General features: G+C 42.5%; 2 protein-coding genes across 2 annotated transcripts; one reads left to right on the forward strand and one right to left on the reverse strand.

Annotated features, from left to right (window-relative positions):
• Positions 1-17,204: 17,204 nt before the first annotated feature.
• setd3 (SET domain containing 3, actin histidine methyltransferase) lies at positions 17,205-56,084 on the reverse strand. Its single transcript, XM_076749072.1, has 13 exons — positions 56,025-56,084; positions 51,947-52,070; positions 47,166-47,258; positions 46,829-46,977; positions 46,505-46,577; positions 43,594-43,850; positions 28,711-28,769; positions 28,025-28,139; positions 27,443-27,517; positions 26,515-26,681; positions 24,312-24,397; positions 22,084-22,244; positions 17,205-21,700 (listed from the first exon to the last, which is right to left on the reverse strand). Exons 2-13 carry the CDS (start codon positions 52,047-52,049, stop codon positions 21,209-21,211), a joined length of 1,830 nt encoding a protein of 609 aa, XP_076605187.1. The 5' UTR covers positions 52,050-52,070; positions 56,025-56,084; the 3' UTR covers positions 17,205-21,208.
• Positions 56,085-63,411: 7,327 nt separating this feature from the next.
• On the forward strand, positions 63,412-70,922 carry LOC143332180 (cyclin-K-like). Its single transcript, XM_076749476.1, has 10 exons — positions 63,412-64,017; positions 64,814-64,895; positions 65,009-65,140; positions 66,372-66,477; positions 66,654-66,711; positions 66,781-66,950; positions 68,000-68,163; positions 68,251-68,281; positions 68,386-68,454; positions 69,832-70,922. The coding sequence occupies exons 2-10, from the start codon at positions 64,863-64,865 to the stop codon at positions 70,275-70,277; spliced, it is 1,209 nt and encodes a 402-aa protein (XP_076605591.1). The 5' UTR covers positions 63,412-64,017; positions 64,814-64,862; the 3' UTR covers positions 70,278-70,922.
• Positions 70,923-72,089: the final 1,167 nt, after the last annotated feature.

The raw sequence follows: 72,089 nt of genomic DNA on the forward strand, positions 1-72,089 counted from the left end.
CAAAGCAGGAATGCCAAAAAATCATCTTCCAACAAAAAGAGGCTCAATTGTTCTTGTTCAGAGTAAACCTAAGAGACCGAGTTAAACACATTTTATGTGCTGATATACTGATTATACAGTAGCTTTGAAAGGAAGCTGCTTTACCTGCTTGGCTGTCCCTGCCTTTACCAAAATGTTGTGGGTTACTATATCAGTTCTCACCACTTCATTGCCAGGTTGACGGTGAAAAATTAAATAAATTCAGCATTAACAGCAGAAATCTGAACTTTGAATCACAAGCTACATCAGACACATGGAAGTCCACCCCTTCAAAACACACACAGCTCAAACAGTGAGGAGCCCTGTCATGGGCAGCGCTGTGTCGCCTGCAGGCTAAATGAGATCTAAAGCAGTTTGCCCGCCCGGACCAGTCACCCCTGAGCACAGAGGCGGCCGGCCACCGGCCACTAGGCCAAACACAATTGTTTTGCTGAAGAGAAATGGCAGCCGACTGAGTGTGACTAAATCAGGTTTGCTTGGCAGCGGGACGGCAGGCCTACTTCCACCTGAATCCCTGGAGGAATGGAGAGAGTGAGCAAACAAACGAGTGAGGGAATGAACGGCCCAGAACACACACACACACACACACACACACACACACATGCAAACGCTGGCATCTGATAGAGGATCCTGGCACTGCCAAGCTCTGTATTCACCACAATGAGCTCCGTCCTCAGACGCTCATCCTAAACCCAGCAGTGAGCCAAGTCTGCGCTTTTGTTTTTAAAGAAGCTCTCATGTCCTTTTATTTTCCAGTGCTGACATGGCTTTAGGCTGTCTCACCCCACACTTTGTCCTTTTGTGGACAAAAAACAACAATGCACAGAATGTCTAGAGCCAGGTCACACAAACAAGTCGACTCCCATTTTCTGTTAGAGAGGAGGCTTAATGAGGTTGACTAATGACAGAAGATGATAGCAGACTATGATTTGGCTGTCAGGGTGTTATTCCATGCTATGAGCAGGCCCATACTGAATATGGAAACGCACAGAGGCTTGTTCTTTTGAGCGAGTAGATCACGGTGGAACAACAAAAGATGCAGACCGGTGTGACAGATTTTCAGGAGTAAATTGAAATGAAATACATGCAGATTCCATTTAGGAAACAGTTTAAACCCTTGTGTCTGCACGGCAGGATTTTGGGGTTCAGTTTAGGAAAACATAAAATAACATAATGACATAATTTTGTCAGTTATGTGAGTGAAGCAGGCAGATAAACAATCAACGGTGAGATGAAGTCAAGGTGAGACACACGGGGCTGCCATGGAGAAAAGCTCAAATGATCAATGCTGAAAAAAGTAGTAGTGCCTCACACACACACGCATGCACGCATGCACGCACACACACACACACACACACACACACACACACAGAGACATGCAGCCAGCGCTCACCGGTGTTCAGCTCTTATCAGGCTGAACCGCAGCTGACTCCTGTGTCGGGGCGGCGAGAGACCGAGCCCAGCCTATCCATCACTGTGACGTATGAGGGAGAGAGATGGAGGGGGGGAGAGAGACACACAGACAGAGGGAGGGAGAGGGAGATATACAGACAGACAGGCAGACAGACAGATTTCACATACTGTATAAAATCACATGATAAATTGGCATGCAGTACAAGCATGTGGTTTTTGGACATGGTGAAATATCGTAGTATATTATATGATTTTATTGCAGGTATTATGATAATATTACATAATAATGCAGACTTGGAGTGTCATATATTATTATTAGAAGATTATTAACATGTTTCAGTAGAATCAGCTCAGGGTAAGGTCCTCCCATACTCAACCATGGTGTGGCTGTGGTCACTTTCACATTGTATTTGTCCAAAAAGTACATGATATTACAGGTGGGCAGTAATAAATGGACAATATCCCAGTAATGTTTTGATCCCACCTTGTGGCATGAGGATACAGTCTTGAATGATAACAAAATCATGCTGTTGGAAACCAAACTTTGTTCAAACTTACAGAATTTTTCATCAAATTCTTGTGGAGAGCTACAAATTTCTAAAGATTTCAAATCTAAAAGGTTGAATGAAGGGAAATTGTGCTAAAAAGGGGTCCATCCATTCCATCTTAGTCAGGGAGGGAGGAAGTGATGAAAGTTTTGACGAGCCGCTCAAAGCATGTTCAGGCAGAGGGTTTTGGAGTTTTTGGGGACAGGGACAAAGGCCGACTGAAACATGCAGGGACTACAGACAATAAGAGGTTGAAAATGTCTTTGAAGACTTTCCCCAGTTGATCTGCTCACACCTTGAGAGCTCAGTCATCAGGTGTGGGTGCCTTGTGTGGATTAATCCTTCTGTAGGATGCGCACACATCAGTCCTGGATATCAGGGGTCATGGGCATTTGGTAACTCCTCAGCTGGGCAGCTGTTCCCAAAGCTTGAATAGATGGTGTTCAGTTCATTTGGGAGAAATGTGGACGTTATGTGAGCACTGCTGGGTTTCCTGTTGTAGTCTGTAATAGTTCTTAGTTTCTCTCTCTCTCTCTCTCTCAGTCTTGGTTAATTAAGCGTCTCTTCTTTGTTAACTGTCCTCCGCTGCCCCCTTCTGGTCACTCTGCTATCATATTGGACATGAACAGCCTGCAGACTTTTCTGCTGCTGTAGTTCCGAACATCTAAACTATTTCCAATTCACAATTTCACAACAGTTACATAACTGCATTTAAAAACGCTGTTTCTGCTTCACTGTTTATTAACTACTAGCTGTGATAAAGCAACCACTTAAAAGTCTGGATTTGAGGGACCAGTCAGTTTACACTGAAATCATTTTTGTTGCCATTTGATTGTTTAATATTTAATGGCACTTTGAGTTTATGGTTTAACTTTATGTCCCTTCTGTTCTTAATGTGTCTTGATAAATGGCGTCACTTTGTGATGGTTAGTAATACCTACAGTGTTTCTTTTATGTTGCACACCATTAATGCAACTGTGGTGTTGATGTGACGGGTCATTGCTGATTTGTGAATAGTATATTTTGCAATATTACTTACTTGTTCCATGCAATATTGGTAGAATAACATCATTCTGGGCTGCAGCAGGCAAATGTTTTCTGAGAAAAAGCTGTAAAAACCTACTGTAAACTACCTGTTCAACAGTAGCAACACACAGAGACTAACTGGTGAACACATTTTAACGTTTTAACAGCTGGACTCAAGATGTCTCCTACTCAGCTCAAGTCTCAGCCTCCATCATTCTGCACAGTCAAGATCAAGCATCACAGAGACGATCAAGAAGAAAAACACAGCTTTGAGTGGAGTGGACTTTAAGGATCATATGGACTGGAGTCTATCCCAGAATGTATTGGGTGACGTGATCCATCCAGGACAGGCCACCTCTCTATCACAGGCCTCAAACAGCTCACATGAACGTGAATGAGGTCTTTATAAAAGTGATGAAATGAGATGGCGATGGCCTGTTCAACACATCAGGTCTCAAGATCAGGTAATAAAGCAAGATCCACCTGATGGCCCTTATCTTACCAGCTGGTATTGTGCTTTAGCAGAACATAGTCTGTCTGGAATATTCTCAGATCCAGGATCTGATGTCAAGCTGCACCTGAACTGTGTAGAGAGGGCAATTTATTTAAAAGATAAAGGAGGAAATGAATGATGAATGACATTAAGATCTGCCAACTGGAGCTGAAGGACTTTGAATATGTTCTGGTGGTTATGAGACAACTTGTTTAACAGCGTCTATGGGACATCATTGTCTTGACGGAAAAGAACGAAGGAAAAAAAAACCTGGAGGTTCCTCTGATTGTGGATCTAAGAAGGTAAAATATGGAGAGAAGGAACACAGCAGCCTCTGTGGCTTAATAGTGAACTCATTATTTTTCATCTCTCGTTCCTTCCTCCTCCATCCTTCCATTCTTCTCCTCTCTTCAGATATTTGGCCTGACAGTCAGGCTACTGGGCAGGAGAGCCCACAATGCCAAAAGCCATCATGTCACACACACACTCCGACCACCTGCGCAGCCAGGGCCACAACCGCTGGATGTGGTCAGAGGAAGCACATACGCACACACACCCACGCACACTGTTGGCTTCTGTCACTTTTGGGGTCATTGCATAGACTTACATTCATTTCCCATAGACTTACCCTAACCCTACCCATTACCTGCCTAACACTAACACTTACCCTTACCTGAACCACTGACCAAAAATCAGCTGTTTTTCTAATTAGGGACATGGCTTTCATCCTCAATGGGGCAAGTCGTCCACAGTTAATTGGTCTTTAGTCTGAAATTTGTCCCCGAAAGTAGCCTATGTCAGAAACAAACACACACACAGGAAGCCGGGGTGGCAGGTCTGGAAGATTCTGGGTCAGGGCTGGGAGGTCTGATGAAGATGAGGTGGGACACCGACACTGGGCCCCTTCACCGCTCACTGGTCAGCACACCGCTGTGCCTGTGTGTGTGTGCGTGTGTGTGTGTGTGTGTGTGTGAGGGGATCAGGTCTGATCTGAGCTGATTTTGTCGTCTCTTGGCCCTCTCAGCGGCATCTCCTGACAGGCCATCACACCATAACCAGAAGAAAGACCAGAGAGACGGTGGTGGTGGGGGGTGGGGGGTGTGGGTTAGCAGGTTGAAAGAAGGGGGAGTCACTCTGTGCATTTTTATGGCCTGCTAATAAAGTCTGTGAAGGGTGATCAGAATTTGGGGGGGATTTTGAGATTCACCATGTTGAAAGTCAGTTGCAATGAGCATAAAATTTCCCAGCTTTAAAACATAAAAATCTCACTTTGTCTGCAAGTTGCAACTTTGTTCCACGTCTGTTTTCAGTAGCATGCTCTGCTCCAGGTAATAAATGTATGTTTTTGTCTCTTAAACAGGGCCACTTGAAAATGATTCAACATTTGATGTTGCATAAGAGATGCATTCATTTATTCATTCATTTTTCGTGGTGAAACAAGACCAAACCAAACACAATGGATGATTTGACACACATACAAAGACTACTGCGTATAAAGGTGGACATGTGTAGGTTGAAACAAATGTGACAAAGCTAGAGTTCTTGTATTGATATGGGATGTGTGTGTTAGAGAGGGAGGAGGGCAGTGCATTGTGTGTATTCATGTGGAGAATGTAGACATGTCAGCAAAGAGATTTTACAAAAAAAAAAGAAGAAAATAGTGGAAGAGGAGGAAGAAAATAAAGTGAAAATGAGAAAAGTGATGGGACTTTCTGTCAGATGCTTGTCTTTGCTAGTAGTTCATGCGAGCTTTATGAGGGATACTGTTTCCTGATTTCCTTTTGTAGGCAGGTTCTAGGTTGACCTGGAGAGCGGTGATGCAGTGGTTAGCACTGCTGCCTCACAACAACAGGACACGGGTTGGAGTCCAGAAGCAGGGCTTTTTGTGTGGAGACAAAACACATTTATTAAAATTCTTAAGGTGTCAGACAAGACAGCTCATTCTGGAACAGTCACTAATCTTTGAGACTAATGTCACTAACTGTGTAGGAGTCAAGGGTCAACACCAAGAATGTGAGTTGTTAAAGAAGCATCACAACCAGTTTATACTATATAGGACTATTTACTACAGCAGCAGTGACCTTTGTACAGCCTCCGTCCCCACTTCAGAGCAGCTCAGCGAGGTGCCCCTTTTTGTTTGTCACCCAGCACTCTGAAAGTCATTCATGCCCAACACTGAAATGAGAAGCCCTTCTACAGAAGCTCCTGAAGGCTCCACACTTTTCTACACGTTCCAGTAAGGACCTTGAGGATGTTTTAAAATTGTTGTTGTAATCCTACACACCGTTCACTTATAGCCCCATTGCTGTCTTCCCACATACAGTGTACACATGTTCCAGGACTACCTCAGATCAGCTGGGTGTCAGGAGCCGTTCTAGGTCCCTGATTAAGAGCATTCATAGCCTAAAAGCCCTGTTTTACCCTGGCCATCTCTTAGCTGAACATTCATGCTAGTGCAAATGGATTATCTGTGTTGTTGCGTGATAATTATTCTGTCTGCCTGTGCCTGCTTGGTGATTTCGTGGTAGGGAGAAACTTGCTAACACCTACACTCAGATGAAGACATGTTTTGCACAGTGCAATTTTGGTGTCCATTTTGGCACCGAAGTGCTGCTGCACCTTCACCCACTTGGAGCCTTTCTTAGCACATCACAGTGTGCTCTAGTCTATGCCTACTCTGCTATTTTTCTGACAGCAGGCAGGGCAGGGCAGGAAGGGCGCTCGCAGACGTCTACCCAAATGTGGTTCTGTGGATGTTAGCTGACACGTTTCACTTTACGTCAGAATCTATGTAGCTTAAAGGAAAAGGTCGACATGTTGTGAAATGCGCCTATTTGTTTTCTTTCTAAGAGTGAAATGAGAAGATGATAGCAGTCTCATGTCTGCATGCAGATTCAGGATGTGGCTAGCTCAGCTTAGCATAACCATTGGACACAAGAGGAAAGAACCAGCTTGGCTCTGACCAAAAAAAAAAAAAAAAAAAAAAAAAAAAAAACATACATCTGCTCGCACATAACTCTCTTTGAAATGAGAAATTGTTTGTTTTGTATTTCTGTTTGTGGATTGCTTAAACGAGTGAGGGAGCTGTAGAAGTGTCGAGCATATTTCTGCACTTTGAACAAAGCCAAGCTGTTTCTTCCTGCCAGTCTTCAACTAAGATGAGACTGACGTGAAATTTGCTTTCTTTTCAAGGATTTATCTTGGAAAGAAAGCAAACAAATGTATTTCCAAAACTGTTGACCTTTTCCTTTAATTAGAAATTAGCCTATTAAATGATCTTAGACTACTGTTGATCTTGATGACTTTAATGATCTATTGCACACAAACACAGACACATTACAAGACTCCTGCAAATAAACTACGTAACTGGAATAATTCAACATTGAAACAGGAAAAAAAATCACTACCACCACATCATATGTATGTTAAAGGATGATTACAACAAAAACATGCACTTGCTGGAGCTTGCACTGGACATTTGCACCTATATTCACAAAAAGATAATAAATCTCTGAGTGAAGGTTACCGACATGAACCAAACTGTGTATGTACAGTCTGTCTTAAATCAGTCATACTACCTCCTGAGCCAAACAGATCAACACATTGATTTGTCTACTACACTACATGCACACACACACACACACACACACACACACACACACTGGCTTCCATCACCAGCAGCACAGCAGATCCATCAAGCAGACAGTCAGCGTCTGCCACATGCAAAACAAGGACATCACCTTTGTATGTTTGTGTGTGTGTGTGTGTGTGTGTGTGTGTGTGTGTGTGTGTGTACGCATGTACATGTGCATCTGTATGTGTGGCTGTGTGTCAGTGACTCAGATGTCCTCCAGTGCAGGCGCAACTTGTTAAGGATGGGTCTATTAGAATCAAGTAAATGATTGATCTACATGTCAGGTGACTAAGTGGTGCTTGTGTCCACAGCTCAGGTCAATTAAGAAATGTATGCATGCGTAAGAGTGAGAGTAAGAGAGGGAAGGAGAGAAGTGAAGAAGGTGATGGGAGAAGAAAGAATGAGGAAGTCAGCCATGAATGTGCACAGGAACTGAGGGACACTAGCACAGGTCTGAGTTGAGTTTCGCTCATATCTCTCCTAAAGCCTAAAGTCTCGGAAATCATCTCAACACTGGATTTCAGTTTGGAGGACTTCTGGGTAATGTGGCATTGTGTGGAAACCTCGGGGAAAATGTTATCTCTTTTGCTAATGCTGTCTTAGCTGCATGTGAAGCTCATAGCTGGATGGAAGCAGTTAACAGGCTTTAGGCACATTTTAATCCAATCACAATGTCCAACCCATGAACAGTCTTTACAAAAAGAGGAGAGAGACAAATGATGGACTCTCCATCTCTCCCCTGAAGAGACAAAACATGGCAAAACTTGGATGATTCAAATCACAGATGCTGACCATTACTTCCAGGTAATAAAGTTCTACATTGTCTGCCAGCATTATCCACTATTGATATTACTGTGAAAACGTGATATTAATGTATATTATTTCCAGACATGTTTTAGGACATAAAAAAACACAAATAAATTTGTGTCTGATAAGTTTTCTGTTGATGTCACTGAATCCTGTGACAGCTGGACATACCTGTGATGTACCTGTGAATGGTGAACTGAGATTGAAGATGAGCTCAGAGAAACGTTCCTCCTTCAGCAGATGAAACAAACTGTGCACATCCATCATTCTGCACAGCGAGGACTGTGAAGAGAAACACGTTTTTGGGTGGAGGGGACTTGAAGGTTTTAAATTTCGATTTCAAGATGGAACCCAGGTGATAGCCTGTGGCCCTTGTCTAGAGGCTGGTGAAAGGAATTCTGGGAAGTGTAGGAAAGCAGTGACTTCAATAAAGATCATCTGCAGATTTTTTCTGGAATAAACACAAAAGATACCTTTTATAACTTGCCGATCTGAATATACTGCTGAAGAGAGCTGTGTTATACTAAGATGGCAGAAACAGTGAGGGCGAGAGGAGCGACTTTGACTCGTCACACTGAATTGTGCACAAGGATGTTGGTCAACACAGTGATGTGATGATGCTAGCCGGGCTGCAGCGTATTCCCCAGGGCAGTGTGCTGTCTGGAAGCCTCCATCAGCTCTAACAAATGAGCCTCTCTGTTGGGCAGGTGGCTGCATCTCCTCCACCTCCCTCGTCTCCTTGGTGAGAAATGATCCTGGAAAGGGTTAACCCCCCACCCCCCCAACCCCCCACCCCTGCCCCATTCTCACTCCCCTCCTCCTCCGCCCTCCACTTCTCTCCTCTTCCACTTTGGCTGCCCCTGACTTCGTTCGCCTCCATCCAGCACCCCCACCCCCATCCTCCATCTCCCCACATCCATTTGCAAATGATCTGGTTTGTCTGCATATTGTCAGTTGCAGCCGGCCTGGCCATTCATCACCTGTCGGCGACTCCCAGCGCGTTCCACACTTAATTGTTCCCTCTCTGACCTGGAGAATAGAGAATGATGTTCCCTCTCCCTGAAAAGAAAGAAAGAAAGAAAGAAAGAAAGAAAGAAAGAAGTGGCTGTTAGATTTAAATCAGATGGAGATGGGGAAACAATGCTCACTCTTCTTTTTTTTTTCCTATCCATCTTTTCTGTGTTTCTAGGTCAGAATTCAAGAGGAGAGAAGAAGGAAGGAAAGGACGAGGAAAGGAGAGCAGGAGAGGAGAGGACGAAAGATGTGAAATCTAGGTTCATAGACATCAGTCCATTATAGTTTGTTTAATATAAAGGCCACAGTAGGCCAGGCCTACAGAGAAATGAGCACTGTTTTTGCAATTATCAGCTTTTTTGTTTATTTTATCTCAGGGTTAGGGTTTTATTGTGATTTGTTATGATCATTATTGTTATTGGATATATATGTGCTTCATCCACATTCTTCTTTCTTCTTGCAACATTAGTGTTTGGAATATCATGTTTTTATTGTGTCTATTTCTGATCATGTTCTAAGAACACCTTCTGCTGCTGAGCCATTAGACTGGTTTGGAGTTGTGTGTAATAACATGAGTGACATCAACCTCTCAAGAGTTCTGTGGGGGTGCCATCACCAGCTTCCTCAGAATCTGGTGGCAGTTGTGAAGCTTTTAGCAGCCTTTCTTCCAACTCTCATCTTGGAGAATTGAGCAGCATAATTCCAGCTGATGGTGAGGTGGATAAACTAAAACAGGTGCACCTGGAGAGTCCTCCAGTTCAGCTCCTCTCAGGGAAGAAACACACTTTTGCTCCATGGTACCACAGCAGAGCCTGGCTTGTGTACTCTGTGGAAGGTGATGCGGTGTCCTGTTTCCTTTGTAGACAGTTTAGTCATATCATCTTTGTCTAAGTTGTTTTTCTATATTGTCTTCCATCTTCTAGGTGGTTAAAAATATTGGGTATTTTTCAGTGTATGTTTGCCACTATCCTGTAACAGATTCTTGAGAGTAGAACACAACTGTCCAATGTTCCTGTTATAGTGGCTTTAGTTTGCTCTCACTGACTTAGACCTTGAACTTGAAAATGAATGAAAATGAAACTGAATATTCTGGAGGCCATATTTTGTTGTGTTATTATTTGAGGTAAACCAACAGGGCAGGTAGGCCGCAGGCCTCTGCCTCTGGGAGTGAGAAGGCGCTGTCTCCTGAAGTGATGTCAAATGATTTGTAATTGATATATTGTTAACTTCATTTTTATATGGGTAATATTCATGCCTACTGGATTAAATAAACAATTTGAACCTACTTCCCATTTACTGAGCAAGAGCTTGTTCAAAAGTAATTAAAGGCAAGTTCCTTGTATGTCAGAAATAGGCTGGCTGTATTCAGCGATTAAAGTAAGTTAAATTCAGGGCTATTAATTGAAGTTTTACAGTATTTACTGCATGATGCAGTCTGTGACCAGCCAGAAGGACCAACTGTGCCATTGAAAACTGACATATGGTTGTCTTTCATATTCACAATGCCTAATGTGAATGTGAGAGAGCAGTGAGAATGCTTTTCATCCTCTCTATTTTGGCACATATTTCAGCACCATGAACAGAGAGTGGAGGTCTAATTACCATTAGGCATTTATTGAACCTTCACAGAAACTAAGGACATGCACTGAATAACAAAAAAAAAAAGTGTAAAATGCTTCCATAACACCCCCTCAAAAATGATCACTGACACTCATTCACTGATTAGGTTATTGTGTGTTTGCATAATAGCATTAGCATCATTGACCTGTCATAGGTTCATTTTCTTCTCATGGACAAATAGGCCTGAGTAGGCGCAGTAAAAGGGACTCTGCTTTTAAATGTTTTAGGTAAGTTTATTTTATTATTATTTTTCAAATCCCATCATCACTGACTCTTTCTGTGACGTCAAATCAGTCTGTAGGTTTGTTTCTGGTGATAGACTGCGATACTCACCTCTGTATCCTCTGTGATGAGGACGGTTGGTCTTCCCCACTGACAGACACAATGAGCATCGGTGTCTGTATATTTATTTAAAGCTCTGGTCAGAAAATTACCATCATACATTACATGTGCGTACCTTGGTCCGTTTTTAATTGACTGACTGGTCCTCCAGGAACCTCATGCCAGGACTGAGTTTGGATGGACTACTTTTAGTATTGCAGCAGACTTGAATCTCTTGTAAAGTGACCTAAAACTGACTACCCTTACACCTCTCGGACACTTCAGAAATGAACTAAATAACTGTCAATGCCGATAACAGTTTTCTCATGTTGCTTTTTGTGTTTGTAGTGCAGTGCTATCTGTTATACGTGTGTTACTGCTGTGTGTAAATTTACTTGGAAGACAAGCCCTAAAGGTTATGATATATAAAAGAAGTGGTCAAACTGCAGGGATGAATTTGCCATGCAATGTTGTGTAACTTTGATTAGCACCCTGCCGCTAGCTTTCTGAAACCACACAAATACGGTTACAGAGTTGTGACATCAGTGACGTGCTGGGCAGTGAGACCGAGGCTGAAATGGATCAGAATCCTGCTCAGACATGTAGTGGTGAAGATTTTATTTGAAGCTAACTGGACTTGCTCAGTCCTGTGTGAACTGACTAACCGGTGCAGACTGGGCTTTTTTTTTTGGGGGGGGGGGGGGGGGGGGGGGTCTCACGGAGTACTAAAGCTAAAACAGCATTCCAGACAGACAGAATGGTGGTACTGCAGCAATGGACAGTATGAGAAAAATAACGTGCTTTTTGAACATTAAATCATGTAAACCTATTCTAGTATTCTATCCTGCAATATGGTCTGTAAGTTTTCAGGAAATTGACATTCTTTTCAGAATCTGTTTCCCAAATATCCAGCACAGAGATCAAGATGAACAGTCACAATGAACAAAAAATATGTGAATAAGATACAGGTTGACAAACATCCTTTAAGGGAATGAAATGAATGAAGGCAATGGAAGTTGCTCACAAACATGGTCACACAAGCATGTCTGTGTCTGTACTGACATGGTTCACAGCAGGAACTGACAACTACAGAGCTTGTTCTCACTCTTGGAGCAGCCATTGTGAACTATCTGGCCTCACTGCATCTCATCATGTGATAATGAGTTAATAGAGTTAATCAATTATCTCTTTGTCATTTCTCCAGTTACCTCACTCTCACCTTCCTCTGCTGTTGTACGTACGTATCATTTCTCCTGTTTAAATGTTAAAGAGCAACCCGTGCAAGCTGCTCACTTCATAACCGTCACATCCACTTTGAGGAGTTTGTACAAGGAGAAGGGGGAAGCTGTGCTCCTTCTTCTCCTCCACTCCTCCATCTTTATTCACTCTGTCTTCTCTGCTATTCATCTTCTGTCCCTTCATCCTCATTTCCTCCGTGATGAAGACCTCTCACGCCAGGCCACAGACTCCCCCATCCCTCTCCCATCCTCTTCAATAATAGATGGATGCTTCCATTATGTGCAGCTGAGAGCATTGAATCATAGTCAGTCATGCTCTGAGGAGGGGGGAGGCTAAGGGGTGGTACCGGGACATCTCTGCTTGTTTAAACGGTTATTTTAAGAAAGTTAGCTTGTACGTTGTCGAGTCAGTCTAGCACTACTTGCATGAATACACGTGTATCGGATTTTTGCACAATTCAGATACCCGTGAGAACATTAGTTAGGAGGTCTAAGCCAGGCAGCTGTTAAGTGACAGACTAAATATGACCAGAACAGTAACACAAACTGTAGCAGTTGTGTTTTCGACATGGACAGATGTTAAAATACATATACAAGTGCTATATGCAGCTGTAGTGTCTCCTCGGTGTAAGTACTGTTCTTTAACAGAGCTGGCCATCAGATGAGGTTTTAACCACATAGGCCATTGTGTAGCAAGTATGTATCTTTGTCTGTTAACCTGTGCGCTGGGCCTGTCATGCAAATGCTAAGTGCTAAACCACAGTCATTTGAAAACATGAAACGTGCTTTGTACAGTTCAGTAGGTGTGGTTACAGTTAGGAGTGTGCTTGCTGCAGGTGTCTTCTCAGGAGGACAGCTGGGTGTGAGCCAGCTCGAGTGTATCTGTGAATGGATACGTTGGATTCACCTGTGGCCATAACGGCCTCGCCGAGAGGTTTTGTGTTGTTCACATTTAAAGAGACTCTCAGGGTGTGGTGAGATAATCCAAAAAAAGTACGTCCCTCAGCACTTTTGCTTGACCTCGAAGGAAAAGGTCATGAAGATGTGAAGGAGAATTCATAAGGACAAACACTAGACTTACACTAGACTGCATAATTACGCAACAGCATGTCATTGCCATGGGTCTGCCATCATGGAACTACAATATTCTGAAGATGGACAACTAAAATTGCATCTTAGGTGCTTCACCCCGTGCATTCTACTGCTTTGTTTCATACAAGCTAAATTAAATGTGGACAACCAGTGTGAAAAATATAAGGCCTACTTCATGACCGAGGTTGAAACTGAAATAAAAAGCATGCAGTGAGTAGAAGTAAATAAGTATTGATGCGGGCAGTAGAGGTGCTGAGGGGGCTGCAGCACCCCCCAAAACCAGGTGTTATAAAAACCTTCAATTGATAAAAAAAAAAAAAAAAAAAAGTGTGATACAGCAGAGTGAGAGAGACAGAGAGTATGGACAGAAGTGTTGATGTGATAAAAAGATGTCCTTTGATCATGAAGCCTGATGTTCCTCTACAGTTCTGTGGTTTATCAGTGAAGTGTGTGAGCTCCGCTGCAGACTGGAGCCTCTGCTAACAGTGACAAACAGATGGGTCCACATTATATACACGTGTTTCCTCTATGAAACGTCTGTGTCCTCACTGTGCTGCATTATTAGAAACTATGATGAGCTGGTTGTGGGGCACAGCTCTAGCCCACGTTCAGGTACTGTCTCTCCTTCATCTCCTCGCATTTCTCATGCATTAGTTCCATGTTGTTGACTCCACATAAGTGAGGCTGCTTTGGTGTTCGGGTTTTCTCTCGGTTGTCAGGTAAAACGGTCTTTAATGTGTATGACCGTATGGAAATAATTGTGAAAGATAGACATGATATGTTCGGCCTATTAATTGACCACTGCTCATCATCTCATATCACGTTTTGTTCAAAGACAGACTTCTGTGTTATGACTTGTTATTATAAGCTTATTCTTATGATCGTAAGAACCATCACACAGCTCACTCTGAAATGTTCACTTGATTGTGCATTTGAAATTGTTGCAGCTAATAAAGGCTGCGGATGTGTACAGTGATATCACTTGTTTTTGTGAACTTTGAGATGGATTTGCTCACTGGATGTAATGTATTTAGTCTTGAAATGCTTTACAGGGTTTAAACAATATACTGACTAATCAGCCAACTGATCTTCGTCTTGTTTCCTGTAGTGAAGCCACCATTGCCACAGTGGCACAATTGCCCTGAACACACATTGACTGGAGGTCAGCAGTCACCCACCAAACCTTTTTGATGTGGCTGACTGTTGTGTATGTGGACGTGAATATGATTCAGTCAAAAAACCATCTGCATTTAGTTATGATGATGGCTTTGAGAGAAAAATTAACATTAACACACCACTGACCTCCGCAGCCTGGAGGCACATAGCGGCGCTGTGTGAAGAGGCAGACCGAGCCAAGATTAGTTTTAAATGTTGCCAGTTTATGATTTTATAACAAACTTTTTTTCATAATGAGCTTAATGTCACATCACATCACTTCCTTCTCAACTTCATTCTCAAGATATTGACTTTTTTTCTAAAAATACATTTTCTTGTACTATAAGATATATTTACTTTATTCTATAAATATTACTACTTTTGTCACAGTTTGGTACACAATTGTCATACATTCACTTGAGAAAGTGTTTTTCCCTGTTTTTCTGAATTAACAAGATAAATATCTCAGAATTCTGGCAAAAGTTTCCCTTGAAACAAAAAAACACTTTTTTCTGAGTTATTAAAAGTGAATTTGCTCTTGAGTCGTTGGAAACGTTCAGGTAGTTTGAGTCAAGCTTTGAGGCTGGATCACGTGCAGCTCTGGTTGTGTCTCTAGGTTTTTATTGTGGCTGCTTTGTAAAACAGTCTGCTGACTCCCAGCCTGCCTGTTCTGTCGGCCCAGAGATGGCCCAGCGGTGGAGAGCAGCTCCAGAGGATTAGTGACCTGAGGGCAGCAGCAGGCTGGGCAGGAGGGGCTGCACATCTGTTTACTTCCTGTCAACTCTCCAGAAACATTACCTTCACCTCCAACCTGAGTGATCACAGTGCTTCATCATCCTTAACTGAGTTACTTTACTTTTCACAGTTGCACATGTTGTTAATAGTATTTGCTGTTTGATTTTGGAAAGAGTTTAGATTTTTGATCGTTTTGATCATCACCTCAGAGTCTTTAAGTAGCGAGGTTAGCCAGTCAGCTAGCCTAGCTGGCTTCTAAAGTGAAGAAAAGCACTGTTAAGTTCACATGGAGGGCGATCAGAGTTTTGCTCAGTCCTTCTTTGCTCTTCATCGGCGAAGTTCTCCCACACCAGCTTTTACTTTTTTTCCATCTGATGCTGAACGTAGTACAAAGTGGGAAACCAACATCATGAAACTGAAGATAATATCCTGACACATACAATTTAAGCCCCTTATCCAGGAGTGAGGTCGGAGCTTGACTGCTCACCTTTGCATGATGGTGTACGTTACTCACTTTCATTTTTGGCAGCTCCTCCAAGCACAGAGTGGGAAAAAAGAGTCATAGTGATCTAACGTTAGCTAATCTATGAAAATCAGTTGGTGTTCAAGTTTCACAGGTTACCAGTCTGGGTGATGGAGGTGGTCATATGTTGATGTGTTGCTATTTATTTATTTAGATTTGGATGTTAATTCAATTGTTTATTTGTATGCAAGTTACATCGTGATGTGATCAAGGTTAGTAACAGAGCGATCTTAAGTGAGCTAAACTGTAATTTTAATTAAGTCTGAGTCTGTTAGCATTTAATGTTGTATAACATAATTAGTTTTTGATATGGTGACCAGGCCTTTCGTAGATTAGCCATGAATGGGATTACAGGCCAGGTGTTGGTTTGAGCAGAGAGAATCCAGCTTCTCTGCTCGACTCAGACTAACCTCAGGCCTTCAGAATTAATGTTTCCCGTGACTCAACACTCTGATTCTGAAACAATAATCTCGTTGATTCAGGAAAACAATAGCAGAATTTTTTCTCAGATTTCAGAGATAATGATCTTGTTAATTTAGACTACAACATGCCTGTTGTAGTGAGGCTATACCCTTTTCTTAAAATACAATATCATGGCTTCCAATTTAAATTGTAATATGACTTTCCTTGGAAAAAGTATTTTTTTCCTCAACACTGGTCTTATCACTCATTCGTACTAAGTTACTTCCTGTATTTCTAATAACAGTTTTTGACAAAAGTGTTACAAAAGCAACTCAAAGAGTACCTGCCTTCTTTGCTAGAGTTTCTACAATTCAGTGCTTGATTGAAAGCTGGTACGTGTATGATTACATACATGCAAACTCCTGAAATAAATAACTAAACAATCCAGAGATAATACTGTAAGTCGAGGTCACTTCAGAGGAAATAAGCCTCAGTTGGAATGCAGTGAAATAAGCAGATGGCAAAAAGTGTGATAACAATGCACATCTGTCCATCAGTCACTCTGCTAAAATGCTAATGGATGACTTGAACTTGAACCCCACCCCCCCACACCCAACCAACCCTCAGCCTATCTCCGGGCATTACAAGTGTGACATCAGTAAACACTTGCATGACAATGGTGGCCTGGCCGGGGCTGCTGCCATTCTACATTAATATGGATGGCAGTTTATAATTCATGGAGCAGGATTACTTGGGAGTGCTGGTCCCAGGCCTGCTCCCAGCACTGACACAGCAAGTACTAACAATACTGGACAAGCCTCGCTCTCCGCTGCCCACCCCAATGCCCATTATAATAATATATTCAAGGATTAAAGGGGTTTTATCTTAGACACCCATGAATTATGAATGGGGCATTTCAAAATTTAATTGCCCCGAATTAAATGATTCAAGATAATGTTTCTTTTATCAATTGGTAATAGGGCCAGGGGGCAAAGGAGGGGAAAAGACATTAAATAAACCTTTTCCCCCCCAACAAAAGGAGAAGAGAGAGGAATAATAGATGGCGGTGACCTCGTGTCTCTGGAGGAAGAGATGGCTTGATCCAAAGACAGAAGGTTGAAAAAACAACACGATGCATAAGAGGTGAGAAATGAGATGAAGTTTAATCTCTGACAGCTTCAGGACACGTTTCCTTATCAGCTCAACACTCTGGGTCTTTTTACAGTGACAGGAACCCAGAACTACTGCAGAAATGGTGAAGAGTCTGGATGAGCTGGATAACAATGTGCCTGCCCAGGACTTGTTGAGTCTATGGTCAAAGCTAGGAGCTTGCACACACACAGGCGTACGTACGTACATACGTATGTACGTATACATACATACACACACACACACACACACACACACACACACACACACACAAAATGGTACAGAGGTTTGTAGAAAAGCAGCAAACAGACTGAATCTTACCAATAAGGTTGGTAAAAGTACACGATTGCATAAAAAATACAGATTTGTGATGGAAAAGTGCTCAAGCCACAGAAAGACAAGTGACACATCGAACGTGGTACAAAACAGGAGCATTGTGTGGTACGAAGTGGTTGGTCATACACCCTGACCTCAGAACAGAACCTAGTTTTGGTCAGTGCAGTGCATACCACCTGGAGAGGGAGCATAGACTACGCTCACATGCACACGGATTTTCCAATATTACTCAGAATGTGAAAATATTCCGAATTTGACAGGGGCCATGTAAACAGTAATATTCCATTTGGAAAAAAAAGCCCACATTTCTTATTGTTCTAGAGTATGAAAGACTTGGACATCACACATTTTTGGTTATGTGCAAATATCGTAACGCCAACCTTTTCAAGGATGTCGCTACGTTAGCCGGAGCGTGCACAGCATGGAAACAGGACCAGCAGAGATCAGAATAAGGGCAAAAACTGAAATGTCTTGTGCATGTAAACGTGGTCACTGCGGCTGTGACAATTCACTGCTTTCCCTTCACACCACACTCAAGCCTCTGCTTGCTGATAACGTGGAAATGTCTGCTAAATTTTCCTAACTACACTGGTTAACTCAGAGGGAGCCCAACTCACATTTTACTTCAATTCTAAAGCACAAGCCAAAGCCAAGATTCACTGACAGTCACATTTATGTGTGGAAAAGGAGCTAAAGGACATTAGCTCAGAGGAAACATCAAAAAATCTGTGCAAAGCTGTGGTGCTGAGCCAGCACTCATTTCTGAGAACAAACATGGAGTTGGGGGGACCAGGGCAGTTCTTAGGCTTCAATTTGTTGATGGTTCAAAAGACATTTTTAGGAGGACTGCCAATGGATCATGCTACAACTTTAACATTTGGTAAATACGCTTTTACCTTGTTGTTTACTTTGTTATTGACAATTTGATGAGAAGATTGGTGCCACGGTCATGTCTGTGCATTAAGTACAGATTAGGAAATGGGAGGTGATTAGTCTGGCTTGGTTAGTTTCAGCTCATAACTCCCTGCAAACCAAAATTCTCATCCACCTCCGCTTTCCCCTTGTTTCTTTCTTTATGCTCAAATAAACTAAATTCCTGCTGATTCCGGCTCTGTCCTTAATGCACAGAAATGAGATTACTATCAATCAATTCCTCTTCTATCTCCATGAAGCCGATCATTGTATTTTCCTCAAAATGTTGAAACTTTCCCTTCAGGTATGTCTATAACTGTAATATTGTATATACACATTTTAACTGGTCACAGAATGGAGTGCCATATTGTGTCAAAAGATGTATAATAGATAACATCTGATAAACAAACAAGGATTTAAAATTAAATTACTGTATCATTTTTGTTAAGTTCCATTAATAATTGTCAAAAAATGTTCGGCTAACATGACAACTCACAGCATTATACAGAGAATATTTCCACTTCCACAGATTTTTTTAAAAAGCTTTTAAGGTGATAAATTTGCTTCAATTCAAGATACATTTAAATGGAGCTTGTTAAATCTGTCTGGCTTATTCATTCCTACTCAGTCTATAAAGAACAAAAAATGACCACTTGAGCTGATAAAGGTAGCAAAGGTAGCCATTTCTGCAGCCGTATGCAGAGTCAGCGTCATCACAGCTTGTTTCTGATTGGAGGAATATAACTGTCCCTTTTCTCCCCCAATACATGAGTGTGGAATTTGGAGAGGCGGAACTTTTGAAATGACTGTCAGCAGCTCAAGGCTCAAACAAACAGGGTGGTCAGTGAAACACTGTCAGTTCAGTGTTTTCCGGTGATTCACCGACAGAAAGCTGAGAACGATACAGCACAGGTGAGGTCAAATTTAACGGGTGAGATAGTAGATTAGCTTTTAAGAAATGTCAAATCTGTGTTTATGGACAGCGTGGTCTACTCTGTTCAACCAATTCGAAACATACTGGACAACAGATTCTTCCATCTCAGCACCACCACATTATCAGCTTTAAATGGGTATTTGGGTGGAGATGGTAACCTCTGTCTCTGATCAAAGATGGTGAATGTCCTCTTTGATCTTTCTCTGGTGGTCCACTGATTTTGACCCTGGCTGGGGAGAGGACTGAGAAGGGGTCAAAGTCATGGAGTGAGTGGATGTGTAGAGAAAGACCAAGGACATCCAATGCCAACTGCGTTAAGACTTCTCCCCCATATGTGACTAGAACTGTACAAATCAGCTAAACATGTTCTGATGATCCATGAAATGTGGTTGAAAGCTCGGGGGTGGAGCAGTAGGTGGACCCTGACTTGAAATTATTTTGTCCAACTGTATCGATCATATATTGTTTATGGAAAAGTGAGGCACAGACAGTAGCACTACAAACAAAACTGTACTCCTGCTTTACTATAGAAGAGCTGACGCAAAGCCTCACCTCGTTATCTCACCCTTTACCGTGTAGAATGGTTGAGATAACGACGTGCAATAATGGGTTGGCCACATTTTCTACAATAAGGTAAAACGCTCTCATTGATAAGAATTATGGTCAAACTTGCACATTCTTCCCTCCACGCTGCATTGACCGTCAGGGATTCAGTCAGTATTGGCTCTTTGTATCAGTGCACAGAGTCAGAGTTATTCGGGCCACCCATACAGTCAATACAAACAGCTTCCATGTTTTTCATACAAAAAGTCACATTGAAATTGCCCCATTTTAAGGCAGTCGAACAAAAAGTTTCCACCAGAAGAACTCACATGAGCCGTCGTCGTCTTGTGTCTCACTAAGTCCTCAGTGTTGTGTATGGCTTTCTCAGGGGCGATAACAGTGATCACTGTGTCACTCATCACTCGCTTTTGGTGACATCAGCAGATAATCGCTGCAACGTAAACTGAGTACATTCATAAAGATACTTTTTAAAACAAAATTAAAACAAACTTCTTTGTGTCTTCATGAGGGCCGCAGCTGTGTGATGACGGAAATGTACAATTTGATGGTAAAATGAAAATGCTTCATCGAGAAAAGCGAAACAATGTCCCACTTTGGCTTGTCATACTGAACCACAGCGGTTACTATCAATTTAAAACAAGTGTTCTGATAGGCTGATGACAACATTGTCAACATTTCCTTCAGTTGCTTTGCTATGATTTTGGCCAGAGAAAAAGGGGAATTGAGGGCAGTGATGGTTGCAGCACACCACGAAATGCACTAGAGAATATGATTGTCAACTCAAAACATATTGGACATATATGGAGACAAACTGCAGTAATAAACCAACCAATTCACAAGATTAGAGAGATTTTGGCTTTGTGGATATAAACGTTCACCTAACTCCATTTTGTCTTTTGTATCTTCACCTAACAATCAGCTGGAACCAGCTCGAGGTGGCCCCTCTTGCTTCTTTCCTATGCTGTAGGCTGCGAAATCTTTCAAAATGTAAATCTATGTTTCAAACTTAAAAGAAAACCTAAATTTAGTCAAATCCTGCTCTGCACAGAAGGCTGAGGGATGCACTGGCAGCATTTTTAAACAAGTTAAGCAGCGGACAACTAAGTAAAGCCACAGTGGATGAATGTACAGTCAGAAAAGTTCTGCAACTTAGAATTCAAATTTTCAGCTTCTATATTTCTGAGTCATTTAAGAGACACAAAAATAAATAAATAGCATGATGAGCATGATCTGTGGCAGTAAGTGGATTATACTTATTCACTGTTCTCTTTGGGATTATCCTCAGTTCGACTGGAACTTAGATTTGCCATTTCCCTTTGGCCCTTCTGGGTTGAACTTCCTATTGAGTCCAAAGCTGAATTAACATCTTTCCTGACCTTCTCCTGAGTCTCCTCCTGCACTGACTGTCCATTAGCCTCCATCTCCATCCCATACACAGCCTTCTCCCCATTCAGGAGGTGACTGTGCTCCTCCACCTGGAGCTCCTGGCCTTCTTCCACCTCCTCGAGCTTGCGCAGGATAATAGGAAGCTTTGCATCTGCGTCCGTATTCTCCAGCAACGCAATATCGCTTTCCTCGTAGCGAGGCAATGGAGTCCCCTCCTCCAGTTTCTTCTGGAAGTGCAGACGTTTGGCCCGTCCACTGGCCGACGCTTTCTCCAGGATCTGCTTCTCAGCCAGGCGGAGCTGGATCACCACGCGAGAATGGAGAGATAAATCAGGTTTCTCCAGTAGGGAGCGGTCCTCCTACAAGACACCAGGCCAGGAGTTAAGAAAGAAAGAAAAGGGGGAAGAGGAGGGAAGGAAAGATAACAAAAGGTCATAAGAAGGTAGAAAATAACAAATTCGACTTACACATTCAATTCCTAAATGCTTGTCAGCTTGTGGAAATGTTTCTGCCTAGACCTTTCTGACTTTGGAATTGTGGGAGGTGATGCATCCGACAATTTTTGTAATTTTCCAGAACTGACAATCCAACAACAATGCCTTAAACTGTGGCCATTCAGCAAAGGTATAAACACCTTTGGAGAAACCTTTGTACGAACTAGTTCGTTTGAACCATAGTGAACCCTCAACACCCTGTGCAATCACACGCCAAAAATTACAGCTTTCAATTTCAGCCGACTGACCTCTGATGTGGTCTTGTAGGTCTTGAGCAGCAGAGCAGCTCGGGTCTCAAGGAAAGTCCACAGCTTGATCTCGTTCTCCCAGCTGACAGGGAACTCGCTGTTGCCCAGGGTGAAGATCTTATTGATGGCACGATCACCGAGCAGATAGTCCTTCAGCTCCTCTGAAATGCAATTAAATGTTAGCATGTCTTCAAAAGAAACCAAAGCCCAACTGCAAGAGGACCATTAGTGGAAAGTAGTGAATGGAAGTTGACTATGAAAGGTAATGGGTTCGTAAGACGTGAACCTACAGGAAGGCAGCTAATTTTGTCTTCCCATTCACAAAACAGACAACACATTGTTTTGTTGAGTAGAGGTCTTCATGGGTCCAAAGTTTTAGACCTGTTCCAAAATGCTGTCAACCCAAATAGATACAGAGATTCAGGAGACACTGGCAGCAACAATATTACTCGTGGATGATAGCTACAGTTGCAAAGACAAGCAAATCCTAGGAATCAATGACGCACCTGCTTCGTCTGACCTACATCCTCACATTTTTCTCCTGTGATAAAGATGACACACCAAGCAGTCAAAGCTGACATAAAGTTCGCTTGAATCCATCTGGGTATTGAACATGTTAGATCTGTGACCCACAGCAACAGAATTGGGATCCATGAACATGCCGCTCAACCAGAAACACCTCTGAATGAACAGGAGAGTGCAGTTTCTGGAGATTACTTTTCTAACATCTTAGTTCTGATAGTACATTACTTCAGATCGCCTTAATATCAATATAGGGAAAACCAATCGTTGATCATCGCTTCAATTGTTGATTTACCATTTGATTGTCAGTTGCCACAGAAATAAGCTTGACAACAGAGTTCTGAATGAAGACCTCCAGTAGGCTATCTAATCAAGTATCTTATCAAAAATAGGTTAACACACCAGTAATTTCAATGTGTCAGAAAGAGTTATTCAGTATTTCATTATGCTGTTATTGTAAATGTAGTTTTTATGGTTGGAAACCATAAAGAAGCAAAAGCATTAAAAGCAACTTACATAGATTTGTTAAGGGACTCAAAAGGACTTCACAAACCAGATTTGATATTAGATTTGGATGTGATAAATGCTATCAAGCTAACCAGCCTTCATTGTCTTAGCTTTGGACACAGAGATGAAAATAATAATCTTCTCATTGGACAATGAAGAAAACATAAAAAAGTGTGGGACTATTGCGCTTTTGTGTCAAAGCCGTTGCTAAACCAGAACATAATTTGGGTAAAGATCAACATTTAAATTTCTGTCATAATGTGTTAAAAAAATCATACACAGTCTTTCCTTCATCTTGCTGTCTTTGATCTGAGGACATTACCAAGGTTTGGTTACATGGGAAGAGGAAAAAGGCAGACTGCACTGGTTGTGTGCGCACACTATTCCATCATGTCACATCTGTTAAGAAATGTCAGCACACACACAGACACACACAGAGTTGTGTTTGTATCCCTTTTGGGGACATAACATAGACTTCCATTCATTTCCTGGAGACTTATCCTAACCATAATCACTACTTACTTAACCCTAACCCTAACCTTAACCCCAGTCTTCACCTTAAAAGTTAATGATTTACATTATGGGCACCTGCATTTTGTCCTCCTAAGGAAGATGAGTCCCCACAATGTGACTGTGTAAACAGATTTATATCCCCACAACGCGAGGCATACATGGCCACACAGGCGTGCAAAAGATGATACCCCCCCACACACACACACATCCAAAGGCTGTTTTAAAAATTAACATGCAGCAAAAATGTGAATAATATATCAAGCGGGTTCCTGAAGATGTGTCCTGTGACAGAGGAGGATGTGGCCTTGTGTGGTTGGGGATTTATGACACCGGTGCCATTCTGCATACATGCCGATGAATATTGCAAACCCCCTCGTGGATTGCTCCTTCCACACATCTGGTGGCCTGCCTTAATCAATTAACCAGCTCAGGAAAGGACAGACTTTGCTCTTCCCCTCTCTTACGCCTCTACCTCAACCCACTCCTCATCCCATTGCCCTCCACTGATGTGCGGAGGAAGCGGTTGCCTGACGTTGGTCTCTGAAACTGTGGCGTGTTTTGTTGTTGAGTTTGAGTTTGTTGAGTGTGCTACCATGTTTGTGGCTTTCAAGTTTCCACAGGGAATGTCCTAGAATTTCATATCGTGTGCGTGTGTGTATACGTTGGTGTATCAGTCAGTATCTTACCCTCCGTCATGCAGAAAACTCTGAGGAAGGCGAGGAGCTGGGCTGAAATTGGGGGTTCGTTACAGTGCAGAGCAAAGACACAGGACCTGAAAACACAACACACAGACCAACTTATTAGTAATTAGTGAATAAACACATGATAAAATACCTGAGCAGGTGAACAGTTTTCATCTAAAAAATGTCAAATAGTGTTATAAGAAACTACTCATACACACTTACAGTGTTACTGTTACTCACACATAAATAAGCTTGTTTAATAAACATTCTGAACTGATAGCACACATCTTCAGGTCAGGCACACAGATGACTAGCTAGCTAGCTTAGTTTGAAGACATGACACAGTGGCTCTGTCTAAATTTAAAAATGTGCCACATGCTGGGTGCAGCCCTCGACATCATTGGACAGCATCAGAGGTGCTGATAGGTGTACTTTTGTACTTTGAACAGAGCAGGCCAGCAGCCAAATTTTTTTGATGTACATATCACTAACACGAAGCAGAGATATTTATAGTTAAACTTTACATTTTATTGCTAATTTTAGCATTTGCAACAATAAATATAGCAAAGCATTTTGAATAGTAAGCTTCTTTGAAATTCAAATATAACAATTATAATAAGTGCATAAAAATGCAAAATTCTATCATATTTGACAAAGTCAAATATACACAGAAATGGCAGCAAAAACTGATAATACACTGATGATGACAAGTCAGCCTCTGCTAAATTATACACCGAACATTACAGATCATATAACCTACAATATACATTTTAAAGTCTATGTCTATTCAATGTGCATAAAGCTTCTTTTCTAATCATATACGATTATCTATTTCTTTTTGTTATTTGAGTGTAAACCTTTTTTTTTTTAATCTGTGCTCTTACTGTTTGTCTGTGAAGGATAATGTGAATTAAAGAGAGTATGTACGCACCTACAGAAAAGGTTAAACATAGATCAGGTTAGATTATATGGCCCTGGGCAGAGAAAGAAGAAACAGCATATAACAAATCTAAAACGCACGACTCAGGACACCAACTCTGCCTGCACGTCATCAGGTTCTAGCCCGTCTTTCCCGCACCTCTCTGAACATCACATACGATCTGGAGTATTTCTCAGGTCGGTGAAAGTCATCACTGTGACAGAAAATATATGAAACAAGTGTGATCCAGGACTCAGCAGAAACCATTCCGCATCATAACATTACACACCGAGGTAATTTGGGAGAGGGCAATATTTCCCCCCTATTTCAGCAAAGTGATCGATGTGGCGCTCTGTAGCACAGGGTCGACATTATTACAGCGCACAAACACATTACAGCCATCTCCCCACTCCTCCTATTAAATTATCCTTCTGTCCACTGCTCCAGCAACAGAGCATCCAGCTCAGGGAAGTTAACTCTTTGTAGAAAACCTCCAGTCTAATGCTCTGTGTTTAAAGCTTCTGGAGATGTAGGAAGACAAGCTAATTATAAACTTGTAAATGAATAGTCACTTAATTCCACTTATCAGACCACTAAAGGAATAAAATTGAAGCAAAAGGAGAGATTTCCACGTTGTAAAAGGGGCCTGGTGATAGCTGCCGCTCAACATCTCAGCACGGCCCGACACTGAATCTGATGCTGTTTCCTTTGAAAATGATCTACGAGCATATCTGTCAGTTTAATAGAGCACTGCGGCAACAACGGGGATTGTTTCATTTAATTTCCACTGTTGAGATTTAGACTCTCATCAATAAGAGATTAAAAGGCGTCTGATTAAAAATGCCGAGCAGAGAATGCTGCATAAAATTAAGGGGCTAATGATAAAATGATTAAGCTTCTTGGTGATGAAAGTGTTGGGGCGGATGGTAAATTGATACTTGGTGGGGTGGGAGACGAAAAAAAAGAAAAGAAACCTGCTGCAATATTTATATTATGTGTTTCAACTACGCCAAAGGGGGCCTAATTGGTTGAAATATCTACTGTGGGAAGACAAAAGTGCACCACGGCTATATGAAAGGTGCACGGAGTTAGTCGTGAGCCTGAAGCTCTCCTTGACCCATATTAAAAGCATCAGAGTGAAATGCAAAATGCTTCAAGCCAAGTTTGCGGATTCAGTTACTTGTGAGAGCAGACGCTGCGTCAAGAAGTAGAAAGGAGAGAGCGGAAATGTTTGTCCTTTGACTGGAAAATGAAAAGCGTCTGAACAGTGGGGAGAGTTGGACATACGCTGGGATGCCGGCTCGTGCCAGCACTTCGGCCTTCATGGCGTAGAGGCGTTCGCTCTTACTGATGCCCAGCTTGATCTTCACTCGGTCGTGGGCGTTGTCTTGGAAGAAGAAGCCGTTGTGGATAACAAACTCGGCGTTGGATCTTGTGCCATAGAAGATGTAGATCTGCAGGAGGAACAAATCATCGGCGTCAACACCGCTATCACTGTCTTGATGGCATGCATGAAGTTAGCAGCTTCTTTAGGGAACATCCAAATAATACACAGCATTTATCATGAGTGGCAACCTGTTGCAGCAGCCTTTGCTCGTCACTGACCTTCCTGTCCTAGTTTCTTTAACTTTGTGTGTTTTTTTTTATTTGTTTAGTATCTTAGACGTGCAATTACTTTTTACCTTGGGTGTGCACTATGGGTGTTTAACTTGTTGAACTTGCCTTGGTCTTTCTACTTGTCAACTAGATCCTGAGTGCAGTCCAGAGTCCATGTCGACACCAAAGATTAGCTGATAGCACTCTGTAACACAGTGGTACTTCTCAGGGAGAGACCCAACATACTGTACTACTCCTACTGTATTCCACTTGGATTCCCAAATTCATTGGCTAATGGCAATTAAGGCTGAATGATGAATGCGACTGAGTAAAGAGCCTCAAATGGTCAAGCAATTTTTATGGCAAACTGCAGACAAAATAAGACACAGGTTGTAAAACAAATGAAGAAATAATGAATCTCCCATTTCAAAGCCACACGAAGGCCCGTCCAACTGCAGGAGGAAAACTCCTCCAATGGCTCCACAATGAAAGCAAGACCACCTCAACAGGGAGGCACGTATTAAATGCTTCGCTCAAGCGCAAATTTTACTGAGCACCCGTTTGTCTGCAGAGAGAGGCAAGGCAGGCAAGTAGTGAGAGAGAGTCGATGTCTCCTCACCTGTTCGTTCTCCTTGTAGTCCTGCAGTGCCACACATTCACAGCGATCGTCCTCCAGGTTGTAGCCAGTCGTGATCTGCAGAAAAAGCAGCAGCTTTTACAAATTCAACCTTTACCAGCGATTTTTATGCTCATCAAAACAACTTGTTTTGGCATTCATTGCCATCCACAATGGTATGTGTATGCTTCTTATCTGTGAATTCAATGTCTTCACACATTTTTACTGTTTTGATTTGTAAGAGAATTGCAAAAAAACAAAACAAGACAAATGCTGGACACATCAGTCAAGGTGTAACATTATTATTTAAATGTGCTGTTCACATTATCTATGTCATTTTACTGTGTTCCATTGAATTTTAGGAGATGGTGATCAATGGTCAGGCATAACAAACTGAATAAAACAGCACATCACTTTCCCCTAATACTTTCATTCTGAAAATAACACAAAACATTACATTGGAACATGTAGCACCACCTTTACTACTGTAGCGCTTCCACTTATCAGAGAGATGAAGAGACAAATTCATCAGTTTACAATAATGTATAAAAGTGTGTGTGTGTGTGTGTGAAATGAAGACTTTACCAGTCCATTTGTGTGGTTACACATGTCCCAGAGGGGGATGAGGGCCAGAGTGACCCGGCTGCCGTCCTCAGTGGGGATCTGGTTCTGACGGGTCATCACTGAGGACACTGCCCACCTGTCACAAGCAATCAACCAATCACTGTTTGTTACAGTCAAGTTTGTCTCTTTTAGGCTCATTCAACCAGAACAACTCAAATCGTTTGTCCAGTAATGTTTCACACTGCAACATGAGTGAGTAGCTTAGCACACAGTTCCCTGGAATAAGAGCTGGATGACAGTGAGCCTCTTTCTGCCATTCCATTCTGAAATGAATTACAACAAACACACCCAGTCATTTCTACTGTTTGCCTTAGCTTTCTTTGTCATGAGTGGGCTGGAGGTTTGTTAACAACCTGTTTGGTAGTCTGACTGCTCATGTTGCCGTGTTTCCTGATCCCAGCAATTACTTTGATGAGTGCAGTGTTATTAATGCTGCTGTTGTTGTAGTTTTGTTACTATAAGCTTGAAGTTGTTAGAAACCAGAATTATCAGTTTGCATTTGTTCCACTTTATAGATACAACTTAAATAAAAATGAAGAGGATGATGTGAACAATCTAAAAAACAGGTGCAGTCTGCATGCACACACACACACACACACACACACACACACACACACACACACACACACACACACACACACACTGACCTGTAGTCATCAAATGTGAAGCTGTCCTTCAGGGGCAGTTTGCTGGCTGCGGGGTGAGTCTGGAGATGGAGGGAAGGATGTAGACGAGAGGAAAAAGGGGGAGAGAAGGAAAAAACACAAATCAGAATGAGGAATTTCATTATGCAGGTATGCTGGAGGGGGGTTGCCTGACAGGGACGCCTAACAAGAAGGACTGGGAGTAGGGGGCCACCGCTGGGGCGCGCCTGTATGTGTGTGAGTGTGTGTGGTCTGTTCATGCAGTGTGACACTCGCCCCCCCACATACATCACTGTCAACTTAATTTGTTGTGGCCAGCAGCCGTCATAAATCTGCCTCATCAATTTGGGCCTGAAATGGTGTGTGAGTCTGTGTGTGTTGGAGAGTGTGTGTGTGTTGATGCCACGATCTCCATTTAAAGCCACAGCCGCCACCGACCACAGCCATTTGCAAACAGTCCTGAGCTTAAACAGGAGAGAGGGAGAAGAGTTCAGTGGAATGCATAATGAAGAAAAGGAGGTGATGGGAAGAGTAAGAAAGGTAGCAAGGGAGACAGCACCACTGTTCAATAAGAGAAGAGTATGAGGAGGAGCACAACTCTGAGCCATCTACAAGAACATGAGAGAAACAGATATTATCATTTAGATATACCGAAAATGTGCAACTGTTCACAACAAGTTGACTATATCAACTTTATAAAGGTGATCATATGTCAGTATTGTGTGAACACTTTGTTCCACTGCCACCAACTGGCCAAAACATGACACAATAATGCAGCTTTCAGTCGTGAGCAAGGACCACTGAAGTGTTGAATGTTTGAAACATTCTAAAGCAAGAAACGATGAGATTCACATGGGATTCAGGTTTGTCCAAAGTCTAGCAACATCTCTGCATTGTTTTTGAGCTAACAGCCAGCCGTCTACTAAAACACTTATACATTTATAGTTCTGCATCAAGCTTATTTTCATGGAGATTAAGATCAGTAGGAACTCAAAACACTACCACCATCCAACACCTCTCCTCCTGACACTCCATTCACATAAAGCAATCCTGAGCCCCTTAACCTAACTTGAACCTAATTGTAACCCTAAAACCAAGTCGTAACCCTTAAAAAGCAGCCTGGACCTATGGGGACCTCAATTTGTCCCTTGAGGTGAAATCGCTGCTCTTTGTGTGTGTGTGTCTGTGTGTGTGTCTGTGCGTGAGTGAATACAGAGCGTCCGGCAGTGACACTGATTCATCCCTACAGGTGAGTGCGGAGGATCATGCTTGGGAAGTTAAACAAAGTGACCAGGCTTCTATCTCACACATCTCACACAGAGAACCATAAACAATTTTCTTTGCTCGGTTTGAGGAGGAGAGGCAGGAGGTGGGAGCTCACTGAGGTCCAGGTCCAGATTACCAGACTGGCATCCTCTTTTCCACATCTCAGCTATGATGATGATTCCTGAGCAGCCAGGGATGTGGAAGAATTTTTGCCTCACCACAAGAGGATGACCAATTAATCGGTTTGGCTGATCAATTGGCGCTGATAAGATGTTGTCCAAACTACTGTATCACAGCCAGAAGAAAACTCTGTCCACCACTCTCTATCGTTCCAACTGAGGGAGTGTTCAGCGAGGTCGGGATCCTATACAACAAGTGGAGGAGCCGCCTTTCTAGACAGAATGCACACAGTCCATGTAACGCTTATCATAAAGAAAATGAAAAATAGAAAACTGGAAAATTGAATTCAATTTTCTAAAACTTTTTCATTTGTAAGATCAATGCAGAATTGAGATTTTGGAGTTGTTTTTCTAATTTACTTTTTCTGTCATGTTGGATAGAACCATGGGAAATCACACTCAAGGATTATATCTGGTCATGGCCATGCATAGATTCTGCTGGTGTAGGAAAACTCTTGTTTATGTAAACCAAAGGTCATCAGCTATATTTGTCCAATGGACATAACTTTTCTCAGTAGGCACTGTGGGGGCTGGACATTACAAAAAAAGAAAAAAAAAAGGCCTAATTAAAGAATTTGCTTTTTTCTTTTCTACAAAAATCAGTCTAAATCAGCCTACAGTGTGCACACACTCCTAAAAATGCATAATAATCAGACACTTAACTAATGCTCTCACACGTCCACCAGGAAGTTAGTCAGTGCTCAATACAAAACAATACTAATGAATGGTCCTTATCCTGGATCCCACTAAACAAACAAAAATACTCAGTTTGAGACTCAATAGAACAGTTGCCCAATAAAAATACCAAATGCTGCCTCTACATCGAATAGACAAGCTTTATGGCCAGTGTGCTGCTGTCAGCTCCAGTGAATGATGAGCCCCAGGCTGGGCGGTTTGATGGTGGGTCCACGGAGTGGAGAGGATGGAGCTGGAGAATAATCAGATTTTGTGTAATGGGTGAATTATGAGCACGGACTTTTTGGCTCGTTGCCAGGGATGTCAAGCTAATTGGAAATCACTCTCAGGAAAGACTGGACCTCTTCCACTGGTGATTAACATTAGATGTACATATTCTCTGAATTCATTAATATTCTGTGGGAACTTGTGACCCGCGGGCTGCCAGTAGATGATCACTGATATGAATACGCAGCATATAGCTTGAGAGCCATATAAAGTGATTTTCCTGTACTGCATAGGATAAATAAGCTAAATATGCGAGCTAGTGCGTCCATGCTTCATATACTCTTGGAGATGCAGTTCCATGAAAACGTTTGGGCACCCCTTGTCAAAATTCATTTCACTGTGAAAGGAGCACCATACAAAAAAATTGGGCACCCCGTAAGATTTTTGCTATCACATTTTCAAGGCTTTACAAACACTCTGACTGTTCAAAACTTGTCTTGTAGGTGGTAACGGTAATGGTAGCTAACAGGAACTGTGGAGGCATAGTTGAGGTCTAGAGTACCCCCCCCCCCCCCCCCCAAAAAAAAAAACTTTCTGAGAGAAATGCTTGTAGGACTGCTAGAAAGGCAAATTAATACTCCAGTTTGACTGTTTGGTGCACTGTTCTACTGTGTAACAACACCTGAACAAATATGACCTTCGTGGAAAAATCGTCAGAAGAAAACCTGTCCTGGGACCTCACCACAAAATCCATCATGACAAGTTTGAAAGGGAACATCTAAACAAACCTGATGCATTTTGCAAACACATTCTGTGGACTGATGAAGTTAGATTGGAACATTTGCAATAAGCAAAGATAGGTTTGGAGAAAAGGGGTGCAAAATTTTATGAAAAGAACACCTTTCCAGCTGTTCAGGATGGAGGTCGGCTTGTGTTGCAGCCTGTGACATGGGAAACATTTCAGTGGTAGAGGGAAGAATGGATTCCAGCAAATAGAAGCATTCTGGAAGCAAAACATCACACTAGCGGTAAAAAAGAGGACAATGAAAAGAGGATGGCTTGTACAACAGGATAATGATCCCAAACACACGTCAAGATCTGCAATGGATTCCCTCAAGAGGTACACGCTGGAAGTTTTATATTTATTTTAATTGTTGAAAGGTGAAAAAAGCACTTTGAGTAGCACCTGAACCCAACCAACATGTGCTCTGTGGAGAAGTCTGAAGAAACAGGGGGGAGCCTCACCTATTATGGAAGTTTGACCAGCCAGTCTGCATGTGTTTTGTGGACTTGGAGAAGGCTCATGACCGTGTCTCCTGGAGAACCCTGTAAGGTACTGTGGGAGTATGGTGTAGCAGGGCCATTGCCACAACTCATCCAGTCCTTGTATAACCAATGTGAAAGCTGTGTCTGGATTCCTGACAACACATTTTCAGTGAGTTTTGGAGTCTGCAAAGGTGACACCCTGTGATGCTGTTTGTGATATTAATTTACAGGCTCTCAAGATGGAGAGAGCGTCATCAGGGGTTTGGGAACCTTAGAACTGTGTTCTGATTTGCCGATAACTTGGTTCTCTTGGTTTCATCAGAGCATGACCATTTGCACACACAGGGGTGGTCTGCAGCAGAGTGTAAAGCATCCAGGATGACAGCCAGCACCTCCAAGTCTGAGGTCATGGTTCTCTGTTGGCCTGGAAAATGGTTGATTGCTCCCTCTGGGTTGGCAGTGAGTTGCTGTGCCAGAGGTGGAGTTTAAGCATCTTGGGATCTTGTTAATGAATGATGGTCAAATGGAGTCTGAGGTGGACAGGTGGATTGGTGTACTGACAGCAGTAATGTAAGCATTGTACCGGGGCTGTATGGTGAAGAAGAAGATGAGGCGGAAGACAAAGCTTTTGACTTATGTTCCAACCCTCACCTATGGCCATGAGCTCTGGGTAGTCAATGAGATTGCAGATACAAGTGGCCAAAATGAGCTTGGAGTGTCAAAAAGGAGCCAGCTGAGGTGGTTTTGGCATCTGATTAGGATACTTCCTGGGCATGTTCCTTTGGAGGTTTTCAGGGAACGTCTGACGGAAGAAGCCCTGTGCAGACCCAGAACTTGCCCGAGGCAACATCTCATCTAGCCTGGGAATGCCCAGGGAACCCCAACAGGAACTGGAAAATGTTACAGCGGAGAGGGACAACTGGAATACCCTTCTTAGCCTGCTGCTGCCATGACGACCCTACCTCAGATAAGCGAAAGAAATGGATAGATGGATGAATGGACTACGTCTACACACGCACAGACGCACACACAGAGCACTGCACGCTGAGCTCTTGATGTATTACCATTCACAGACAAGGGTCATCCATCATGTGCCATTGGGGTGTGTGTGTGTGTGTGTGTGTGTGTGTGTGTGTGTGTGTGTGTGTGTGTGCGTGCGTGCATGCGTGCATGCGTGCATGTTTGTTTAAAGACACAGACATGTTCCACTGCTCAGAAAAAGTCTCCTAAATGAATGGACAAACGACCACAATGTAATGTTGGTATATTGGATCAGTAGGACTGCTAATTGGCTAAGTATGAGGGGCCAATCAGAGCCAAAATCAGAGACACAACATAGGAGAGCTGAGGAAAGTCTGTACTGTACCAGGGTGGATGACTAAGAGATTAATACAAGCACTTAAGATACTCTATTGAGTTTCTGACCACCATGGTGGTGCTATGGAACAATGTTTTCATAAAGAGGCCCCAGTTTTGCTTGTAACCATAGCCAAAGAGTCCATAATTAATAGTTCACCTGCTCTGCAGAAACAGAGTATTGTCCAACTTCATCCTCTCTACTATCACTACCACTATCAAACTGCTCAGCTTCCATGCAGGCCATTCACTGGATCCGATGTTCGTTGGCCAACTGTTGTATTGAGCCCCATTCTGAGTATTTTGTTTCCTCCCTGGGAATCCAGAGTGTGTAATTAGAAAAAACTTGGCCCTTAGGCAAACAGTTGAGGACCCCTGCCACCTCGTGTTAGTTTACAATTGTGAGTTTAATGAAATGTAACATTTTCCTTTTTCAAATAAATTTTCTGTTCAATAAATTGTTAGTGACGTTTAATACACAGTGTAGCTAGAGATCATCCGCAGTTAAATGTGGTTCTAATGGGGCTGATTTCCCTATCGCTGACATCCATGCCATGGCAACTTGTTACTGCCACATTCACACGTCAACATTACACCAGAGAATTACATACTGTTTCCTTTTCTTTAGTACAACATTTTTAAAACTACTGCAGATGTAGATGTATGAAATATGGCAGTCCAAAACAAATATGGACTGACAATTTTAAAAGGTATGATTGGTTGAAAAGACATAGCGTTGTTAATGTTAATGGCAAATGAAGTCGGTAGACCTAATTAGAGAATTTAGTTTCTAATACGACATGGTGTAATTATGAATACTATTTTATGTAATGAACATTTCTGTTGAATAAATTGTAAGCCATACTTGAAAAGTAGCCTACAGATTATATGGAAACACAGGCCTACTTGAGCAGCAACAGCAACCTTTTCATATGTTCACACTAGGTAACTTTAGTATTCCATCTATTTCATGGGTCTTTTAATGGCTGTAATTGTTTCTGTGATCACTCTGCCGATGAATGTTGTGACAGACCAAAGTCATCACCGCTGCATTTTGCAGTTGCCAAATATCTTAATATTATGATCACTTTCATTTCTGCCGTTACAGTGTTGGTTGGGAGATGTGAGCGCATCTCAAACGAGATCCACCACAAACATTATCCCTCCACGATCTAATCTGTAGCCTTTCACTAATTCACTGTCATTCAGCATTCAGAGAATATTTCTCCTTCCTCTTTCTCTTCCTTCTAGTGAATAACTTTTATCTTTACCAGGATACGGTCTTAAGTTTAAGGAGAAATTCTTAAAAAACATAATCATTCAAAGAATTTTCTCAGAATTTTGTCAGCAACAGCTATTCTTTACATTAGGAATCTTGATGAATACAGCACCAGGCTTGATTCCACAGAAAAAGGGGACAGGTAAAGTATAAGGATTGTATCGAGATTCTCTCTACAGATCTGTACGGCAGGTAAATAAAATATGTGATCAGTTCAACTACTATAGTTGGTGGAATGGTTCCAGGAGTAAGGATAAAGTAAGCAGGTCAGGATGAACTCAGTTTTAGGTTTTGTTTTACATCAGAAATGTTGACAAATGTTGTACCCTGAAAAGACCACTATGGCATTGAAAGGGGATGTCCAGATTGATTGGCTGGCAGTGGCAGGATTGGGGGGTGAAGGGGGACTCAGCTTTCTACTGTTCAGCTTTCCTGTGCACGAAGAGCGAGAGCAGAAGGGTTCTGGATGAAGTGTAGAGTGGATTTGTTCAAAAGTTGGAGTGTCAGCTGATCTCCTGCTCCAATTCCCATAAAAGCCTCTCTGACTTCTGATGCTGCTGCAGCTGCAGTGTTATCAACAACTCTGGTTGCATTGGTGACCATGTGAGTAGCATTGTTGTATTGTTAAGCATGTACTTTGTTTTCCAGCTGAACCTGTGTGTGTTATAAGGTAACATTTTATTGATTCATTTATTTTTCATGCATTTATTACTCAGTTTGTGGGAGGGTCTGACACTAAGAGAAGTCTGCAAGACATGAGAAAGAGGAAACACATACATTTAAACTTGTTGGTTTAATAAAAAAAACATTCAATTAACAACTTCTAGTCGGAGTAATTTTATTATCCTATAAAAGAAAAATTAACCTGAAGTTTGAGTTGAGTTAGGTTGTGGTTTTCACATTAAATTAAATTATGTGTTTAAAACAGCCTGGAAAGGAAGCAGACAAATTGCTGAGGTCAGGTTTTATTTGCGAATTAGTCTGGCTAATGTTTAAGCAGGGTGAAATCTGAGCGCGTAGCAATAATGAGCAGAATGTCATGGAGCGGCTTTGACCGGAGGTAACAAACAGCTCCATGAGTGGAAATTCTCACCGCTCCACTCAGCTCACAGCCCATATTCACACAGTGACTGCCTGCGCATAGCACAAGTGAATGGGGAGAGAGATTAAATTACATATTTCAGTTGTCCTTCCAGACTTACTGTAGGCTACTTGCTGCATTGCTACTTAAGAATTCTTTGTACTGCTCTGTTGATTTAACTTGAAAAATGTAAAAGCATGGTGTTGACAGAATTTGAAAACGACATGACTGACTTTTTGTGGTCAAAATACTTTACACTGTAGAGTCACACAGCATTTCTAGCCTTGGTTACACTTCCACCTGGTGGAGAACCAATACGCCACAAAGCAGTCAAACTGACCTACAGGGCTAGCACTGATATAGTAGCTGCTATAACAAAACAAACAATCAAAAAAACATTATCTGTACTGGCTCTGTATCAGTCGATATGGCTCATAGACAATCAATATAAGCAGCAAAAAAAAAAAAAAAAAAATATCATCAGATGTTTTGTGGAACATTATGATGTCACAGTTACGGTAATTTGGACAGACATGAGATCATAGTGACCTTGACCTTGGATCACAAAACTCTAATTAGTTCATCCATGAGTCCAAAAGAACATTTTTTCCAAATTTGAAGATATTCCCACAGCTGTCACCAGTGCAGAGACCACAAAATTCACAACTACATGGGTAAAATTAAGCTAGCATAACCATGTTGTGAACAGCGCTGTACTCTGTACAAAAACACTGATATTTAACTTCTCATCCCACTCGAAGAAAAAAAGCAAATATATAATGTATTTCCACAAATATTGGATGAACTGAGAAAATGTAAGAAAATTGGAAATAAAGGCAATTGCCGCAATAGAGTAGCAAATATATGTTTAGCATGTGTTTTTTTTTTTTAACTGAATTGGTCACAGACAGCCCCTCTACTAACCACTGGAAAATAAAATGTAGGTTGGGAAGACCAACCTACAGAGATGTGCATGCTAGAGGCAAATCCCTGTGTTTGGGGGAATGTCAGTAATGGTTGTGCCTGTCTGTATACATCAGCATATATCAGTCTGTGTGGCTGATCATACATCCAACATACCGGACAGACAGAGGACGAGGAGGGGGGTAGAAAGAGAGGAAGAGTGATAGAGATAGAGAGATAGAGAGAGAGAGAGAGATAGAGAGAGAGAGAGAGGTTTTTGAGGAAGGTACATTCAGGTCAATTCAATTCAAAGCCAATGTGACAAGCTAATTTTCCAGTGCGGTCATCTGAGGAGGGAGGGGAGGGAGGAGGTGGGGACAGAATGAGGGGCTATATGAGGAAGGAAGACTGTGTGTGTGTGTGTGTGTGTGTGTGTGTGTGTGTGTGAAAGTGTGAGTGTGTGTGTGATGAAAGGAGATGTATCCAAGATGAGCGGACACGACACACACACCTCCATGAGCCCTCCTTGCTTAGTCTTCATCTCAAGCCAAGTGCAACACAGGGCTGCGTGTGGTGTGTGTATGTGTGTGTGCACACATGAGTGCACTGTGTGTGTGTAATGAGAAAATCTCCTCTTCTTTTAGACAAAGTCAAACTCAAATACAGCACTCTACCGCCCAAATCTCACACTTCAACACTTACCGTGATGACTGTACATCCTGTTATGATACTGCCACAATCTGTTACCCACAGCAGTGTCCTGCTACAGACGATTCCATTTTGTATAAGCTTAAGCCTCTAAGAACTGACACTATTGGGTTTAGTTTATCCCCACACGTATGTGCACTCAACAAGATTTTCTTTCCTGTCACTTTATACTGTACAGTCGCCTCTCTCAGGTCTTCATATACAGTATGTGACAACGTCAGGACCTGAGCTCTGCTCCCAAATTTTCTTCAGCATCAAGCAGTCAATGAGTGAAGAACAGAAGTGATGATGAAGAAGTTCAGCTGCTCTGGATATGCCCACTTGTGCCCCACCGGTTATACTGACTACATCCTGTAGGCAGACCGTGGCTTCATTGTGAGGCCAGCAGCAAGCAGTTCATAGCACTGCAAGTGGAAGGTGGGGTGACCACGGTGGCGTGCCTCGGGAGAACAAGACAGAAAGATAATCTTCACCAGCAACTTCCCAGACATCCCAGAAAAGGACCCAGACAGTAGGCATGAGTCAGATGGCTCGGTTCCCTCCATCTTGGGCTACCCTCCCAGTTCTCCTGTCTCTCCATTGTGTGATCTGGGGTCTGATTACAAGGATGGGGCTCCCCACTGGCAGGTTTACCAGTCCCCACTGCAGCCAGGAGCTCCAACAGAGCGACTCTCTCCTTTGCCACTACAGCAGGACCTAGTTACCATACTTCTTCCCAAGACAACCATCGTTCATAAGCCCATGCCATAGCCACGACTCCTCAGGATCAAGTTTACGCTTTCTGACCGTTGGCACCAGTGTGCTGCACAGAATGCTGCAGCTCAGAATAACATAGGGCTGCTGTCCACAGCCACTTCTGCAATGGACACCAAATCTGGGGCTCTTTCCCCAGACTTTCCCCAAATGACATCGGGAAGGCTGTGACACCTGTCCTGACTCTCGTTAAGGCGACCCTGGCAGCTGCATTAAAGTATCGAGGCATGGTCATGGCTGCATACGTCATGGCTTCCCCCTCTAATCAGACAGAAGCAGCTGTATGGTCCACTATCCTCCAATGGCCTGTTTGGACCACTCTTCCAAAGCACCACAACTCACGTACAGGAAGCAGGAGTGGAGAGTGTGAAGAGGCACATCTCCCAGGGTACAGCTGCACCTGGGCCTCATCAGCAGCACCAAGATGCTCACTCCAGAAAGAGGGACCCTGCAGCCGCTGCTTCATCTGCGCCTTCACATGCACCCACTGTGGTACTTCGTCGTCCACCTGCAGTGGTGTCCTCCTCCGGCGGCTGTCGTTCAGCAAGCTCCAAGACACCCTGGCAAGAACCAGCAGCCAGGTCCAACCTGGTCCAACCAACAACCACTTTTCTTTTAAGAGCAGTTTGCTTTCAGTCAGTCCGCTCATGCTCCAGCTGCATTTTGCAGTGTTTCTCACACAAAACAGAGGGTCACCACCCCACACACACACACACACACACACACACACACACACAGTTACTCATACACTGTCTTGAGGAACAGAATCATCAAAATGCACTACCCAAGGTCAGTGAGGGTTCCCACACTTTTCCAGACCATATTTGACATCTGAGTACTTATAGTTTTATATATAAGGAAATAAATAAAATCAAACTTGACATGTATGTTACATTCTATCCATGCTGTTATGCTGTCAAATAAATGCCGGACGTCGAGATGTGCACAGACAGCTCCGCCCTATGTCGCCATCAAAATACCATCAAAAGAGACAAATATGAACCGAAAGCCAAAATAATGCACTATGTTCTTGTTTCATTGCAGGAAGTTTTTCTTTGCCGCTGTCACCAAGTGCTCGCTCGTGGGGGGAATTGTTGGGTCTCTATAGATTAAAGAGTACGGTCCTGACCTGCTCTATATGGAAATTGTCCTGAGACAACTACTGTTGTGATTTGGAGCTATATAAATAAAACTGAATTGAATTGAATCTCTGTGTCCCATGGAGGCACTGGATAGCATGTCCTTGGCTGGAAGATTGCAGTTTGGTACTATGGCTCATACAAATCAATTATTGCTATGTATATATGCAAATTAAAGATATTGCTGCATTTTCTGTCGAACTAATTTGGTGGCCGATGTTTTGATTTCATACAGTGATAAGCATTTGGGGCTAGGGCTGGACAATATGGTGGTATATACTGTGCAACAACAGGAATGTGTCCGCCAGTACACATTTGGCATTACCGCTATCTTACGCCATATTTACACACAGTCGTTCACAGTGTATGTATTGCTACCCTGCTACACAGCAAGCGAGTGGATGTGTTGATGACACTGCATTGAGCGTAGCTGTTTCATACTCTTCCCGCATGCCTGTCCATTGCTTTCACACTCTTTTGTTGATATTGCAGATACATCCAAATATATGTAGCACTGATGTCAACGCAAAAACACTATTCATCATTACAGATGAGTCATCCTTCTCCTGCACGCCCTACTCAGGTAACACCTCACCTAAACCACATTTCCAGTAAAGAGAACGCGTCTGAAGGTACAGACACACATTAGATCCTATTCTTTTTTTTTTTTTTGGAGAGCAGGAGATCCAGCTGTGCATGGCAAGTTGATGGACCAGTCGCCATATCTGAATAACTTCTCACAACTCTTCCTCAACTTTACGCAAATGAGTCCGTCCAGTGCTGATAAAATATGAATGAAGAATCTGTTACAGCATTGCCTTTCTCGCTTCAAATGTTTTCAGAAACATACTTTACACAGACAAATGCTCCATGCATGAAAAGGCAACTCCGGACAATGACGAGACCTAATTCTGCAGACACTGTCCGGAGTGCATATCAGAAAATGCATTTAGTGTCTCTGCTATACATTTGGGGTGGGCAGCACAATGTAGCTATCCAACTGCCTCGCAATATTTACAGATTTAGATAACAATTACTTTACTGTGATATATACCATTAACCTTGATAGAAAATTACATATACCATGAGACAAGGTTTTGGTCATATTGCCCACCCTTACTTGGGACAGAGCTGTTTTGCAGGCTGTGATGAACAGGCAGCTGCGCAGGAGTGTGCATGCAAATGCATGCGATACTTCTTGCCTTGCTCCCGACAACATCAGTCTCAGCCTGGTCCACGCTCTCTCACAGTGAACATTTTGGCTTTGCTGGCTGCCTGCTCCAAGCTCAATGAAAAACACTGCTTGTATGATCAGTTTGTTCTAGAAATTCTGAACTTCAGATTTCAGAAAACAAAGGCAAATGTCTGTAAACACCACAACATTTTATTTATCCAGACCTGGAAATTACTCAAATCAAATTTCATACTTTTCCATTCTACACAGTAAGCCTGGTCACTGCTATATAATCCCACACCAATGACAAAGGCTCTGCTGCCAACATCGCCTGCTTTGGACGAGACCTGGGCGCACCTGTCGTTGCATGTAACCTTCCGGCAATAACTTCTTTTCCAGCTTCTAACTGGCCAACATGGTTTTAAGGTTAGGGTTATATTGACACCCGTGGATTTGGGATGCTCTTGAAAGTGCTTCATTTGTGCAGTTTGTACAGTGGAGGAAAAAGTACATATTGTATTGCATTTCATTATTCATTCTACATTATCACGGATACCTCAGCTTTACATAGTTCAAATTAACATTTGCATTATGCGGCATCAAACCCCATTAGGATGACAAAACTAAGAAGATTAGCAGCATTGAGCCCATGTGTCAGAGACTCTGTGGCATTCAGAGACGGTAGATTAGCACTGAAATCAACATCAATCAAATGGACAGCATTAGACTACTGAAACCAACAGTAATGGGTCAGTGATTAAAGCTTCTCCAGCACTGGGATTCTTCTGTCTCACTGACATTAAGGCATTTAGATAACAACACTCCCCCTCACTGGAGTCCAGTGAAACTGCAGCGTAAAGTCATTTTCAAAGAGGAGCAAAGCATTTGTCTCGACTTATCCCCTGTTTTAAAAGAATGATATACATTTATCTCATTAAAAATGTAAAATATTGTAAAACCAACTGAACAAGGCAACAACCTAATCAAACACATGATGTAAGATATTCTGATAAATCTGTGTCTGAAGGATTCAGCCAAACAGGCCACAGATATCATGTTTCTTTCAGTGCTTCTTTAGTATGAGAAGAAGGGGCCTGACTTTAGGGAGAGGGACTGTAGTGAGCTCTGATCAAAGCTGAGCTGTCGTGTCACAATGCTTAAAATTAATATGGGACATTAGCATATTATGAGATTACTATCCCACTATCTGTTGTCTGGGCCTGTTAACCAATATTTCATCATATACCATAATCACTGTCTCTATATCTTATTCCATTTTTCTGCACATTATACTGGACTGAAAAAGTCTTTGTGTGATAAGTTTCAAAGTTCACAAACTGAATCTTTTCTCAAATTGAAAAAGGATACTGCTGATCTTGATATGTAAATCACTTTGTGATACATCAAATTATGATTAGAAGAAGTTTATACGCCAGCCAAAATCTAAACGAGCAAAAATATCAGTGACCATAATCCTCAGTTCAACTATGACGACAGATCAGACCGTTTGTTGGTTCAACCCTGCCTCCACAACCACTTCCAATTTACGCTGTAACTCTACATTCTGGCTCGATGGCTCCCTCTCCTGGTCACAGCAGACTGAAGCCTGAAGTGTTGTAACACCTGCAAATGTCTGTTGGCCAGACACAGACGGTAGGACCAAATATGTCTTTTTCACAGAAGACATCTTGACATGTCACGGTAGGAAAAGCACAGGTGTCAATAATATAATAAACGATGCCTGAATTTCACTCGAAGTGATGCAGTTTCGGGGTCCTGTATGGTTCATGCTGACTCCCTCGCACACTGTCACCGCTTACTGGGACATTTGGCTAAAACAGAGCCATCATTAATGTTCAAAAAAGTTCATGAAAAGTCAATGAAGTTTAAAAAAAACAACTCGAGCTGTTCAATTTAAGTTTAAGGAGTACAATTTCATTTCCATGCTCACATCTCCTAACTACAGCAACTCTGAGATTCTGGTGGTTTGAATTCATAACATTTAGAGTGGACAAAATAGGACAAAGAGCAAAAAGAGTTGACAAAACAAGTCTTGTTTCTAAGTCTTAATTGTATAACTAGACACCACATTCTGCCTTCACTCAGGCAACAGCAACAAATACGACAACTAAACGGTCTCCATTCCAAAACCTACTTCAAGAAAAATGTACCAACAGGAAAACATGCTTAAATGCTCTTCTGAGACATGGTTTTCTTTTGTATTGACTTCATGGTCACAAGGTCATCCATGAGGTCATCAAACGAACCAATAAGAATTATAAAGGTGCAACATCTCCCATCCAAACAGGTGCACGGATATCAATTAGAGAGCCAGACGCCTGCACAGTCCAGAAACACATGGCTGAACAATGGGCGTGTGGGTCCTTTAACATCTAAGTGTGACTGGACTTTTGTAAAGCAAAATAATTTAAAAGTCTTAACTGCCGCATGTTCTGCTATGGCATTTAAACCGCCAACATTACAGCCTCACATTGTATGATTGAGTGTAGTAAGTGGTAACTACCATCATCAGATACTGCATCAGAGGGGCAAAAGTATAAAGTCTGCAACTATGGAAATACTAAATTACTGCAACCTCATCGCTATACTCATGTACCTTTTCCATAACTCATTTTTTTACATGTCAACAGGACAAATGTCTGCTGTGAAAAGGGTCTCTTGTCCTCACACACATCAGAGGCAGCGGTCTTAACTGGTCATTGTCTACTGCTGGATTTCTCTTTTTGTCTGTGCATGCTTTCTGGGTTTCCATAGGAGTGCTCAACCAACATTTTCACTGTGTTTTATCGACAAATGACTCAAGTTATAATATGTATATGTACAGCTTGTGTGTGTGTGTGTTCAGTGCATCTGCCTACCTGTATCAGTTTATAGAAGTAAGCATACTGGCGTGCGGTGTTTTTATACTGGTTCAGAATGTCCTGCACTGCCTGCGTGCCCAGCAGCAGCTGCACCTCCTCCTGCTGGTAGAACAGTGGTGTGTCGTACTCCTGAGGAAGACTGCGGATGTACGGCAGCCAGAATGAAACAGGGTTGGCCCGCTCACACAACAGGTGGAAGGCCAGCGTCACGTTGCCCATGGCCTGTAGGATCCGGTCCTGGCTGTACAGAGGACCTGAGACATGGATTACAGTCAGTTACAGGATTGTTGAATGCTTCCTTGACAGACTTGTGCTGTGCTACTGCTGTCATACAGAGTGAAAGTGAAGAAATGTTCTACTACTAAATGGCTGTGGACAGTCTCTGTGGTGATTTCTGACAGGTGAATGTGCATCAGGGCTGACAGACGAGATCTGTTCCTGGTTTTTATTATGTTGAGATGTGAGAATCCCCTCATGCTGCACTGCTCAAAGGCAGTGGAAGAGACCATTTAAACACTTCACAGTGGAGTCTTCAAAAAGTTTCAAGGTGGTTTTTGTGATGTCCTCCAATTCATCAAAAAACAGCAACCAAAATTCAGCAGACTGCAGTTTTGCTCATAATTCCCTTCACGAAAATAATACATATAATACTCGACATTCATTCATTCCAAGCTGCTTTAATAAAGCAGAATCCTCAGCATGTTTCTCAAAGTATGTTTTTTCACTATGTCAAATGTCTAGACAAGAAATGTGTATTGTTGACCAATGACAGTCATCTGCACCTCTGGTTAAATGTAACCTAGGTATCGCCGCTGTCGGGCAGAAACTTCATATGTCCATAATTCTGTATTTCTTTTTTTTTTTTTTTTGACAAATCAGTGTTACCCTTTTTATCTGACGGTTGACAAATATTTAAACAATGAAAAATATTAAAAAGAGCTTGTGACTAAATCTCGCAACACCATTGGATCCTTGAACTGTCGTCAAAACCTCGTAGCTCCACCCCATCTCCGCTTGAATGAAGAGTCACACACAGCAGAGCTGAAGGTTAACGGCGATAAGACGATTCAGTTTTGTTCACCTTGCAATAGGCAACGGCAGCGACACAGAATTGTTAATAATAATAATAATAATAATAATAATAATAATAAACTATATTTATATAGCACTTTTCTTCTCTCTAAAATTCCAGCTCATTAGAAAAAATAAATTCATTAATATTAAAAGATTTATTACTAAGAGGTTTGGCATTCAAGGGGCCAAAGTTGTTTGGGTCAGAGCAGAGTTGCCAGAGTTTGGTGTCAGACAAGGAAAGCGCATACAGGGAAAAGACATAAGTTGTCATTTCCACTGTTATCAGTTCAGTTCAGACTGCTGACAAGACCATTGTTTGTCCCCACAAGGACAATCACTGGAATGGCAGAGGATGGCAGTGAGCACAGCAGCCCTGGGAGCTTATCCAGGCTGACAGGAGCTCCAGGGAAGCAGTGAGTGGCTGCGTTTAAGAAACAGGTGTTCCTGTTTTTGGAATCCCTCACTATTAATGTAGGGAGAAGAGGGCACAAGGAGATGATGGCTGTGGGTTCTCATGGCAGGAGAGTACATGCTCTGTTTTCACACTGCGTGTTGAGGTCGCCGATTGTGGATGAGACGTCCGAGCAGACGAGTGTTGCGGCAGGGCAGCGACACCTGACCTGACAGAAGGACTCCCTGCCGACTCAGGGCATGGAAGACATCCAGAGATATCCCTCTGAGCACAACCTCCTTCAGGATCCTGGGATGGGAAGAGGAGGTTGCTGTCCATGACATCAGATTCATCTTAGGCGAGGCAGTGAGACAAGCCCACCTGAGTCTCTCCTGCAACCATGGACCACCACTTCGGCCCAGGTTGTTGGCCCAGGCTCGACACCAAACCATCAGGCTAGGAGTCTAGAAGGAAATGGGCCATGGAAAAGTGGAGGGGTCCCACAGAGCCATGTCCTGGATGGGGTTACTGAGCAAGGCAATTTGTTTTGACTGCCCAAAAGCCACGAGTCTTTTCTTCTCCTCCTTAAGGTCAGCGATCTTTTTATTTGCTGTTGTGAATAGTATGTTGTCCCCACAGGGCGTAGTTGGTCGGTTAGCTTAGCCACCAAGCTAATTACCAGCCTAGGCAAGCAGTAGCAGACACAGTAAATTAAGTGTAATCTAATAAGAAAGCAAGCATGGATGTCTCAAAAAGCAACAGAGCTGTAATAGCTGGTTATAGACTTGTAAAACCGCTGAGATCAATCACAATCAATGGGTTAAAAAGTGAAAAACATGATTTAGTAGTGATGCTAAAAACAAGCCGTGGCGGCCATCTTTCCACAATGCATTTGGCTATCAACAAATGCGTCTTCATAGCAATTAATCTTTTATAATACGGGATTTTGTCACTGTATCCAATATCAGGAAAAAACTGAGCGCACACACAGCTGCAGTTAGCTCTGTAACCTGTACGTTGATGATAAAGTAAAGCAACGCACTTCCTCAGACACGGTCATTCTGATCTATGCTGGTCATAACCCTTAACATTTGTTGGTCAAACACTTGATAGCTCCCTATAAGCTTGATTTTGGTAAAAATATTAATAATACACAATGCAAACTCTGACGATGCAGTGTTCAGTTATTTTAAAAACATGTCTTGGTTTTGGGTTTTCTCATTTTCTGAAAAGCAATAGCTTTGGACATACAAGGTTTCTGCCTGACAGCAACAATATCTGAAACACTATGTCACAATGTGTTACATGCTAAATTCTTAACATGAAGTTGAATCAAACTTCAACTGGTGGTTTCTCTTTTCTGCAGTAGATTGTGTCTATTTATTTCCTCTTGGGTTAGAATAGATAGTTTGATGTTAAATACTTTTCAGCTGAAGTCCTTACCAAGTACAGAGTTCTGGGCCGACTCCACAGTCATTAGCATCTTCCTGGGAATCCACAGAAATAGTTCCTCTGCCTGCACTCACACACACACACAGAACTATTCAACAAGATGTAACAAACTTGCTCATACTCTGCCAATCTGCTAGAGCAGGTGGCATGAGCTCCTATCATGTGTACTGGGAGCCAAACTATTAATTGCTATAAATGTAACATTTTGAGAGTGATTCTGCATTGCACTGGGAGGCAACAGTGATTTAAGTACTGGAGACATTTTGAAATTCTTACAAGTAAAAAAGAAAGTGACCACCCCTGGGTTATGCTCACCTTAATGTCTTTGGTGGCCCGCAGGCCATAGCCCTCTGTTCCAAAGTTGGTCACCATAAAACCATCACAGGACGCCCCATTTTCCTGAGCCCAGGACATCAGGTCTGGGAAGTAGTCCTCTCTGTTGCCCTCAAAAACTACTGACATACCTGAGCACAAAAACACACACAAACAAAAGTAAAGTGACCTCTGTGTCTTATATTTTTACCACTAAATTTAACCTTGGCTTTAAATTACATGAAATGCAATATTGCTCATCACTTAATTATTTAGTACTATGGTATAAATTTTAAAAAATCTGAAAAGGTAAATATCTTGTATGTGCTCTTGTACTCACCCTTCTGTTTCTTGCGGATCTTCTCCACCAAGCCTCTGATCTGGATGTACTCCTCCCACTCTTTACCAGCAGAGGGTGCTGCACTGCTGCATTCTAGAGAAACACAGGCTGACCATGAACATCTCAACTCACTATAAAAAATGTCACTTTTAATTAACCATACCGCCAAACAAAACTTAGATAGGACATGTTAATCTAAAAATAAAATAAAACACCAACTACACCATGACACAATAAAGTAATACTAAAATAATACTATTACTAAATCACATGGTGACGCGACAATAGTGAATTTTAAGCATGTTACACTTCTGGAGAAAGCCCAATCAGTATGATGTAACATCAGTTTTATTGTCTTGGAATGGGCAATAGTAAGTGGCTTTATATAGCCCTTTTATCCAACATGCTTTCCAATTTTACCTCTCATTCACCCCACTCTCACACACACACACACACACACACACACACACACACACACACACACACACACACACACACACACACACACACACTCAAACACTGACTGGCAGTACCTTGCAAGGTCCTGGCTGGACCATTAGGAGCAATTTAGGGTTCAGTGTCTTGCCCTATAACACTTCAGTGTATGGACAGAGGGAATTATGGATTGAACCACAAACTCTGTCACCAGTGATCACCCTGTTACGAGGTACAGCAGCTTTGACAACTGACACACAACACTTGATTTTACTGACTGTGAAATTGTGTTAAGGGTGAAAAGCACCTGGGGTAATTTCTTTTAGCTTGAGAGACTGTGTGCAACACACACAGACACAGAAACACCATACTATAACAGTTTCATTCTGGTGTTCTCAACGTGACTGTACCTGTGATGCCCTCAACAACCTGCCCAGTCCACAGGCTGTAGATTTGATAGTTAGAACTGGGCCAGATATGTCGGGCACTTCATCCTAGCAGCATATAACTTGCTGCTTTGTCACAAGTGATGTTTTTCAAAATGGATGATCCCCATTGTTCTTCTATTGTTCTCACAAACTTATAAATTAATTGTGAAATGCTGATTAAGTCAGACCTACATTTATCAAACTGATCTGGGCATTTGTTTTGAGGCTTGAACTGTTTCCATACGCCAAAAGACTATGAGAGCAGCATCAATTCTGCATTAATAACTGAAGGTGCTTAATGTGGAAACAGGCCATATAGAAAATGCAGTGAAAAAGCAAGTGAACAGTAAAACTGATTGAATTGTTGAAACAGGAAACCTTGAAACAGGAACTGGAAAAAGCATCTTAAGAAATGTGTTTGAATTTGGACCTTGAAGTGGCATCCTGATCTTTAGAATGGAAAAGACTGAGCTGAAAAAGCCATCCAGAAGAAAAAATTTGATCCGGATGTCATGCTAATAGTGGAATTACCACAAGGTGACAATGAGTCTTTAATGGATAAGTGAAAAGACCTCGCCTTGACTGTGACCCAGTGCAGAGAGAAACCTGAACGAATGTGCTGCCTCCTGTGGCCAACATTTGATAACATTAACTTCCTCATACTCGTCTCAAGGTGTTTTCTAAGAGTAGATATTTGCCTCTTTGTGCCCTTTTTGCCGAGGAAGCAGCATTTCCTTGTTTAAAGCTTCACAGCTGACATTGCTGACCTGATATTATTACACCTTTATTTTGTCCGATTCATTGAGGGGCCCTGCAGTTATGAAACAGAACAGAAACAGAAATCATTTTTCTCAGTTTGTTTTTGTTGTCAGCTTGGCTTACATTCTCTCTAACACAACTCCTCAATGGTGTCCAGAGGGCAGTCCAGGACAGAGCCAGCTCTCCTGACCAGTTTGTTCAGTGTTTCTCTGTCCCTCTCTGAGCTTCCACAGCCCCAGCAGACCACTGCTTAGAAAACTGCAGATGCCACCACAGAGTCATAAAATGTGTTTAACAGTATCCTACACACTCCAAAGGACCTCAGTCTTCTTAGCAGATGAAGATGACTTTGGCCCTTCTTTTACAGGACATCTGTGTTGTGAGTCCAGTTCAGTTTGTTGTTGAGGTGAACACCCAGGTATTTGTACACCCCCACGATCTCAATGTCCAAACCCTGGATGTTTACCGGTGTAGTTTGTGGCATCTGTCTGCGGAAGTCAATCACCATCTCCTTTCCCTTGCTGGCGTTTATGTGAAGGTGGTTCAGTTCACACTGTTTGACAAAGTTGGTGACGATTTCCCTGTATTCCACTTCGTTTCCTGTGATACACGGCCAGTGATGGCTGTATCATCAGAGAACTGTGACAGCTGTCAGTGTTGTGTCTGAAGTCCGATGTGTAGAGGGTGAAGACAAGAGAGGACTGTAGCCCCCATATTGCAAACTACCACATCAGACACACAGTGTGAAGTCTCACATACTGTGACCTTGCACCAGATATAATCAAACAGCTCACAGAGAAGTACAAAAACTTTTCAGCATAATCGAATCAATGACAAAACCTCCCCAGACAAAACAGCAGGAACATGTGTTTCAGAGTAACCAGGTAGAATGCCACCCAGAAAAGACATGGCTGTCCAAATTACTTTGAGAAAAACATTCCAAGCTGCGTCAGGGAAACCAGAGCCAGTCTCTGCCAAGGGACACTCAGTGACCCGGCCACAACAACTGCCACAACCCAAAAACATCAACAGAAACAATTCTCGCCAAGAAGCCTCAACGCTAGAACCAATGCATCAAATGACAACAAAACAGCAGGAAGGAAAATAGAAATGGGCCAGAAAAAAAGTCAATTTTGTCCTGTCCTGTCTTACTAGTACCAAAAAAAAAAAAAAACAGGGTGCAAGCTTGTAGGAAAAAAAACACTCACCCAGTGTAATCTGAATGGTGTAGCTGTGAGTGTTCTGTTTGATACTGGGGCTCAAGCTAGCATGACAGACAGGGAATGGAAAGATAAGTACTTACCTGATACTGACATTAGACTACTTGCTGAGATCATTGAAAATGAGAAGAAGCTTGCAGCGTATGAAAGAAGACCCCCTTCCATTTGTTGGCAGGGTCGCTATTACTGTCAACTGTTAATACAGTTGGGGTATGCACTGCACAATTCCAGCCTGGTTACAGTGTGCTTCACCACATCCAATCATGACACCCTACTGTGTCTTACACACCACACCAATGTATGCCTTACCCACGCGCTGTGCCTTTCATATCACAAGCAAACGCCACACCACACACACCGCCAACATACATTCCATACACTACACTGGATTATTAGTTGTGAATGTTCAAAATTTAAGGATTCATAGTTTCTTAAATGTAAGGAGCCAACTTTTATTTAGTTGGGGAGGGTTAGTCCCCGGCCTGGTGCCAGCCAGTACAGGAAACACCAGGTATGTAAGCTGATTGTTCAGCAGCATCTGATGATGTCTAAACATCCTGTTAACATCTTTAGTTCCTTATGCCGAGATCAGACTACACAATATTTTTGTCTTTAACACCGACGCAGGACTTTTTTGATGATCATGCACAAGTTCAGATGTCATCTGGGAGGCAACTTTCAATCATGGTGACAGAAGTGTTGTGTATGATGTGACACAGCCACACAGAACAGTTTGATCTATCCATATCATGTAAAAATGTCCAGAGCTTATAATCATTTACAACAAACATTTTATTGTGATCCTTTATTGAGATCTTTTTAGTGCCAAGGCCTAGTAACTTTCCAGTTTGTGTCTTGAATTTTGCTGGTGGGATTAAACCTTGGTTCACATTTGTATTACATAATGAACTCTATTTGAATCAATTCAGTTGGAGAATGTTAAAATGCACACATAGTTTTTAATTATATAGATTTGTTATAAGTATTAGCTTCTGATGTCTGCAGGCCTGGCCATTAATGCAGCATCTGTTAGACAAGTATGAAGCTGCTCTTAACTGCATAAAACACTCTAGTCCATCCAAACACCTGATTGTTATTGTGATAACTGTCATTAATTTTCACCTAAATGAGGCCATTGAAACCCTGAGCAACATCCTCGGTCACCCTGTAAAAACGTAGATTAGAATCATATGTCTTTTCTGCGTCTCTCATACATTATAAACATAATGAGGAGCTAAATCAGACACTGCGATATACTGTATAACTGACCTAACAAGCTGATCTTTGCTCATTCGTTTCCTTTGTGGGTAAGATTGTAAGTATCTTGCATTTTCTTGTTTTTTTACACTCACTTTTCCACCTGATACAAGTGGAAAAAACATTTGCAATATTTCCATTTGTTTTCCAAATTTCTGTTTCCACTGTTTTTTCTGTTTTTTGCACAAGCTGAAAATGCAAATAGAAACGTGTGGATGGAAACATGTGAAACTGTAATTTAATGATCCAGGTAGGCTGGTTTGAGTAACAGATACATTACTTTGAGGGATAATCAAATACCAAAACACTGCATTTGGTATTATAATACCACAAGGAAGGATTTTACATGACAAGGACAAACAGTTTATTCTGCAACAGATAAAGCAGAATTACATATTACAATGAACGGCAAATCTACCAGAAACAAGCACTTCATTTTATTTGTTTAGCCAGCACAGTTGGTGCTGAATAATACTGCATCGTGGTGCAGCAAAGATTTCAACTTTTTTCCCCCGTTTCCACAGCTTGTTTTGTTTTTCGCCCAGCCCTCTGTGTGGGTACCCTGCTCCCATCTATACAGTGACCTCAGTGAAAGGAATGATGGGCTACTACTCTGTTGTTATTTTTTCCTACACTCAGAATGTGAAGGTGAACAGGGTGTAGAATTTGAAGGTAAACGTACTCTGCAGCAGTTCAGAGATGAGGTTCATCATCTCCTTGGGGGAAACCACAGCGCTGGTTCCTGAACCCGACTTCTGAGTCTTCACTCGACTCTTCTTTCCCATGGTGCTGGATGAACAACTGGGCTGTGAGGACAAATCATTATTACTTTTAACATTTCATACTCAGACTTACGACATCAATCATCAGTACATCATGCTTACTGTAGGAAACTCACTGAAAGTCAAACTGAAAGGTGAAATTGATATTTGTTTCATTAACAATGACAACATGTTTAAAACCTTGTAAAGTTTCACTGCTGCCAGGACATGTGGACTGGCATCAAGTGGAAACTGCACACACTGATTGAAAATGTAATGTAGGTCAAGCTGATACGAGGAAGTAATTCAATTACACATTAGAGGACATATATTATATTTTGTGATTGTAGATATGTGCATCTTTTAAAAGACACTGGTTTGCCCTATTATGGGTATAATGTGCAAAAATAGATGTTCAAATGGTTTGAAGGTATGTGTGTTTTCCAAAGGAATAACTGAACATCATTTTTGGCCAACATTACAGCAGTACAATAAATATCCTGAACATCAACTAAAGAGCGCAACATCATGAAATACAGGAAGAGAATTGAGTTATTGTGCTACATGAAGCAGTGACTTTTGCACCAGTCGTGACAAAAAGGGAGGATGAGCCGAAAGAGAAGGAAGCCAAAACAAACCCATCATTTCTAAATAAAATGTCAAAATAATATTTTGTTTCATTCAAGACAACCCTGTAAAGCCCCTTTCAACTGCTGTAGTAGTCCATGTTATGGCAAGAACCACTCAACTATGTAGTGAGAAACAAAAGTCCATCATTACTTTAAGATGTGACGGTTGCAAAAGTTCAAGAACTTTGTATCTTCAAGTGCAGTCACAAAAAACATCAAACACTATGATGAAACTGGCTCTCATGAGGAAGGCCAAGACCTCTGCTGCAGAGGAGAAGGTCATTACAGTTACAGTTGCCAGCCTCAGAAATCACCAAGTAATTACAGATTCCAGCCCACATAAAAGCTTCAGAGAGTTCAAGTAACAGATGCATCTCAACATCAACTGTTCTGAGGAGACTGTGTGAATCATGGACAAATTCCTGCAAAGAAAGCACTACAGATGGAGACCAACAAGAAGAAGAGAACTGCTTGGGCCAAGAAATACAAGGCATGGATTAGACCAGTGGAAATTAGTAATTTGGTCTTTTGGTCTCTCTGAAGATTTTTGGTTCCAACCACTGTGTCTTTGTGAAAAGCAGAGAAGGTGAACAGACGGTATCTGAATGTGTGGTTCTTACTGTGAAGCATGGAGGAGGAGGTGTGATGGTGTAGGGGTGCTTTGCTGGGGACACTGTTGGCAATGTACTCAAAATTCAAAGCAGACTTAACCAGCATGGCTACCACAGCATTCTGCAGCAACATGCCATCTCAGGACAATGACCCAAAACACACCTACAGGTTATGTGAGGGCTATCTGACGAAGAAGAGTGATGGAGTGCTGCATCAGATCACCTTGCCCCAACCATCACCTGACACAGCTGAGACAGTTTGGGATGAGTTAGACTGCAGAGTGAATGAGAAGCAGCCAATAAGTGCTCAGCAGATATGGGAACTCCTTCAAAACTGCTGGAAAAGCATTCCATGTGACGACCTCATGGAGCTGATTGAGAATGCAAATAGTTTGCAAATTGTCATCAAAGCAAAAGGTGGCTACTTTGACGAATCTAAAATCTAAAACTAATTTTGCTTTATTTACACTTTTTGCCTTCTACATACGTAACTTTAAGCCCACCCCTACATCCTCGTTACTCTGGATTATTTGCAGATCTCATTGTTAACTGTCACAGGAACCACTTTCAACCAAACCAAATTACTATTTTTTAAGTTTGTGAGCACCACGAATCTTGAAGCCTGGATCAATAAAACTAAGATTATTTGCATGGATAGATACCACTAAAATTGCAACTGGAAAACACCTGCCGTGGTTCTCTGAAAACTGCACCGATATCAAATCAATGAGATCCACCTATTTGCAGTGGCATGTGATACAAATTTCCCGACATTTCGAAACAGCTCACTGAGCAAATGCTGTGGTTGAATTGGACTGATGTTTTCTTTGCTTGTACCAAAGCATTCCAGTTCTATCTGGCTCCTACGACTGTTCTCAGGCCAAAGAAACATCAGTATCAAAGTAACAGGAGTCATTTATTAGAACACACATCTCTACAACACTTAAGTAGCAGCCTGATATTTCATTATGAAGAGTAAGTAGTAGTGTTAGGCCTATGGCTTTCACGCCAGTAAAATGACACCTTTAAATAGACCAAGTGTCAAGGTCCAGTTAACGTGGACCACTTCAATTTCCAACAGGCTTTAGCACGACTAATATTAATTCCTCCTCCCTGTGCAGCTGCTCACACCACTTGCTCTCACTTGTTCTGGATTTTACACTGCAGACAGTTCACCAAAGCAAAGGAAATGGCTGAGGCTATTTTTGGTAGATAGGGTCTCTTTCTATCTAACAGAAAGGCCCATCCATCTCACACAGCCTCACCGTGCCTGCGTCTCACTCCCCCTCACACCAGACAGCTGCTCAGTGATATTCAGTAGCAGTTGGTCTAAAACCAATCTCTGAAAAAACCATTGTGAAAACTGTCCATTCCCTATGCACACTCTAGCAAACACACAGCAACATCAGCATTTCTTCAGTCATGTTTGCATCCACCTGATGAAACTAAACCCGAGACTCACTCTCCTTTTAACTCTGCTTTGGTCTCCACCACATCTTGAAAAAAAATAGCTGGTTCTCTTGGAGCCAAATGCTCCAGTATGTTCCCCAGCTAGCTGCGAACCGCATCTGTCTGCTGTTTAGTTCTGAGCTGGTTCTAAGAGAGTTTTCCTTGAGAACAGCTGCCTGCTGCCACTGGACATCAGATGGAGGACAGCACAGGTTGTGGGGCAGAAAACCAAAACAATGAGCTACAACAGACTTCGTGGAGCTGAGGGGCATTGCAGTGAGGTGATAAATGTCTGTTTCATTACTGCAAGTGCTGCTTTATCTTTTGACAAAAGATGCTCTCTCTGTTGAATAATAGCTTGACAAATCAACTAATAGCCTGGTAGTTAGATTTAGTTGTACTTTAGGCTTGTATTTTGGGTCACTGATCTGTGATGGAAATGCCATGATTCCAAATGAATGTTAGACATTAATGTTAGAACTGTTAGAAACCTGGAAAATCAGAGAGAGATGTACAAAAGTAGAAACACTATTTCTTAAAAATGCATGGATTTCTGATTGCAGTCAAGCAGACAAAACTTTGAGTTCCTGTCCAAACCTAGATAAACACAATTAGTTTAAACTGAGGAAACCTAGAGGAAAGAACAATGCACTAGAATAAAACTTTTTACCTCGCCTCGCTAACGTTACATCTGGGCGAACGACACAGTGTGCTTAGGTACGAATGGCCCTCTCGTACCAATTTCAGCTCCTCTCTGTCAAGTCTTCCATGTAAGATAACGTTACATGGCAGCAAAACTGGCACTCAAATGAGTCCATTTGGCTAGTTCCTGTGTCTTTACTTACGTTATAGCAGAGTGGAACTGGGACTTACTTTAAAATGGCATAAGTGAGGTATTAGCACGGTTTTATCTTCCACCGAACTACAAGCTGACACCGCACTACTAGTTAGCTCCTCGTCTTATTTGTAGCCTTTTCCACCAGGCCAGCTGCTAGCTTAGTAGCATTGAGGAATCGCCCATCCGAGCAGAGACGTAACTGGAGCGTGGCAGGAGATCGTACAGAGCTCATTCATACACACTGGCTGCACTGTCTAAATGCTACCAGGCTAGCTGTTAGCTGCTAAGCTGTCAAGTGATAATGGATCAGTTTTACAAGGGGATAATCTGCTGGATTGGCTGGCTACCTAGCATTGCCTGTTAAGATACAACGGCCTCTACACCACTTACAGGCAGTCGTACAGAATAACACTGAACATCAAGTCAGAACTTTACTCTAAACCATAAGCATTTTTCTCCGATTCAGTCATACCTTTTTTTAGGTGACAACAGCAGTTCCTCTGTTCCTGCACTGAAACCAACCTTGACTGAGTGGCGCGGGTGATTGGAGTAGTCATGAAATACGCCCACAAAAACAACACTTGATTATGGCATTGGTTGTTGAGTAGCGTCGTCGCGGAACATGACGCATTTTTTTTTTTCAGGGTAAAGAGGGCACGGCCCGCCCTACGCTGCGTCTGATTGGCTTATCCCGATATTCTTACCCTAAAATGGTACAGACGCGACAGACACAGAAAACAACGACAACGTATTTGAATGCATATGACCATTGAATACTCCTGCTGGCGAGTCACTGCGAACTGGGTAGTGCATGGTTTTGGCTCGTCCGTTTTGAACGTGCCTCAAACTTTATTATATTACAGCTAAACACTAGGCCTAAGATAAAGCCGAGAAATAGGCAATGCACTAACAAAATCTTGATTCATATTTTATCAGCGCTGCCTTGGTCGACGGTGTTGTGTTGCGTGACACTGTACAAATTTATTTGCATATAGTTGAGGCTGCCTCGTGGTCAGCTGGTCCACGGTGCTCGAGGACCTGCCTATTGCGTTACACACCCACTTCGCAGACCCGCCCTACGTCAGCGTCACACGCTTCCGGCTTTGACCAGTCGAAATAAAACTCCGCTCCAGAGTGCCTTATTTTCACATAAATAATTTGCCACCAGAATAAAATGTGTTGTTTAGCACCAAAACAGTCACAATGCATATGTTGGCAATTCAACAGTGTAAAGAGGAAGTCAATTTCTTATTACAAAGTTGCATTACTGTCCATTTCACATGCACTGATTGATGATCAAACAAGCATATTGTCAACAGACCTAATGCTATTTTACTGCTATTCATGTACAGTTTGAATCACTGGGAAAAGGTTCTTGCAATTCATCCAATCTAGAGACATAATAACTACTCTATAATTAACTATAACATACTATGATGTTGACAGCCTTAAACCTTTAGTGTATGTGACACACACATACACACACATACTCACATATACTTGTATTGAAGGACCTGCAGGACAAAAAACGTTGACTAGACTTCCATGATTAAATAAACTTACTTAAATAAATTGCTATACAGCGATGGGAGAAAAAGAGATAACATGGAGAAATGGAACACATCTTGAACAATTGAGCAGGTTCATCTCCTGCCTGTACACAAGCCCCTTGTTAACAGGCAACCAGCTGTGTCAGTGAAGAGGTGGTCTGACAAGGCTGAAGAGGCTCTGAAGGACTGCTTCGATACAACAGCGTGGGATATATTCAGTGACTCTCATGAGGAGGACACTGACAATTTGACAGACAGTATCACGGACTACATAAACTTCTGTGTGGAGAACACTGTACCCACCAGGACTGTATGGTGTCATTCAAACAACAATCCCTGGATTAATCCTGACAATAAGGCTCTTTTAAAGGAGAAGAAGAGGCCTTCAAGTCAGGAAACAAAGAGGAGCTGAAAACTGTTCAGAGGGAGCTAAGAAGGAATATCAGGGAGGGAAAGGACAGATACAGGAAGAGAATGGAGGAACAGCTGCAGGAGAACAACCTCAGTCGCAGGCTCCTCAGATCCTGCTCTGATCAGCTGAGCAGGATCATTGGACATCTGTTTAACCTGAGCCTGAGACTGGGAAGGGTGCCACGCTGTAATGATCAGGCCCTTTAAGGTCATCTCATGTGTTCTCATGCTCTGATCTTTAACCTACATGAATGTCCTTCATAGCCTAGAGTCATAAGGATAATATGGCTGCTGAGAGCCACTTCTCATAACAAAAGGCAGGTGGCACTCTGGTTGTGGACAGTCTTGTCTCCTCTTTTCTATTTGTGATGTCTATTGCATTTAGATCTGGCGTTCACACAACACACACTCATACAGGTTGTTTATCACATGTCCAGAACAAAGATATGGTATGCCCAGGCCTTGGGAACTGACCAATTATATTCTGTAACGTATATCTGATTATTGTACTGGGTTTGGTCAAACCGAACATGATAAATGTGAACTTTTGTCTGACAACTAGGCTCATTCTGGCGGAGCTCCTGCGGGAGCTCTGTCAGTCTGAGACCAGCGCTGTATTACTTTATATGTGACCTCAATAAATACTTTGACTGTGAACTGAAGATTGCTTCGGACTGTTCTTGGGCTTTCAACAAAGAATCAGAAGGCTAAAAATGCCTCTGGAAGATGTCCTGCTTGGTACCTGTGCCAAAGACCTCACATCCCAAGGACCCTAGCTGCTACAGGCTGGTGGCCCTAACATCACACCTCATGAAGGCCCTGGAGCGGCTGGTCCTTGCCCACCTGCACCTACTGGTGAGCTCGTCCATGGACCTGCTGCAGTTCGCATACCAGCCTGGCATCGGAGTGGACGATGCCCTCATCTTCCTCCTCCATCGAGCTCTGTCTCACCTGGAATCGCCTGGGAGCTCTGTTGGGGTCCTTTTCTTGGACCTCAGCAGTGCTTTTAACACCATCAGGCCAGCCATCCTGAGAAACAAGTTGGAGCTTTCAGGGGTGGACCAGCACCTCACATGCTGAATAGTGGACTACCTTTCCAACCGCCCACAGTATGTGAGGACACAGGACTGTGTGTCAGGGACTGTCCTCTGCAGTGTAGGGGCCACCCAGGGAACAGTGCTGGCACCGTTCCTCTTCACCCTCTACACAGCAGACTTTTCACACCTGTCACCCACCTGCCACCTGCAGAAGTTCTCTGATGACTCTGCCATTGTCGGCCTCATCACAAATGGGGACGACAGGTCATACAGAGGACTCATCCAGGATTTTGTGGACTGGTGCCAGCAGAACCACCTCCTGATTAATGCAGGTAAAACCAAGGAGCTGGTTGTGGACTTCTGTCGGCGCCCGTACTCTTCACCAACACCAGTGAACATCCAGGGAAAGGACATTGAAATGGTGACATCTTATAAGTACCTGGGTGTTCATCTGAACAACAAACTGGACTGGACTCATAACACCACTGCACTTTACAAAAAAGGACAGAGCAGGCTCTATCTGCTCAGGAGGCTGAGGTCTTTTGGGGTGCGTGGGGCACTCCTAAAGACCTTCTATGACTCTGTTGTGGCCTCTGCCATTTTCTATGGTGTAGTCTGCTGGGGGAGCAGCATCACTACAGCTGACAGGAAGAGGCTGGACAAACTTATCAAGAAGGCCAGCTCTGTCCTGGGATGCCCTCTGGAACTGGTGGAGGAAGTGGGGGGGGGGAGGATGACAGCCAAGCTGTCCTCCATGACAGTCAACGACTCCCACCCCCTCCAAAACACACTCACTGCACTGAGGAGCTCCATCAGTGACAGGATGCTACATCCAAAATGTGTGAAGGAGCGGTATCGCAGGTCATTCCTCCCTGCAGCTGTCACTCTACAACAAAGGCTGCTCCAAGTAATCAATGCAATAATCAGTGCAATAATCTGTGCAATACAACCTGTACACACAGTCTGGAAATACTATTTACAATTTTATTTTTTAGGACGGCGTTTCTTTTTATATTTCCCACTCTTTTGTATATGCTTGTTGTGTTTAATTTTGCACTTTTACACTATCTCTATCCACTTTATTGATGCTGCTGTAATTTGGAATTTCCCCTCATGGGAAGAATAAAGGAATATTGATTGAATTGAATTGAATTGAATTGAATTGAATTGAATTGAATTGAATTGAATTGAATTTTGGACAATTTAATATAAACTGCTAATTAAATGTAGCAAAAACATCCTGGTGGAAGAGAGGTGATGGCTGTTGGGAAGAGACTGATATACATATTGGTAACACAAAACAGTTCATATACAAAACAATTCACCTCCACACATATGATGAGAATCATGGTTGCATCAGAGTGGTTCATCAGATGTACACTGATGCCTGAGAAGACATTGAGGGGGCACTGCCCCCCAGTGCCTATGCTGCATGATTTGTTTTTAATTGAACTTTATTAACAGTTTGAACATAGAAATAGACAATAATGGAGTTCTAATGCTAGAACAGACAGAGTACCAAGCAGAGCAGTCCAGTAACAAACAGTCTGTAAAGCTGAAATCATACATTCATACATCAACATCTTCCCAGAATGTTTATTATACACACATTCTTAAGACAGATGATCACGGTTGCAGTTTAGTTCAAATTGCCATCTGAGAAATTCCTTCAAAGAATATCCTCCTGACAGAGTTATAAGTAAACTTTCTGAGCTTTTGGGAGTTTAATATAATTAGTTCAGATTCTTTTCATTTCCTCACTTGAAAAGAGTTGAGAAATTGCATTTTGGTTTGATTGAAGGGGCATACTGCTGCAACCAAGGCTGAAAGCTGTTAGATCGTCCATTTACCAAGAGCTTGAAAAGACTTGAGTAATTGATTACAGACCATTCAAATCATATTGTGAGGAATCGCATTAGAAATGCTGTCAAACTCTTTGCAGTCTCTCAATAGGTCACTTTGGATCAAACAACATGAGATCCCTTTCATTTATTAATCACAGACCATATTCCTTTGTCCATCCATTTCTTATTGAACGGCCATTTGTTTTTCACAGTAACATGGTGTCACAGCTGCGAGGGCTAAAATGGTGTTTGTCAGCTAATTTCCCAAAAGTAAAACCTGATGATAGAATGAAGATGTTTTTCTCTGGGAGCCCTTCAAATCAAAATCACAGCTTAGCTTTACAGGAATATGATGGATAGATATGAGAGAGCAGCTCCCTTCATCGTGACCAGCTGTTCAAAAACTGATAGTTTACCAAAATCTGAGTTTTTGATTCATGTCTGCAGCAGCAATACAACGTAAGGCTGAAATTGCCTTAGCAGTGAGTGGAATTGAATTTCTAAATGTCTCTGTCATGACACTGACTTCCCTGATTCTTAATAGTAAGGCATATCAGCCAAAGGTTCCAATGAAACATTAGCATCTACATTTATTGTTATTAAACTGTCAGAAACTAACCAGAAATCAATTCATTTGAACTGACCCATCAGGTTTAAACCATGAAAAAAAGAACAGTTAGTTAGTTAGTAGTTAGTTAGAACAGTCTTCAGTTTTCAGCACACAAATTATCCAATGGCCAAGATGATCCTTCTTGCAAGCCAGGACTTTATCAGAAAGGCTATTTAACATTCCTGCTACACTTGCTGGTTTGTTGGTGTCTTGACTGAATACAGTTTTCTCCCTCCATTGATAAGACCACAATTTCTCATCTGACTCAATGGAATGCTTCCTGGAGAGAAAAAGGTTTGCTTTGACAGTCTTACAAAAGAAGAAAGTGGATTTTCTTTGAACAGTATGTATTTCGAGGCACACAGATAAGATTGGAAAGACATACAAACAGTAACAAAGTTGAAAAGCTAGGTACCTAAAAATCTAAATGAAGTTTGCCTTTGCTTCGTCCTTTTTTATCAATACCATCATCCTGACACCTTTAGAGTTTTCCAATACAGAATTCTAAATGTCAAACAAGTTACGGTTAATTAGAATAAAACCTGATCTTGTCTGTTATAACGAGAGGTTTAAATAACTTAAAAATCAAAGAAACCACTGCATTAACTGGGAGACAGATGGGTTAACTACCCTTTAAAGTGAGCCTGTGTTGACTCTGTACATTACCGTTACATTATGCTGAGTGGTCTGTTCAGTACCCAGTGTCTAACTGCACAGTTATTACAGGCTAGTCAGGAGATACCGTGATGCCATTGATGCATCCTGTTGCTCTAGCTTGTTCCATTTTTGGCCAAACAGCTGTGTGAGCCTCTCAGTCAGCTTTGCAGAGGTCTTGTTTGAAGTGAATTCCCAAATCCTTGCAAAACTTGGAGTTCCTCACAAGCTTCCAGATGGTGTCTGAATGATGCGTCAGGGTAAACTGTCTTATGATCTGGCTGTGTTTCCCCTCTTCTCTCCCTGATGGACTCATGTTTTCCAATGATGAGGCCCACTTTGGTGCAGTCTTAGCCAAGATGCAGATGATTTCCTTGTGGATATCTTAATCATTCTTTTCCTTCAGTCCTTGTAGCTTTAGATTCCAATGTTTTTTTGTTTTTTTTTTTACAATGCTCCAGCTCCAAAATTCTTTCCCTCACTTCACAGTTTTCATTGGCCAGGGAGCAAGCATCTTTTTCCAAAGCTTGGATTTTGACTTTACAGTCTGTTTATTTCTGCTGGATTCATCTCAACCGCTTTGGAGATATTAGCTACCATAATCAAGTTATCATGGGGCTCTGTCTGTAAATTTATTGATAGCTTCAATGATAGCTAAGGTAGGTAGGTAGAGACGCTTACCTTGCTAGGTGGAGCACAGAGCCAAAATAACAGAAATCATGCCAATGTGTAAATACACTGATCCTGACTGTAGCTGTGTACTCTCCCTTCTATGATCTCAACCTCATGAAGATGTTTGAGAAACTCTGGCTTTCTATATTGAAGTCCATCAATGTATTACCCTTAACACTGTTCCATCTATCTTTACCTCTATCAGCTCTCTCCAGCAGCCACTCGACTCGACTCAGGACCTGGTCTCCTCCTACACTAAAGTAAAAGGAGCAGTAGCACAGTGTACAAATATGCTGTTTCAAGTAACAGTCCTGCATTCAAAATTTAACTTCAGTAAAAGTACAAAAGTATTAGCATCAAAACATACATACAGTACAAAAAGTAAAAGTGCTCATTATGCAGAATGGCCCATTTCAGAATAATATATATTACTATATTACACATTGAAGTATTTACTGAATTATTATTACTGATGTATTCATGCATACATTGCATGAATACATTGCATTTCAGAATAATATATATTACTATATTACACATTGAAGTATTTACTGAATTATTATTACTGATGTATTCATGCATACATTGCATACATACATTGCAGCTGAGCAGCTTGGGAACGTCACTCTGAGGACCATCTTATCGTGTTCATAATATTACATCATCATTTATTGGTTGATTGGATTTTGAGTTATTGATCTGAGTCTGCAAAGTAACTGAAGTCATCAAATCAACGTAGTGCAGTAAAAAGGCCAATATTTGGCTCGGAAATGTAGTGTAGCAATAGAAAGCAGCAGAAAATGGAAATACTCAAGTAGAGTACAAGTACCCTCTTCTCCACAAGATCAAACACAGAAAGTAATTAATACGGTCTCTGTGCTGGAAAAATGCTCCATACAAACAGGTTGGCAGCTTGGATTTGTTTGGAACTACAGAGAGCTGCGTGAACCACGTGACCGTGTAGCAGCGCGTGCTGCAACTCTCTTTTTCACGGGCTCTGCCCAAAGCCAGAGAGTGGAGAACCAACCCAACCAACGACCGCACGGAGCACGCCACTAGCCAATCAGAGGCAGATTAGGGCGGGTCATGTCTTAGCCACGCTCGGGGGAAAAAAACATGGCGTCCGGTGGTCTTTGTTTGGACAGGTTGATGTGTCTGCCACTGGAGTACGCGGATACTATCAGAGCGGATTCTGGATATTTGACTTTTTATACGTCAGTGGGATTCTGCTCGTAGACTTTCCCCGCGTGTTGCTGGCTGCCATGACGACGTGAAGGCTGCAGTAGTTCGGTTGAAGACATTGTGTCGCGGTTGTGTCTTTGCCTCCTCTCTTGCTGTACGCTGGATGTTACAGTAGCTCGTAGCATCTCTTGTTCGCCGACTGCCTGGAACAGTTGGTAGCAGGTTCAATGCGGTTTTCTTCAACAAGAGAATTCAGATCCAGCCCGAAGTCCTGCTGCTAGCGGGACAAGAAGGACCAGCTCACCCTGGACCTCATCAGACCCCTCTTATTCTGGGACAGGAAGGACCCGGCCACCCTGGACCACATCAAACCATGCTGGTACTGGGACAAGAAGGACCTGGCCCACACTCCATCCCAGTCAGAGGGACTGGACCCCGCCACTGAGGCCCGGTACCGCCGAGAGGGGGCTCGGTTCATCTTTGATGTTGGCACGCGGCTCGGGCTGTATCCTTTTGGTGGAGACGTTAGCTAACCTGCTAGCTGCGGCACCGACACGACAGGTGCTGCGTGCTTCACGTTAGGCTGCGGGACACAAAGCTCCCACTCTGAATGACATATCGATGCTGTGTCCATGTCCATGGATGGTTCGTGTGGCTACCCGGTGTTATGTTGCGGAGTAGAGGATACATTGTGCGCGTGTAGCCTTCAGTCCTTAGAGAAGAAACCTCGAAGAATGTCTAATTTGGCTGAATGTGACCAATCACAGTGAAGTAGTCAGTCTCTTAAGTTGTACCGCAGCTCCTGCTCATCATCAGCAGTGATCCTCACCAGAGACAAATAGAGTCATGTAAAGTCTTAGAAAGAGCTCTGGCTGAAGAGCTGTGCTGCTTGCGGGCTTTAACAATAAAGAGGAGAGGAGTGTTAGGGTCCATTCCCACCTGATGTCACCCTGCATCATCAGCAACCATGTGGAAATCAAGGTCTGGTGACTGATGGAAGTTCATGCAGCAGTTCATATTTCTTCACCTATTAATCAGGGAAAACACTCGCCGTTGATGAGCACATGTGTACACATAGCTACCAAACTTTCACAGGTCACCAGGGTTCATCTGACAGCGTTCACACCAGCCCAAATGAACCACACTAACCTGGCAAACATGCCAGGGGCGCTGTTATGACAGGTTGCGTGTGAAAGCACTCAGGCTCTATAGATCAGGTCATCTTGTCTGAGACTGATTGATAAATATCTGCTGTCCAGTGTTGAAACCTCTGTCAGCATCCTTAACCTCTGTGGCTGCAGGCACTATGACACACTGGCTACTGGGATTGTTTACTTCCACCGCTTCTACATGTTCCACTCCTTCAAGCAGTTTCCTCGATATGTAAGTACTTAACTTGGCAGACATCACTGATTCCTCTGATCTGTTTCATGTTATTCTTGCGCTAAAATTTGAAGGATTATGTTTTGTTCCTAACCTGGTTGATGTGTCTGCAGGTGACAGGAGGATGCTGCCTTTTCCTCGCAGGCAAAGTGGAGGAAACTCCAAAGAAGTGCAAAGACATCATCAAGACGGCTCGCAGCCTGCTCAATGACATCCAGTTTGCACAGTTTGGAGATGATCCCAAGGTCTGTAGCACGGAACCCTTTCCCCAGGACATGACGAGTGCTGTCTTTATGAAAGTACTGGAATGATGTCAGATTGAGACCAAACAGTCAGAGAGTAATACAGAAACTATTGTCATTGCCAGCCTTCAGTCTAGTCTTTCCTGGACCCAGTTTCTCGAGTTTTGCAGCATTTTGTGGGTGAAATTCTACAAGCCTTCCATTTTTAAATGCATTTTCCAAAACAACACGTGAAGTTGTCTTCATGTCATTGTCCACGGTGCTGGGAAAACTTAAGAATTAGTAATTTGACTGGATCCATTTGAAATCACCTCTTATATTGATGTTTTTCTTCTCTCTTTCAATAATGACTTTTTTAACACAGATAAAACATATAATTGAGACACCAGTTGTGAAGTAGGTTTGGCCTCGAAAGAAGAATAATGATGAGTGACATGATTGAAGCATGTATTTACTTTATTTCCTCATAGTGCTCCATGAGCGCATTTGATTTACATTTGTTTTCCAATTCAGAAAAGAATAAGTGACTCGCAACTGGGCTCTAAATATTTTGGGAGCCTGTCTTTCTTTGGGCCCTCTGCAGTCCACTCAGTGGTTAGATTGAGGGGTTTAAAGTGTGATTTGTCGGTCCATGGTATGTTCAGCTGATAGCCCGTATCCATTTCCAACAGAGCTAACCCTCGACTAACCTTCTGTTTCTAGTTTCAAGTTTTAAGAGTAGCTTTGCTAAAGCAGCACAGCTGTTAATCTCAGCTTGTTCTAGACATTATTGTGCACTCATCACTGAAACAGGAACCTGTTCCTGTTTAAATCTGCACAGTTTGATTCTATAACGCTTCAGCTGGTGATTTCTTTTATTCTTATGTAATGGCTGCTCAGCGGCATCTTTGTCTCCTTCAGCCCTTTGAATGGTCAGTCAGTTTGAACCATTGTCTCATGCCTAAGCTTTGATGCTCCCAGTGTTCGAGTGAAACATTATGAATAACATGAACTACACATTATTTAGAGAACGCATTAGTTGTCATGGTGAAAGCATAAAAGCACTAAAAACCATCAAAACCATGGTTAGCATTGACTCCTTCAAATGATACATGTCTTAAGACACTCGTAGTCTCATGCTAGCGGCAGGAAGTGCTCATCAATCTACGAACATTCACAGAAAGAGGTTTTAGATAAGATGTTTTGATGATGTTTTTTCCTGTAAAGTCTCGAGGAATAATCTTCTTCCCAACAGGAGGAGGTGATGGTGTTGGAGCGCATCCTGCTGCAGACCATCAAGTTTGACCTGCAGGTGGAGCATCCCTACCAGTTCCTGCTGCGCTACGCTAAGCAACTCAAAGGTGTCCCTGTTGGTCTTTGGCCTTTTCTGGACCAGATTTACCTCTGACAGATACACTGAGAAAAGTGGTGATCAAACAAATCCACACGAGGCCTTGAATTGTAGCGTGCCTAAATCTGTGTCAGGATTGTTAATATTGAAAGAGTGACAAAAACAAAACCGTCCACTGTCTTTCAGGTGACAAGAACAAGGTGCAGAAGCTGGTTCAGATGGCGTGGACCTTTGTGAATGACAGGTACGCTCAGAAAGCAGCATCACGTGTAATCTCAATCTGTAATCTCACTAATAATCTGGTCCTCCGCAGCCTCTGCACCATGGTGGCCCTGCAGTGGGAGCCACAGATCATAGCGGTGGCTGTCATGTACCTGGCTGGACGTCTCTGTAAGTTCGACATCCAGGAGTGGACCTCCAAGCAGTCGTCCCGGCGCTGGTGGGAGCAGTTTGTCCATGATGTGCCTGTGGAGGTGCTGGAAGGTAATGGAAGTACTGTATGTGAGCTATTCTATCTTTCAGCCTTTTCTCAGAGGCTTTGAATTGAGAAGTTACGTGTTCTCAATAGTATACAGATAAGTAGATCGCACTGTCTGTCCCCCCCTCTCAAACCTGTCCTCTCCACCCTGAAACTGTGACAGAATGTTCCAACTGAAAAGCGGTAACACTGAATAAACACTGACAGTGTCAAAAAAAAAACAGACATGATGAAAAATATTAGTGAAAAACACATCAAATACAAAAAATAACCAAATGAAATATGTTTTAGCGTCTGTTCTTGTTTCAGTGCCAATACAAATGCAGCTTTTTTCCAGTTGTTTCAAAGACAGTGTTTCATGAACTCACACTCTGATTCTGACAAAATTTCACACAAATGTCTCATTGAGTAAAACAATGAAGTGATGACATTTTATATCTAAAAGGTCAAAGGTCAACTTCACTGTGACATCACGCTGTTCTGCAGAAACACTTTCTGTCCATTATTTACACCATCACTCAGGACCATTGTGACCATAATTCACATTTGGTCAGACACTGAATGGTGACTCTAATCTTGATTGTCCATCTTCAAACTGTGCTGATTGTTTAGATCTTCTGTGCTGTGGGGTTGAACATGTGTGTGAAGCATCCATGTTTTAGAGTTTGTAGCTTCTTTGCAGCAGCATCCATATTTGAAGCATTGTAGTCCAGCACAAGCTCATTGGTTCAGCTGATATTGAGCTTCAGGTGATTGTTGTTGCACCATGTGATGAAGCTCTCTATCAGTCCTCTGTGCTCCTCTGGAAAAATACTCTGTAAGTGAAGACGGCATGTTTCTACCTGGACATTATTCACTGGAATCATACATGTCAATATAGTGAGAACTCCCGTTTCACCAATACACTTAAATTCCCTCTGCAGTACATGTATTATGAGTCTGGACACACATGGATGTAAATGCAACCTGACCGGCTGGTAGAGACATACAGCTGTGAGGCACTAATTCCAGTTTTTGCTCTCCTGTGTCTGTCCTGTGCTCCTGTGTCACACAGATATCTGCCACCAGATCCTGGACTTATATTCTCAGGCTAAGCAGCAGATGCCTGATGGAGGGATAGGAACAGGGGAAAACCCCCCACAGTCCTCCATCCTGTTACCATCAGTCCCACCACCAGCCAAGAAGGTGTCCCCTCAGACCAGCCCCAGACCAGCTCAGGTGAGTGGACCACATCTCCACCGCTGTTAGCATCTGTTTAATCCCATTTATGCTTTAAATTCAAACTAGTTTTCTTTTTTTTTTCAGCCTTCCCCTAAAGATGACAGCAAGGCCATCAGTAAGTAAGACTGCTCCTCACTAGCAGATACCAAACACACTGAAGGACTCAGAGTTGTGTTTAAGCTCATTCATCTATATATTTGTCTTGTTTTTGTCTTCCAGAGCTCACAAATCTAGAACCTCCTCCACCTCCTCCTCCACCCCCTCCTCCTCCAGTGTCCATAAACCCAGGTCAGTGTCCTCTGCTCTTCACTCCATTAGTTGTCCTCACATCGTTAAGAAAGACTTTACTTTTCAAATATTCCACGCTTAAAAAGGTGGTCATTTATTCCTTTCCTTGTCTCTGGTCTGTGGTAGTGATGACCCTACAGAGAATTATCTGCAGCTCCTCCTTTCACGGGGTTTTATGTGGAGCTTCAGATCATTGTTCAGCCGTCTGGCTGCATCTTTCGTGTTTTGGTTCACTCTCTCAGTTCTCATAGTGTCATTTCAAGCAGCAGCAGGGTGCAGTTTGCAGAGAAGGACGAATAAAAACCTGCTGTGCAAGACCTGCTCAGCAGCAAAACACAGACCGACACAGTTGGAGGCTAGCTGGTGAACATAGTGCAATATTAAGCAGCTAAAGTATAGTGTTCTCTATTCATCTATAGATTCAAAAAGTGGAAATGTTAGCCGTTACTCTGCAGCATTCCAGTGGCACCTTTCCGTCATGTGCCGTCCATTCAGACGTCCAGGAGAGCAGTCCTTCAGCAGCCACATTTCCAACATCATCTAGAGTTTTATTGGCTGTGGCTGTACTTCAGAAGTATATCCAGCTCTGTCTTCTCTGAATGTTCTATCTGTTGTTCCTGTATATTGAACATTAGCAGAGGGAAATCATCCCATTCCTTCTCCTGCTTCAAAGCCGTCTGAGGTGTCAAACAACAAACCCAGAGGCCTTAAGCCTGGTTTATGCTTCTGCGTTGCGTTGACGCCGTACCTACGCCGTCAACGCAGACCCCTACGCCGTAGCCTGACGTGCACCTCCAAAAAATCCTGACTACGCGTTGCGTCAACGCGTCGTGACGTGAACGTCGAGGACTGTGATTGGTCCGCTCAGAACGTAATTTTCGGTTCAGTCGCAGCCCTATTGTCGCAGCACAACAACACCACCATTTTCAAAGTTTCTGTGGTGAGAGCTACAAGAAAAAATGGACATAGCCGAAGAAAGAATTATCGAGGAGGTACGCAAGTACGACCACCTCTACAACTCCTCTTCGCAGCAGCAAGAGCCCCCTGAAACCATACAAAGACACAGCCACACCCCCCTAGCAGCTTGGCGGTGAATTGCGGAGCAACGCGTTCCCTCGACGCAGAACTATGAATGCTCAGTGACGGCGTCGGGTGTACGCTGTAGGTACGGCGTTGCCGCGACGCAGAAGCATAAACCAGGTTTAGTCCTCAGGCCAAGTACTGATTTCATCTATGTAGACTAGCAGGCCATTCAGACACTCTGGTACATGGTGAGCAGTGCTGGGGTTCGGCTCTGCGGCGTCAACTCGTTCTTCCACACTCTGGACTATTATTTTGTTGGATCAACATTCACTGCTTCTTTCTTTTGTCCCACAGAACACAGACCCCCATCCTCCTACCCACCGGCCCCAGATCTCCCCTCTAAACCACCCCCCCCACCTTTACCCCAGTGCCCACCTCCACCACCTCCTCCACCCAAGGACCTCCCCACCTCTAACTCCCTGGTGTCCAGCGAAGGCTACCAGAAGCTCCAGTCCATGATGAAGACAGAGGGCTCCTGTTACACCACTGTACCCCAGGCCTGTGCTCCACCACTTGGCTACCACCACTACCCCACAGGCACCACCTCCTACCACACGCCCCCACTCTCAGCCTATAGCTACCTGCTTGCACCTCCACCCCCCTCAGTCATGGGGCTGGCGCCTAGTTTGAGTGGTGGGTACCCACCACCATCGACTGTTGGACACAATCAGCTCCCCCCTCCGCTGCCACCCGGGATGCCTCCAGTCGGCGGGCTGAGCCGGGGCACGTGGATGAGATGAGCACCACAAAGACGGCAAAAGGTTCCACAGAGTTCAGATAAAATGTTTTCAAATAGTTCCAGTTTATCCAGTCACCACATTAGGAAGCTTTAATGGTTTGAACCTTCTCATGTTTTAAGATAATCGTTCTGGCGGTGTTCCTCAGAGGGTCGTCAGTGTATGATGATGTGGCTCAGATGGCTGTCTTCTTTTAGCGCTCTTCTTTTTTGAACAACATGTTTTCATATTTGAAAGTAAACAGTATTCACATCTGTTCTATCTTCTGCTCGGAAAGTCTCTTTTTATTGACTCATCCTATTTAAATATTGATAGGGACGCTATTTTGGTGTTGAACAGCACATGTGGAGTTTCATACCGTTATCTTTTTATTGGCCTGTGAAAGAGATCGCAGCACAGTCATGGCAGCTTTTTTCACCATTGTTATGTTGTTGTTGTTGTTGTTGTTGTTTTTTTCTGTGGAAAGTGCTTTTCATCTGAGAACAATCAGCAACACCGAACGGTTCAGTTCACAGAAATCTATTTCCTTTGTCCATTTTTATTGAACTGGTTTTAAATGGCAGTTGTTTTTTTATTTCTTTGTTTTTATTTGTTAAGCAAGTCCTTTCAGGAACTTAAGATGAGGTCGAATGGAATAAAACCACCCAGAAAAGAAGTGTGTTGATTCTTGAATTCTTCTGATATTTGTTATTTAGTTAATGTCATAAGATTACATTCTGTAATGGTAATCATTACATGATGCTCTTACAATGATCTCTAAAGATCACTTTTCATTTATACATCATATATATGATCTGTTTCACATGCAGAGGTTTGATTGATCTGTTCACAGGTTCTTCATCCATTGTTGTCAGATGTACGCCCACAGTGCTCGTCACATGAGCTCACGAAGCAAACCTTCAGCTGTCATCTTCAAACTGGTTTTAAACTGGATGGTATTTGACACTGATTGTCAGCAAATAGGTGTATGGAGCACCACATTTGGCCATGATTACGTACACACACACAAGGTGAAAACAATACCAGGATAATAATTATTATTAGGCATTACAGTAATGCAGACAGTGCAGTAAAGATACATTTCAACACATCTTTATGGAATAAAAATCCTACGTTAGCTGCCGTACATTAAAAGAAATGAACACAGTGATTCATGGGAGAAAATTAAAGCTGTGAGCAGCAACAAGCATGTTTAAGGCTTGACAAAGGTGAGCAAAGTGACTTCGGCTAGTTTAATTCTGTTTACAGAGGGAGTCCAATCACATGGTAGCTCCCCTCCAGTTTGAGTCACTAATAATTACTAAATACAAGAAATCATGAGTCTGTTAAAATACAGTGCAATCTCTTAGAGAAGAAGCATTAAATATCTCACAAACACAAAAATAACTTGCATAATGCATTGACTCCATTCAAAAAATGTTCCTTCGTAAAAACGAATTATTCTTCGAGTTAACTCAAAATAGTTAAATGTACCTAATCTCTGATGTTAGCTCCACACACAGCTGGTTCATCACCACCAGGCCTGCAGCGTTGTACACTCAAGTTCCACCATGTTCCCCCTTTACATCAGATTTGAATGCAAGTTGGTGTGTATGTTCAGGAGATGCAGGATGTCTCCAGTGAGGACTGCTCAAAGGCATCTTGAGCTATGACTACTTCCACCAATCAATATGGTACTTCAGATTTTGATTAACACATAATAAAGGCTTCGGTGAGTCTATACCCAATGATGGCCTGAACTTATCCACCCAGATTTCAGACCTGTCAACCCTGACGTTTTTCCAAGGATTCTCCTGTATTTGACTCTATCTCGTG

Source organism: Chaetodon auriga, chromosome 14 (assembly GCF_051107435.1).
Source record: "Chaetodon auriga isolate fChaAug3 chromosome 14, fChaAug3.hap1, whole genome shotgun sequence".
Taxonomy (NCBI): domain Eukaryota; kingdom Metazoa; phylum Chordata; class Actinopteri; order Chaetodontiformes; family Chaetodontidae; genus Chaetodon; species Chaetodon auriga.

What these genes read in the sequence shown, in the direction of transcription:
- setd3 (XM_076749072.1), bottom strand. Translation starts at nt 52,049, where the DNA reads ATGGGAAAGAAGAGTCGAGTGAAGACTCAGAAGTCGGGTTCAGGAACC. An exon ending in GCACGAGCCGGCATCCCAGC is followed by an intron (nt 24,398 to 26,514) that starts GTATGTCCAACT and finishes TTGTGTTTTCAG; the next exon opens with GTCCTGTGTCTTTGCTCTGC. An exon ending in CCTACAAGACCACATCAGAG is followed by an intron (nt 21,701 to 22,083) that starts GTCAGTCGGCTG and finishes GGTGTCTTGTAG; the next exon opens with GAGGACCGCTCCCTACTGGA.
- LOC143332180 (XM_076749476.1), top strand. Translation starts at nt 64,863, where the DNA reads ATGTTCCACTCCTTCAAGCAGTTTCCTCGATAT. An exon ending in TCAAGCAGTTTCCTCGATAT is followed by an intron (nt 64,896 to 65,008) that starts GTAAGTACTTAA and finishes ATGTGTCTGCAG; the next exon opens with GTGACAGGAGGATGCTGCCT. An exon ending in CCAGCCCCAGACCAGCTCAG is followed by an intron (nt 68,164 to 68,250) that starts GTGAGTGGACCA and finishes TTTTTTTTTCAG; the next exon opens with CCTTCCCCTAAAGATGACAG.